Below are 72,089 nucleotides of genomic sequence, written 5' to 3' on the forward strand. Positions count from 1 at the left end.
ATGAGATTATGATGCTACCTAAATTGGATACATTTGTTTTGCTTTCAAATGAAGGGCCTAGCTTGGAGAAGGATGAACATTGGAGCAAGAACACGCATGGAGTTGATGGCATGCGCAAGGGGATCAAGAACGGAGTTACAAGTGATGACTTCAGGACTTTGAAGCCGCCATAAGGAGTGCATGAAGCCATGGACGAAATATACAAGATGCCACTTCATAATATTCGTCCATAGGCTATTCTAGGTGCTGCGTCACCTTATTAATGGGCCAGGCCCATGTAATTTCGAAATACTTAAGTATAGGCTATTTTTAGAGTCCGTATGTGTGGGGAAACAAGAGTTAGGGTTGGTTTCGGACCCCACCCTCAAGGGCCACGAAATTCCCCTCTCTTCCTCCATATATACAGCCCTTAGGGCGTCGTTTAGACTTTGGGTTTTGTTTAGATTAAAAGTTCGCCCTAGCTGCAACTTCTCGTACTTCGTTTGTGTCCAACGACCAGACCAAGACGTCACAGAACCCCACCTTGATCAATAAAGCTTTCATCTTATATTCGCAATATCCAGATTGCAATCTCAGTTTCTTGCTTGTTCTTCGTTTGCTCGCAGGAAACAGGCCCTCGTGGTCAGGTTGATCGTGCTCCGGCGTGGTCAATAACCCCTCGGAAGTTGGTTTAGTGATTGCTAAGGCGCGACGTCCCGCACGTTCGTAGTCGGATCGTCAAGGTCGACTCCCACAGAAAACGATAGCCACCATCTCATCGAAACATCGGGACACCTTTGCCTCTATCACTCTTACAAAGGGATCAAGACTAAAGCCTAGCCCTCGGAGGAAGTGGGAAAAAAATACGACACTCTCATTGGGTTTGGCAGTGGGGATGACCTGCCCTTGAGCAGGCAGCCGGTGCGAGATTTTGGCTGTAAGATACCTGGCTTCCCTTAGCTTCTTGATGTCCTCCTCTGTGACAGAGGAGGCCATCCACCGACCTTGAAGGTTGGATCCGGACATAGTTGGAGGTTCGAAGCGCTTAGCCTGAGCCTTGGGTGTTGGAACTCAAGGTGGGGGAGGGGAAGGATCGAGCACGAGAAGAAAAGGACATGCCTTGGCCCCTTTATAAAGAGGGTGAATATCAAGCGTCCTCCGCGTGGCCGTTTGGAACTTGCCTAAAATCGAGGAGTCATAGTAACAAGCACGATTGGGTTACCCACACTCGTATTGATGAGAATCCCATGATAAGGGGAACACGATCTCTGCTTCGACAAGACATGCCAATAAAACTGCCTCACAACACGTGCAGGGACAGGCTGGGAAAAACGGTTCGTAATGACCGGACCATGGCAGGATGTCACGTTATGAAAAGTGGTCAGCAGATTAGATTTGTGGAATATTATACTCTCTACGGTGGTATGTCGAATTTGTTTTATAGAGCCGGACACAATCCTTGCGTTCAAAATCTTATATGGAGTATTCGAAGAAGGAACCCGCCTTGCAATGCCGAAGACAATCTGCACGCCGGACTCATCGTCATTGAAGCATGGTTCAGGGGCTACTGAGGGAGTCCTGGATTAGGGGGTCCTCGAACAGCCGGACTATATACTTTGGCCGAACTGTTGGACTATGACATACAAGATTGAAGGCTTCGTCCCATGTCCGGGTGGGACTCTCCTTTGCGTGGAAGGCAAGCTTGCCGATTCGGATATGTAGATCTCCTTCTCTGTAACCGACTTTGTGTAACCCTAGCCCCCTCCGGTGTCTATATAAACCGGAGGGTTTAGTCCGTAGGACAACAACAATCATAATCATAGGCTTGCTTCTAGGGTTTAGCCTCTACGATCTCGTAGTAGATCAACTCTTGTAATACTCATATCATCAAGATCAATCAAGCAAGAAGTAGGGTATTACCTCCATCGAGAGAGCCCGAACCTGGGTAAACATTGTGTCCCCCGCCTCCTGTTACCATCAGCCTTAGACGCACAGTTCGGGACCCCCTACCCAAGATCCACCGATTTTGACACCCACAGCCGTGCTCGCGAAGTAGTCTGAGGCGGCGGTGAGGTCGTAGGGCGCGAGGATGGCGGGGTCGGGGCGCTGTTGCCCCGATCCAGAACATGGGGGGGGGGAGAAGTGGAGAACGATGGGGAGGAGTGGTGGAAATGGGGATCGGGCAAGGGAACCGACTAGGGTTAATTCGCTCGTGGGGGTGGCTGGGCTGTTAGCTTTTGTAGATGGGCCAAGAGCCTAGTAGGTTAGGGTAGGTTAGTTTGTTTTTCTTTGTTTTTTTATTTCTTTATTTCATTGTTTTATATTTAGATTGTATAGTAAATATAATTAGTTGCCTATGAAACTTAGGACATAAATATTAGACCATGTAATGACCTAGCACAAGAAGCTTCAAATATATTTGAATAGCATAAGTATTTGTTTATTTTTAAAAGGTTAAATTAAATGTTGTTTGTTCCCGTTTTAATTACCTTAGAGGCATATAAACATTCCCGAAATGTTGTTTGATGTTTGTTAATTTATTGGTGAATATTTACAACCTTTTGAACATTTTTAATTCACTGTTTTATGAAATTATAATTTGACTTGTTATTTGAACTTGAATTTGAATTTGATCTCAGTTGAAGCGAGTGAGGTTTAGCAAAGTTTTAATTATGATGACCTAGCATGATTAGCTAGGGTTTACTGTAGCTTAATTATTCGGGCTTCACAATTCTCCTCCACTACAAGAAATCTCGTCCCGAGATTTAAGAGGTGATGAGGACATGACTACCTTGGATACGACCAAAAATATTGCATACATGCATATTTGTCAGGTGATTTCTAATGCAAACTATTCAATAATCTATTTATGTTATCCAGAACAAAAATACTTCACACAGTTTTGTGTTTTGTCTAATTGTAGGTGTATGGGACATTTGTACAATCCACATATGAAGATAAGGGAAAAGGAGAAGTTTAGGTTGTGTTCAACAAGTCCTCTCACGTCACTTTTGGGCCAAGAGAAGATAGAGTCCAAGTCTCTCACGTTCTGGATTCAGATTCGGACTGCACAGACATACCTGACTCAAAACGCCAACAACTTTTTCTTACGGACTCCGAATTGGGTGATTCTTTTTTTGTTGGAAACTAGATTTCGTGCTCTTTCCAACCCAATTGGATTCACCTTCAAATTCGTCCGGAGCGTTGAGTTACGGACGAAACAATCTGACGTTGCAGCAGAATCCGAGTCAAACTACAAGCCCAAAGGTGTTGCATCACCTCCACTTGGGCCCATGAGCCTTGTACGACCTAGGGTTAGTTTTAGGCTGCCTTGGGACGTCCTCCCACCTCCTTGGCCGCCACCCCTTGCTCCTATATAAGTAGATCCATCTAGTAGCTTTTTCCTTGGGATTTGTTTAGTTAAAAGTTAGCCATTGCAACTTCGTGTACTTCGTTTGTGTCCAACGACCAGACCAAGACCGCTTACGGATCCCCACCATTATCAATACCTCATATATATTTGCAATATTCAGATTGCTTTATCATATTCTTGCTCGTTCTTCGATTGCTTGCAGGAATAGACCTTCGTGGTCAGGCTGACCGTGTTTTCGGCATCGTCAGTAACCTCAGGAGATTGGTTTAGCGATTGCTAAGGCGCAACGTCGTGCACGTTTGTAGTCGGATCGTCAAAGTCGTCTCCACCAAATCGATAGTTATCATCTCATCGAAAGATCGGGACACCCTCGCCTGTATCAAGTGGTATCAGTTTTCAGGTTGCTCGGTGAGAATTTCCAGTTTTCCTAAATTAGATTTATTTTCTTACCTATTGTCCAAGAAAAAGCCACAAAAAAGAGTTAGATCTATTCATCCTTGGTCCAAGCCAGTCTGAGCCTTTGCAATTTTCTTTTCATTGCTTGCATAGTTGAATTATCGGTTGCATCGTCGTGTCGAGTTGCTGGTCTTAGTGTCTAGTTCGTTTAGAGTTTCGAGTTCTGTTCACATTAGTCACGCCACCGCTGCATCATTATCTCTTCCGCTATCCACCACCCATCCATCAATTTCCACCACGTGCTACCCACCATTCATTGTCATAATAATAGTTGAGATCGTTCACATCTTCACTTGATCCAATTTGCATCTTATCTAGTTTGTTTTGGAAAGAGGGAGAAAAAAACGAGAGAAAAAAAAGGAGAAAAAAAAGTCAGAGAAAAAAGAAGAGAGAAAGAAAAAAAAGTGTGAGGAAAAAAAAAGAGAGAAGAAAAAAAACAAAAAAATCGGCACAAACTTTTTCAGAGGGAAGTTGGAGACAAAGTTGTTGGTATATCCTGCTTGGCTGTTGTTTCACCTCATTATCTTTACTGCCGTTGTGATCTTCACTTATATCTTGCTGTCCAGAGCTACTTAGTATCCTTCATTGATGCTAGTTGTGCTACGACGTGACCTCATTATTGTTCTAGGCTCGCATCTCTAGTTCGGTCTAGCCTAGGACCAGCACAGTACCGTCGTTGAGCGTTTATTCAACATTGCATCTCTGAATTGATTATTGCTAATCTTTTGCTACCATATATAGCCAACCCAGCTCCACATATTTCTACACCGTGTATACGTACGTTCCCCTGGCAATCGTTTTACACAATCTTCGGAGTTATTTGACACCGCTGGTTGCCGGTCACCACCTGCCGCATGGTAAGAACTTGTAAGATATTGATATTTGCTTTACTGTGAGCACTTTACAACCACATCCTAGTAGTTCATAGGAACATTATTCTCGAATTTTGGTTCTTGTTTCTACTAATCATGACAGATTCCAGAGATAGAAGTTCTTGGATGACGGACACATCTTCACCATCACGAGAGTTGGGACAACACACACAAGCATATGGTCAGGTTATCTCTTTACCATCATTTGAGGGTAGATTTAATCCTGCTATTTATCTAGCTTGGGAGCTTGAAGTAGAACAAGTTTTTAGTCACCATGATTTTTCTGAACTTGAGAGAGTACGAGCTACCATTAGAGCACTTACTGGTGTTGCTTCTGTTTGGTGGAGTGTATATTGTAAGAAACACATTGATAACCAACCCACAACTTGGAAAGTTTTGAAAGCTGTAATGAGACAACAATTTTTTCCTCCTTACTATCGTCGTGAATTGCGTCGCAAATTAGAGCAATTAAAACAAGGCAGTAACACTGTTCATGCTTACTACCAAGAGTTCAAATCTTATATGCATCATTGTGACATAGAAGAATCTGAGGATGATACAATGAATAGATTTTTTGGTGGTTTGAACCATGATATTCAGGCAAGATTTCAGTATATTCCTCGTTGCATTACTGGTATGTATGTCCGTGCTTGTACCTTTGAGAGACAGATACAGGAGGATGCATTGGGTGACTACAACAACTACTATTCCAGTTCATGCTCACCACCGCCGGTTGGTTACTCCACTATTGCACCTACTAGAGCAGCCCCACCTCGGATTGTGAGCGCGATATCATCTCAAGAGTATGGTACATTGTCAACGTCCGTACCTACATCAGCTACATCTCTGCGAGGTAACAGTAAAGGTCTTGATGATATAACTTCACATGAGAATGAAGCATGCCTAGTTAACTTGAATGCATCATGTGTTGAGTTACCTGTTGATTTGAGCACACCACCTATTTTAGAGACTCTTGTTACTGTCATGAATGCGTCATGTGATCAAACAACTGAAATATCAACAATTTTGAGTGCACCCATTGAATTAACTGTTGATGCAAAAGAACCAATGTTTAATCATTTTGATATGACCTCTAATCTTGATGATGATTCTGTATCCCATGACATATTGCATGTTTGCTTATTTAAGCATGTTGTAGCATGTAAATTTTATGCAAGTAAGGTTTATTCATCGAAGTTAGGATGGTTTAATGATGAACATTGCCAATCTTTTGAAGTGAAAAAGAGCTTCACTTATATGTGCAAACTGAGTTGCAATATTTTCATGCCTTCTACTTCTTGTGATAATTTTTTGGCTGTAGATTTTATGAACAATGAAAGTTACTCATGTATACATGTGACATATGTGCAAAAATCAAGGGAAGTTAAATTGGATGACATATACATATACCACATGTACACCTTGTCTCTTTTGTTAGCCACATTTCAGATTAAGCAACGCCGAGGACGGCTTTGTTTTCAAAAAGGGGAGGATGATGAGGACATGACTACCTTGGATACGACCAAAAATATTGCATACATGCATATTTGTCAGGTGATTTCTAATGCAAACTATTCAATAATCTATTTATGTTATCCAGAACAAAAATACTTCACACAGTTTTGTGTTTTGTCTAATTGTAGGTGTATGGGACATTTGTACAATCCACATATGAAGATAAGGGAAAAGGAGAAGTTTAGGTTGTGTTCAACAAGTCCTCTCACGTCACTTTTGGGCCAAGAGAAGATAGAGTCCAAGTCTCTCACGTTCTGGATTCAGATTCGGACTGCACAGACATACCTGACTCAAAACGCCAACAACTTTTTCTTACGGACTCCGAATTGGGTGATTCTTTTTTTGTTGGAAACTAGATTTCGTGCTCTTTCCAACCCAATTGGATTCACCTTCAAATTCGTCCGGAGCGTTGAGTTAAGGACGAAACAATCTGACATTGCAGCAGAATCCGAGTCAAACTACAAGCCCAAAGGTGTTGCATCACCTCCACTTGGGCCCATGAGCCTTGTACGACCTAGGGTTAGTTTTAGGCTGCCTTGGGACGTCCTCCCACCTCCTTGGCCGCCACCCCTTGCTCCTATATAAGTAGATCCATCTAGTAGCTTTTTCCTTGGGATTTGTTTAGTTAAAAGTTAGCCATTGCAACTTCGTGTACTTCGTTTGTGTCCAACGACCAGACCAAGACCGCTTACGGATCCCCACCATTATCAATACCTCATATATATTTGCAATATTCAGATTGCTTTATCATATTCTTGCTCGTTCTTCGATTGCTTGCAGGAATAGACCTTCGTGGTCAGGCTGACCGTGTTTTCGGCATCGTCAGTAACCTCAGGAGATTGGTTTAGCGATTGCTAAGGCGCAACGTCGTGCACGTTTGTAGTCGGATCGTCAAAGTCGTCTCCACCAAATCGATAGTTATCATCTCATCGAAAGATCGGGACACCCTCACCTCTATCAAGAGGTGGGGTAAGGGAGAAAGTTCTGGTTACGAAATTCTAATGAATCTTCTCGGTCTTGGTTGCTCTTCTCTAAGAGGTTGACTCTTCTCGAAGAGGTCAATACATTACGTTGATGTCTTCATTTCTCTGCTTCGGGTCATCAGGATGAAGTAGGCATCCTTTCTTTGGGAACTCCATCGTACTTACGAAAGGATAAGGGGGTATTCCGGAAGAACGGGCCGCTACAATGTTGCTTATATGGTAGATAATCATCAGGAAAGGTGGCGGAAAGTAACTCTCGAATTAAAACTTAAGAAATTATCGATGGAAAAGTAAGAAGGTGCAAAATAAAAGTTTCAAGTGCTTAGTCAATCGTTCGTTGCCTGAAACGAAGTGTGAAAGGGGTTTAGAGCAACGGGAATAAGCATTGCGTATGATATTAGAATAGTTCATTAGGGAGGTGACCTATGAATTACATACGAAGTCAAGCGCGAGGAATAACTTTGACAACATGGTGTACGGGAGAGTCAGGTTTCAATCCTATGGAACTGTGGTTTATGGGCCCACCATGTGGGTTAAAAGTAGGAAGGGAGATGACGTCTTGCATGATCATGTAATCAAGGCATGTCAGAGGATAGCCTATCAGTTATGTCGGCAACAACATCGGTACCAAGGGCGAGGGACGAAGTGAACCATTTTCCTGCTCGTTGAACGAGGCAGACCAAGAGGTCAACAGTGGTTAGCGGAATGTCATCAACAATAGTAACAGGGTCTTACTGACACGATTGTACACCTAGGTGTTTACATAAGCAAAAGAATATTACTGCTTAGATCATACAAAACACCAGAAGGTTAAACAAAACAATGCAAAGGAAAAGGTGATCTTTAGAATAAACAGAACAATGGAAAGGAAAATGTGTTTAAGCACATATTTTAGGAGTAAATCCTTCCCAAGGACAAACAGAGCATGATACCCATGATAGGATATAACGTAGAAAACCCTTTGGGAAAGGGGAGAGAAATTTCATGACATTACTCATACAGCGGTATTTGGATAATTGATAAAGAAATTTTAGCATTATGCTTCAGAAGTACTTATTGAAAACCGGAGTACCACAGACATGTTTCAAGATAGCATCGACATGGTCTTCAAGCAAAGGTTGGACTTTGGGTATACAAAGGATCCATCAAGAACACTTATAGAATAAGACTTACAACTTCTTCATGAAAGAATGGATCACTACAAAAAAATACACTTCCGTGATGATATGTGTTTGTCACAGTAGGTCGCTTTTTTTGTCATGCATGTACATCCATGACAAATTTATGACAGAATCAAGATAGTCATACCTGCGCTGTCGTAGAAGTGTTCCATGACATTACCAAAATTATCATCACGGAAGTGTCCACTTCCATGATGATAAATCACGCGTCACAGAAGTGCTTTCATCAAGGGTGACCGACAGGTAGCATCCACCATAACGGAACGCCGTTAAGCTATCGGGTCGGGTTTTGGATCCGATAACCCGTTAACAGCCCCGACCAATGGGAAATTTCCACGTGTAAAATTCTTATTGGCCGGACGAAACACGTGTCAGCTCGTCAGTGGGTCAGATAGGCGCCTATGATACGTCGACACGTGGCACGGCCCAACAGAGGCCCATTCGTGTGTAAAGGCCAGTGAGGGAGTCCTGGATTAGGGGGTGTTCGGGTAGCCGGACTATACCTTCAGCCGGACTCCAGGACTATGAAGATACAAGATTGAAGACTTCGTCCCGTGTCCGGATGGGACTTTCCTTGGCGTGGAAGGCAAGCTTGGCGATGCGGATATTCAAGATCTCCTACCATTGTAACCGAGTCTGTGTAACCCTAACCCAATCCGGTGTCTATATAAACCGGAGGGTTCTAGTCCGTAGGACAACTCCATCATACAACAATCATACCATAGGCTAGCTTCTAGGGTTTAGCCTCCTTGATCTCGTTGTAGATCTACTCTTGTACTACCCATATCATCAATATTAATCAAGCAGGAGTAGGGTTTTACCTCCATCGAGAGGGCCCGAACCTGGGTAAAAACATCGTGTCCCTTGTCTCCTGTTACCATCCGCCTAGACGCACAGTTCGGGACCCCCTACCCGAGGTCCGCCGGTTTTGACACCGACATTGGTGCTTTCATTGAGAGTTCCTCTGTGTCGTCACTTTTGGGCTCGATTGCTCTTTTGATCATCAACGACGATACGGTCCAGGGTGAGACTTTTCTCCCCGGACAGATCTTCGTCTTCGGCGGCTTCGCACTGCGGGCCAATTTATTTGGCCACCTGGAGCAGATCGAAAGCTACGCCCCTGGCCATCAGGTCAGGTTTGGAAGCTTAAACTACACGGCAGACACCCGTGGGGATTCGATCTTCGACGGATTCAAGCCACAGCTGAGCGCGCCGCACTGTGTCGAGAGGCATGATCTAGCTCTGCCGCCGAAGAGTGCCCTGGAGGCCGCACAAGCACCGGTTCCGACCCTTTATTCGGAGCCTATTGCACCAATCGAGGATGAGCGGTTGGACGTCACCTCGGGGGCTATGATCTCAAAGGTGATCGAGCCGAACATCAGCCCCGCGTTCCGCACGGCCCGTGACTCCAAGGAGCCGGATTCCTCTCCGAACTCCGAACCCCCCGCGCCCCTGCCGATCGAATCCAATTGGACGCCGATAATGGAGTTCACCGCCGCGGACATCTTTCAGCACTCGCCTTTTGGCGACATCCTGAATTCTCTAAAGTCTCTCTCTTTATCAGGAGAGCCCTGGCCGGACTACGGTCAGCGAGGATGGGATACGGACGATGAAGAAATTCAAAGCCCACCCACCACCCACTTGGTAGCCACTATCGACAATTTAAACGACGTGCTCAACTTCGACTCCGCAGACATCGACAGCATGGACGACGATGCAGGAGATACAGATGAGCCAACGCCCATAGGGCATTGCACAGCCACCCCATCTCACGATGTGTACATGGTGGATACCCCTAAAGGAAACGACAACGAGGAAAAAGGGGATGGAACGGGGTACCGATCCCTCGAAAAGCAATCAAAGCGTCGGTGTAAACGCCGACCCAAGCCCCGCCTCGATAAAGACCCATCCATAGAGCAGGATGAGCCGGTAGACGACGAGCAGGCCTTAGAGCAACCGTCCGAACAGGGTAACACGGATAGAGAAACCGAACATCCCTCCCCCGGTGAAAACGGCACTCCGGACGACCTTACGCCAGATAAACCCACGAAGTAGAAGAATCTCCACAAGAGGCTCATTGTAACAGCACGCAGCCTGAAAAAGCAGAAGCGGAAGCTAAAAACGGCGGAAGATGCACTCAGGATCCGATGGAGCAAAGTAATCAATACCACAGATAAATACGGCGACAGTCGCCGCACTGAAAGCTATCCGAGGAGAAAGCTACTGCCCGAATTCGACGAAGAGGCCCTAGAGCCCTCGCATTCAAAAAATAAGAAAGCCACACGGTCGGATAGATGACCCCATGGCCAGCATAAAGCGGCAAGCGGCGCCGCACTTAAATCGGCAGGCGACCCACTTAAGGATTCGCATCAGGGCCCAGTCAGGTCCATTTACGGGCCAAGAAAGCAAGCTCTCATAAGCAATGCAATAAAGCCATCATCAGAATCCGGCACACCCAAATACAGGGGCGCCGCACGCCCCCTATGTTTCACCGATGAGGTCCTGGACTATGAATTTCCAGAGGGATTCAAACCCGTAAACATAGAGGCATATGATGGAACAACAGACCCTGGAGTCTGGATCGAGGATTATATTCTCCACATACATATGGCTAGAGGAGATGACCTCCACGCCATAAAATACTTACCCCTTAAGCTTAAAGGGCCAGCCCCGCATTGGCTTAAAAGCCTTCCTGAAAACACAATCGGAAGTTGGGAAGAACTCGAGGACGCTTTCCGAGCAAATTTTCAAGGGACCTATGTCCGCCCTCCGGATGCAGACGATCTTAGTCACATAACTCAATAGCCCGGAGAATCAGCTCGGCAATTCTGGAATAGATTCCTCACTAAAAAGAATCAGATAGTCGACTGTCCGGACGCCGAAGCCTTAGCAGCTTTCAGGCATAACGTCCAAGACGAATGGCTCGCCAGACACCTCGGCCAAGAAAAGCCAAGAACAATGGCCGCACTAACAAGCCTCATGAGCCGCTTTTGTGCAGGAGAGGACAGCTAGTTGGCAAGATGCAGCCCCAGCGACCCAAGTACATCCAAAACTAGGGATGGAAATGGAAAACCGCGACGCAACAAGGACCGTCGCCGGACTAAGGAAAAAAGTCCGAAGAGCACGGCAGTCAACGCCGGATTCAAAAGCTCACGACAGAATCAGACAAAGCCACCCCTCAAGGATAACAGGGATGATCCATCCAACTTAAACAAAATCCTGGACAGGATATGTCAAATACACAGTACTCCCGGCAAGCCTGCTAACCATACCCACAGAGATTGTTGGGTTTTCAAACAATCCGGCAGACTCAACGCCGAACACAAGGGGCTCGACACACCAAGCGAAGACGAGGACGAACCCCGAAAGCAGAGCACCAGGAAACAAAAGAACTTCCCACAAGAAGTAAAAACAGTAAACTTACTTCACATAACAAAACGTGCGGCGCCCATAAAGGTACGCACCACACGACCTATCCCAAAGGGGTCCCGCCATTGGTTGTCAAAACCAATCTTCTTCGATCAGGTTGATTATTCTAGAAGTATTAGGAACACAGGCTGGACTGCCTTGGTACTTGATCCAATAATTGGCGGACTCCAGTTTTCAAATGTCCTTATGGACGGCGGCAATGGACTAAACCTGATATATCAGGACACAATCCGCCACATGGGGCTAGACCCAGTAAGAATCCGCCGCAGCAAAACCTCCTTTCAAGGGGTCACGCCCGGTCCGGACACCCATTGCATGGGTTTTCTCTGGCTCGAAGTTATATTCGGCTCTATCTGTAACTTCCGCCGCGAAAAGCTGACCTTCCACATCGTCCCATTCTCCAGTCACTATCAAGCACTACTGGGACGCGAAGCTTTCGCCCGCTTTAACGCAATACCGCATTATGCATCTCTAACGCTTAAGATGCCCGGTCCATGAGGCATCATCTCTTTGAAGGGGAAGCATTGATGTGCCCCTCCCCCAAGCGGAGGACTGTGCGGCCGCTTTGACAGCCCCACGGTAAAATGGCTTCACCGGCCAAAAATTTCGGAATAGGTCATTAAAGACCACGAACGTGGATAGACGAGTTCGGTACAAAATCATCATTGATGCAGGCTTAGTGGCCATATACCCCCGCACTAGGGGCTCCGTACATATACAATAAGAGACAATAAAGCTCAGTTCTATATATTTTACTTTATACTTTGCTTATTTTAAACTTTTGTTTGGCACGACCCATTTTCAGCTCAGTTCCTCTCTTTCGCAGATGAACGTCGTGCGGCGCCCGTCCAGGATACGGCACAACGGAGACACAGGCGTAGACGTGCAGTAGGGACCCGTCCTAAGGATTCTTTTTAGATTAAGACCCTGCGTAAACCTTTTTTACTGTCTCTTGTTGCTACATATCCCCTAGTTTTCTCTGATATAACCAAGGAGGAGGCCGGCGTCTTGGCATGTGGCCATGTCAGAATTTTTGCGCGTACCTGGACACTTGGGGCTTTTTAATAAAGAGTGTTGTTTTGACCGCACTCATAAAGACCGAACACCTTAGGGAGTGTTCGGCGTCGCGGGTTTTGGCATTATGTGCATCAGCTCAGAATCATGTCTTTGGTCAAATGTTGGGTTGCCCGGCTCCTGAGTTCGGCTACCTTACGTTCCGCTCTATTGGCTAAGGTAGCACCAGGAGAACTACTGCGATTGTGCCCCGGTTACGCCGGGCGAGCGCCTCAGTAGAGAAAGCCGAAAACTGACTGTCATGATGTAGCATGAGACTGGTCAGCCACCCGATGACCTATCGGAATGATGAGGACATCAATACCATTGTTACACCCACTGCCCCTACTGTTACATATACTGGACCAATTACTAGAGCTCGCGCACGCCAATTAAATTACCAGGTACTTTCGTTTCTTGGTAATGATTCTAATGTTCATGAGATTATGATGCTGCCTAAATTGGATACATTTGTTTTTCTTACAAATGAAGGGCCTAGCTTGGAGAAGGATGAACATTGGAGCAAGAACACGCCTGGAGTTGATGGCATGCGCAAGGGGATCAAGAACGGATTTACAAGTGATGATTTCAGGACTTTGAAGCCGCCATAAGGAGTGCATGAAGCCTTGGACGAAATATACAAGATGCCACTTCATAATATTCGTCCATAGGCTATTCTAGGTGCTGCGTCACCTTATTAATGGGCCAGGCCCATGTAATTTCGAAATACTTAAGTATAGGCTATTTTTAGAGTCCGTATGTGTGGGGAAACAAGAGTTAGGGTTGGTTTCGGACCCCACCCTCAAGGGCCACGAAATTCCCCCCTCTTCCTCCATATATACAGCCCTTAGGGCGTCGTTTAGACTTTGGGTTTTGTTTAGATTAAAAGTTCGCCATAGCTGCAACTTCGCGTACTTCGTTTGTGTCCAACGACCAGACCAAGACGTCACAGAACCCCACCTTGATCAATAAAGCTTTCATCTTATATTCGCAATATCCCGATTGCAATCTCAGTTTCTTGCTTGTTCTTCGTTTGCTCGCAGGAAACAGACCCTCGTGGTCAGGTTGATCGTGCTCCGGCGTGGTCAATAACCATCGGAAGTTGGTTTAGCGATTGCTAAGGCGCGACGTCTCGCACGTTCGTAGTCGGATCGTCAAGGTCGACTCCCACAGAAAACGATAGCCACCATCTCATCGAAACATCGGGACACCTTAGCCTCTATCAAGTGGTATCAGATTTCCAGGTTGCTCGGTGAGATTTTACAGTTTTTCGTAGATTAGATCGAGTCTGTTCTTCATACCTACAGTCCACGAAAAAGCCACACAAAAAAAAATTAGGGTTAGTTCATCATATCCGAACCAATCTGAGCCTTTGCATAATCTTTTTAGGGTTTTTGCTTTGTTGAATTTGCGGTTGCATCGTCGTGTCAAGTTCCTGGTCTTAGAGTCTAGTCTTTTAGAGTTTCGAGTTCTGGTCATAAGTTGTCACGCCGCCGCCGCACCATCATCATCGCCCATCTACCACTTTTGCTTATCCGCCACCGCTCTGAATCCATATCCATATACCACTACCAATCCATATCCATATACCACCATCAATCTCTATCCATATACCACCACCGCTACCATATACCACCACCATATATCCACCACCAATCCGAGTTCTTCTCATATTAGGTTTGTTCTTGAGATCAATCTAAATTCCGATTCGTGTTTCCTTGCCTGCGTAGGTCTCGGAAAAAAAAGGAGTCTGGAGACCCCCGGGCAGTTTTTAGGCCAAAATTTTCACGGGCAAATTTTTTTCCCTATCCTATTTTTAGACTTTTCTGAGTCTTTTGAGCCACGTGCCATCATAGTGATTTTTTGCCGCACTTTTTCGCCGTCGCTCCCCTGATTTCCGAAAAAAGTGAAAAAAAAATTTCGTGCCCATCCTATCAGTTTGACGAGGGAAGAGTTTTGAGACACTCGCCATTATAGTGATTTTTCGCAAAAAAAAAGAGGAGCGCAAAAAGAAAAAAGAGGAGCGCAAAAAAAAGGAGCGCAAATAAAAAGAGAGCGAAAAAAAGAGAGAGTTCCAGAGTGTGCTTTTCCCTTATTTACGTGCAGCGCCGTGATTTTGTTAGTGTTCTAGGCTCGTGTCTCTAGCACGGTCTAGCCTAGGACCAGCACAGTACCGTCGTTGAGCGTTTATTCAACTTTGCATCTCTGAATTGATTATTGCTGACCCTTTTTGCTACCATACTATAAGCCTTCCCAGCTCCACATACATCTACGTCGTGCGTTTGACTCTCCCTGGCAATCGCTCTATCCAAGCTTTTGAGAGTTTTTGACTACAACGGTTGCCGATCACCGCCTGCTGCTGGGTAAGAACTGGTAAGAATTTGAGATTTGCTTGACGGATTTGTGACACCCGCCACCACCACCACTTGTTAGTAGTCTGTAGGATCATATTCTTGTGTGTTTCTCTTGCTGCTAACCATGCCAGGATCACAAGCCGACGAGACTGACTGGGAGAACTTGACGAACAAGGAGCTTCATGATACGTTTCAGCAAATGATGAATGGACAGGTGCAAGATGTGATAAACAGATTTGAAGAGGCCATGGAGAAGATAGATGGCATGGAGAAGACGTTTGAAACAAAGCTCGATAACAAGTTTGCTGAATTGTTGTCGCGTTTTCCACCACCACCACCGGCTGCTCCTGCCGCACCTCTGCAACAACAGCAACAACACCGACTACCTCCATGTCGGGAAACAGCCCTCCGCCGAGCGAGCCCTGTCCCTCTTCAGTCGGGCCAAACTGCTGGTGCTGCTGTTGATACTTCTGTGGATCCTACTGCTGATGTGGAGGAGGATGCTTATGTGGGAGATTATGAGGATGAGGTTGATCAAAATCAGAACTACGTGCCACCAACAGCACAGCAACCACCAGGTCGTCCACATGCAAATAATGGCAATGGTAGGGCTCACCCTCAGGTACGAGATCATGACCATCTCCCTAAACTAAAATTGAATATTCCACCATTTGAGGGTAGATATGTTCCTGATATATATCTTACTTGGGAGTTAGAAACTGAACAACGATTTACATGTTTACAATATCCCGAGGAGAGACGTGTTCCTGCTGCTGTTTGTGCTTTCACTAGTTTTGCATGTGTTTGGTGGTCTGAGCATTGTAGATTATATCCTATTCCGGCTACTTGGGCTGCTTTGAAAACTGCTATGCGTACTCGTTGGGTTCCACCATATTATCAACGTGAATTACTTCAAAAAATTGCAGCGCTTAAGACAGGGAAAAAATTCTGTAGAAGAATATTATCAGGAATTACAAACTGGCATGATTAGATGTTGTATTGTTGAGGAGAATGAAGCTATGCTTGCACGTTTTATGGGTGGATTAAATAGAGAGATTCAGACGATTCTAGAGTATAAGGAGTATACTAATATCACTCGTTTATTCCATCTTGCTTGTAAAGCTGAACGTGAAGTGCAGGATCGACATCATTGGCGCGGACTAACTTTTCTGCAGGTCGACCTTCATCATGGACACCACGTGCATCATCTACTTCCACACGTTCTGCTACACCGGCGCCTCCGTCGGCTGCCACCTCCAACCGTGATACAATAAAGCAGGCACAATCACCACTATCTGCCAAGAGCACACCTTCTGTGCCTGCAAAGAGCTCTTCTTCATCCATGGCATCAACAGGGCAAACACATGATATTATTTGTTGACGTTGCAAGGGTGGAGGTCATTATGTGAGAGAATGCCCATCTAAGCGTGTGATGATTGTTACTGAGGATTGTGGGTATGAGTCCGCTAGTGACTATGATGAGGAGACTTTGGCTCTTATTACACGTGACGAACACGGTGGAGACGATTCTGATCATGAGACGCAATACATGGCTCCTGAAGATGCTGACAGGTATGAATGTTTAGTTGCTCAACGTGTTTTGAGTGTGCAGGTTACACAAGCTGAGCAAAATCAGAGGCATAATTTGTTCCATACAAAGGGAGTTGTGAAGGAACGTTCTGTTCGCGTGATCATAGATGGAGGGAGCTGCAATAACTTGGCTAGCATGGAGATGGTGGAGAAGCTATCTCTCACCACAAGACCACATCCACATCCTTACTACATCCAATGGTTCAACAACAGCGGCAAGGTTAAGGTAACACGTATTGTTCGTGTGCATTTTAGTATCTCTACATATGCTGATTATGTTGATTGTGATGTGGTACCTATGCAAGCATGTTCCTTATTACTTTGTAGACCATGGCAATTTGATAAAAATTTTGTACACCATGGTAGAAACAATCAGTATACTCTTGTTCATAACGATAAAAATATTACTTTGCTTCCTATGACTCCTGATTCCATTTTGAAAGATGATATTAATAGAGCTAATAAAGCAAAACAGGAGACAAATAAGAGTGAAAATCAGATTGTGGCAAAAGAATTTGAGCACCAAATGAAGCCTAATAATAAACCATCTACTGTTGTTTCTGAAATTAAATTGAAAAGTGCATGTTTACTTGCCACCAAATCTGATATTGATGAGCTAGATTTCAGCAAATCTATTTACTATGCTTTTGTGTGCAAAGAGGCATTATTTTCATTCGAGGACGTGCCTTCCTCTTTGCCCCCTGCTGTCACTAACATTTTGCAGGAGTTCGCTAACGTCTTTCCACAAGACGTGCCACCGGGATTACCACCTATTCGAGGGATTGAGCATCAAATTGACTTAATTCCCGGTGCTTCGCTACCCAACCATGCACCATACCGTACCAATCCAGAGGAGACGAAGGAGATTATGCGTCAAGTACAAGAACTGCTCGACAAAGGTTATATACGCGAATCCCTTAGTCCTTGTGCTGTTCCTATCATTTTAGTGCCGAAAAAGGATGGTACGTCGCGTATGTGCATTGATTTAGAGGCATTAATAATATTACTATTCGTTATCGTCATCCTATTCCTAGGCTAGATGATATGCTTGATGAATTGAGTGGCTCTACAATATTCTCCAAAGTTGATTTGCGTAGTGGATACCATCAAATTCGTATGAAATTGGGAGATGAATGGAAAACAGCATTTAAAACTAAGTTTGGATTATATGAGTGGTTAGTCATGCCTTTTGGGTTAACTAATGCACCTAGTACTTTCATGAGGTTAATGAACGAAGTTTTACGTGCTTTCATTGGACGATTTGTGGTAGTTTACTTTGATGACATATTGATTTATAGCAAATCTTTGGAGGAACATTTGGAACATTTACGTGCTGTTTTTATTGCTCTACGTGATGCACGTTTGTTTGGAAACCTTGGAAAGTGCACCTTTTGCACCGACCGAGTATCTTTTCTTGGCTATGTTGTTACTCCACAGGGAATTGAAGTTGATAAAGCCAAGATTGAAGCTATTGAGAGTTGGCCGCAGCCCAAAACGGTCACACAAGTGAGGAGTTTCCTTGGCCTCGCTGGTTTCTATAGGCGTTTTGTGAGAGATTTCAGCACCATTGCTGCACCTCTCAACGAGCTTACAAAGAAGGATGTGCCTTTTGTTTGGGGTACCGCACAGGAAGAATCCTTCACGGTATTGAAAGATAAGTTGACACATGCTCCTTTACTCCAACTTCCTAATTTCAATAAGACTTTTGAGCTTGAATGTGATGCTAGTGGAATTGGATTAGGAGGTGTGTTATTACAGGATGGAAAACCTGTTGCATACTTTTCTGAAAAATTGAGTGGGCTTAGTCTGAACTATTCTACTTATGATAAAGAATTATATGCTCTTGTTCGGACCTTAGAAACATGGCAACATTATTTATGGCCCAAGGAATTTATTATACATTCTGATCATGAATCTTTGAAACACATTAAAAGTCAAGCAAAACTGAACCGTAGACATGCTAAATGGGTTGAATTCATTGAGACTTTCCCTTATGTCATTAAACACAAGAAGGGTAAAGAAAATGTTATTGCTGATGCCTTGTCTCGTCGTTATACTATGCTTTCACAACTTGACTTCAAAATATTTGGTTTGGAGACCATCAAAGATCAATATGTTCATGATGCTGAATTTAAAGATGTATTGCAGAATTGTAAGGAAGGGAGAACTTGGAACAAGTTCGTTCTTAACGATGGATTTGTGTTTCGTGCTAACAAGCTATGCATTCCAGCTAGCTCCGTTCATCTTTTGTTGTTGCAGGAGGCGCATGGAGGAGGATTAATGGGACACTTTGGCATCAAGAAGACGGAGGATATACTTGCTACACATTTATTTTGGCCAAAGATGAGACGGGATGTTGAGCGTTTTGTTGCTCGCTGCACTACATGTCAAAGAGCTAAGTCACGACTCAATCCTCATGGTTTATATATGCCTTTGCCAGTACCTAGTGTTCCTTGGGAGGATATATCTATGGACTTTGTTTTAGGTTTACCTCGAACAAAGAAGGGGAGGGATAGCATATTTGTTGTCGTGGATAGGTTCTCGAAAATGGCACACTTTATACCATGTCATAAAAGCGATGATGCTGTTAATGTTGCTGATTTGTTCTTTCATGAAATTATTCGCTTACATGGTGTGCCAAATACTATTGTTTCAGATCGTGATACTAAATTTCTTAGCCACTTTTGGAGATGTTTATGAGCTAAGTTGGGGACTAAGCTGCTTTTTAGTACTACTTGTCACCCCCAAACTGATGGACAAACTGAAGTAGTCAATAGAACATTGTCTACTATGCTTAGGGCTGTTTTGAAGAATAACAAGAAAATGTGGGAAGAATGCTTGCCTCATATTGAATTTGCTTATAATCGCTCATTGCATTCTACTACTAAGATGTGCCCTTTTGAAATTGTGTATGGTTTCCTACCTCGTGCACCTATTGATTTGTTGCCTCTTCCATCTTCAGAGAAGGTTAATTTTGATGCTAACGAACGTTCTGAATTGATTTTAAAAATGCATGAGTTAACTAAGGAAAACATTGAGCGTATGAATGCTAAATATAAACTTGCTGGAGATAAGGGTAGAAAACATGTTGTGTTTGCGCCTGGAGATCTTGTTTGGTTACATTTGCGTAAAGATAGATTTCCTAATCTGCGCAAATCAAAGCTAATGCCACGTGCTGATGGTCCTTTTAAGGTGTTAGAGAAAATAAATGATAATGCATATAAACTTGAGCTACCTGTAGATTTTGGGGTTAGTCCCACTTTTAACATTGCAGATTTGAAGCCTTATTTGGGTGAGGAAGATGCGCTTCCGTCGAGGACGACTTCATTTCAAGAAGGGGAGGATGATGAGGACATCAATACCATTGTTACACCCACAGCCCCTACTGTTACATATACTGGACCAATTACTAGAGCTCGCGCACGCCAATTAAATTACCAGGTAATTTCGTTTCTTGGTAATGATTCTAATGTTCATGAGATTATGATGCTGCCTAAATTGGATACATTTGTTTTGCTTACAAATGAAGGGCCTAGCTTGGAGAAGGATGAACATTGGAGCAAGAACACGCCTGGAGTTGATGGCATGCGCAAGGGGATCAAGAACGGAGTTACAAGTGATGATTTCAGGACTTTGAAGCCGCCATAAGGAGTGCATGAAGCCTTGGACGAAATATACAAGATGCCACTTCATAATATTCGTCCATAGGCTATTCTAGGTGCTGCGTCACCTTATTAATGGGCCAGGCCCATGTAATTTCGAAATACTTAAGTATAGGCTATTTTTAGAGTCCGTATGTGTGGGGAAACAAGAGTTAGGGTTGGTTTCGGACCCCACCCTCAAGGGCCACGAAATTCCCCCCTCTTCCTCCATATATACAGCCCTTAGGGCGTCATTTAGACTTTGGGTTTTGTTTAGATTAAAAGTTCGCCATAGCTGCAACTTCGCGTACTTCGTTTGTGTCCAACGACCAGACCAAGACGTCAGAGAACCCCACCTTGATCAATAAAGCTTTCATCTTATATTCGCAATATCCAGATTGCAATCTCAGTTTCTTGCTTGTTCTTCGTTTGCTCGCAGGAAACAGACCCTCGTGGTCAGGTTGATCGTGCTCCGGCGTGGTCAATAACCATCGGAAGTTGGTTTAGCGATTGCTAAGGCGCGACGTCTCGCACGTTCATAGTCGGATCGTCAAGGTCGACTCCCACAGAAAACGATAGCCACCATCTCATCGAAACATCGGGACACCTTAGCCTCTATCACGGAATCTATAGGATTCCACCGTTTTAACGAAGGGTCGTTTCCCGGCCAGGCACATACGCGCCCCGAACTCGAGCGAGCGCAGTTGCCACCAAGGGGCTACCTAAATAGTCCCACTGTCAAGCTCCTATGGCTAAGTGAAAGTGTTAAAGCATTATAGTCTGGTTGCCTAGCCCGCTGCGCTATCACCTCCTTTGTAGGACCAAGACGTTGGGTTAAGTGTGAAAATGCGTCTTCTACGAGCACCCCCGCACTATGTGTGTGGGGGCTGAAGCCAACGACTGCCATCCGCACAGGAGGTGTTCCCAATACTTGAAGGCACAAGTATAAAAGGCCACTACAATTTATCAAAATATTGCTTTATAAATGCTATCATAACATAGCATCCTTCGAGCACTGTGTCTCTATTACACGAGCGCCTTCAAGGACTTCCTGAAAATAGTGCTTGGAGGGTACTCGACTTTTGTCCGAATCTCGGGACACAACAACGGTGGTCTCCATCTCTGCCCAGTATGTCTTGACACGGGCAAGAGCCATCTGTGCGCCCTCTATGCATGCTGACCTCTTCATCGCATTGATACGCGGCACCGCGTCAAGGAATTGCTGCACCAAGATGAAATAACTCTTCGGCTCTGATCTCCCAGGCCACAGATGACCCATGACGTACTTCATGGCGAGTCCGGACAATCTATTCAGTTCGGCCCATTGAGCCAGGCGATCTTCCACTGCCAGTGGACGCTCTGGATTGTGGAACTATGACCAGAAAAGCTTTTCCACTTCGCGATCTTTTAGATCTCGAAAGTGTTCGGTCGCATCAGCAACACTTGCTGCCAAATCCAGATAGGTATCCTCCACACTCCACATCCGGTCCAACGGAGCAAACTTCGGATCGCAAAACTTCCTCCGCGGCATAAAGGGCTTTCCAGCCGCAATCTGTTCGGCCTGACACAGCTCCTCCTTCGCAGCTCTCATCGCAGAGCGAGCGTCCTTGGCATCGGCAACGGCCTTCTTTAAGTCCGTCTGTCTCGCCCGGTCTTCTTTCTCAAGAAGTTTGCAATGGTCTGCAGCGCTCTTTAACTTCTCGGCCATCTTGGCCATCTCTTCTTTGCTTCGGCAGTGAGCAGCCTGTTCGGCTCTCAGCTCTTCAAGGGCCTTCTCGGCAGCCGCATCGCGTTTTCTGGCTTGCTCCTTAGCTCGGGCAAGTTCTGCCCTAAGATTCTCCACGGCGGCTGTACCATCTGCGTCAAGCACACACATTGTAAGACACTGGCATGAAGCTCCTCTTACATGATGCCGCCCGAGGAATTACATACCTTGAGCCTCATCAAGCCGCTTGTTGACAAGCGCGATGTCGGCATCTGCCACGTCCAGTTGCCGCTTTAGTTCGGCTAAATCATCAGTTCGGCTTGATTCCGGACACCTCGCCACCTACATTCAAAGGCGACATCTTAGACCTGGGATTATGATCCTCTGCGTGCCGTCATTTCTTGACAACGCGCAGAGTCTCAGGGGCTACTATCTACACAGGGCGCATCTTACTTATGCGCAACTGACCAAAGCGTACATTATCTAACGTACCTCAAAACCCGTCAGTAAACTTTTGACGGCCTCATGCAATCCGCTTTCTGCGGATGAAATCCTTTCAATCACCGTGCCCATCAATGCACGGTGCTCCTCTGAGATAGAAGCTCGCCCCAGCAGAATCTTTAGCTCCTCCGGCCAAGCACCAGACGGTGCCGCACTTGTCCTATGGCCTCTTTCAAAGGCCGAACGCGGAGAACCTTGGGAGGCACATAGCTATCTTCCGCCCCTGCCGGATTCAGAGAAACCCTCCGCGACGACACCTCAGGGTCGCCCGCCTCGCTAGGCGGTACGGCAGGGGGAGGCGTCCCGCTCTCCATCATCTCCTGAAGAAGATCCCCCAAAGACGAGCTCTGCTGAGAAGGGCTGAGGTCCGAGCTACAAGGTAAAATTTCGGTTATTCTTCTCAGATATAAATCAAGGATATCTCTCATCCCTCAAAAGGAAAACCTCTCTCTACTTACGGCTCGCTGGAGGGCTGATCCCTTTGAGGGCGTAGTTCGGCCGAGGAACTCCCCGGCGTCGGACCCTCTAACGAGGATTTTCTCCCCCGCTTCGAGGCCATGGTCTCCGGGTCGTCAGAGGCGGCCCTCTTCTTCCCCTTAGGAGAGGAATTGTCGGTTCCTCCCTTCGGAGCAGCCTCCTTCGAGGAGGCCATAGTTCCCTTGTCCTCCCACTTACTTCCCTCCAAAGGCATTATCTTCAACATCCTGACAAGCATGGGATCCGGCCTGGTTTCGGGAAGGGGAGCCGGACACCTGATCAGCTTTGCCTTCGCTATCCACTCCTGTTTAAAAGTACAGCTCTTTTAAGGGGCAAGTTTATGACGATTATATGGATAGTAAGTCCGGGCACAAGGTAACTTACTTGGGTATCCGGGCGATTGCGGCTTAGGCCTGCGTCCTCTATCAAATCCGGACACATTTCTTGTGATCCGAAGAAAATTTTATACATCTCCACGGGCGTTGCGCCCATAAAATGCTAGAGAGCTCGTGGTCCCTCCGGATTAAACTCCCACAGGCAAAGGGAGCGACGTTTGCCGGGCAGTGTTCGGCGAATCAGCATGACCTGCGTCACCTTGACTAGGTTGAGGTCTCTTTCTAAGAGATCCCTGATGCGGCCCTGTAACAGGGGCACGTCTTTGGATAACCCCCAATCTAATCCTTTGTTGACCCATGACGCTAGCCGTGATGGGGACCCGAGCGAAAGGCAGGAGGCGCCACCCACTTGGCTCTCCTGGGAGCGGTGATATAGAACCACTCTCGTTGCCACAAGCCGAGCTCCTCTTGAAAGGAGCCCTCGGGCCATGGAGCATCAGCATTCTTACTTATGACAGCGCCTCCGCACTCTGCGTGCCGTCCCTCGATCATCTTCGGCTCCACTCCAAAAGTCTTGAGCCATAATCCGAAGTGAGGAGTAACACGGAGGAACGCTTCGCACACAACGATGAATGAGGAAATGTGGAGGATGGACTCCGGAGCTAAGTCATGAAATTCCAGCCCGTAATAAAACAGCAGCCCCCTCACGAAGGGATCCATCGGGAAGCCTAACCCCCGAAGGATGTGATACATGAACACTACGCTCTCACCGGGCTGAGGACTGGGAATAGCCTGCCTTTGAGCAGGCAACCTGTGCGAAATTTCGGCGGTCAAGAACTTAGCCTCTCTCAACTTTAGCACGTCCTCCTCCGTGACGGAGGAGGGCATCCATCGGCCTTGAAGGTCGGAACCGGACATTGTCGAAGGTCCGAAGCACCTGGAATCTGGAGCCTAGGGTGTTGGAACTCGAGGCGACGGGCAAACTTGTTTGAGATTGGAAAGAGGAGTAAGGCCTTGGTCTCTTTATAAGAGGTTGAATACCAAGAGCCCCTCCCGTAACCGTTTGGGACTCGCCTTTAATCAAGGAAACGTGCTAACGGGCACTGGGTTACCCACGTCCGTATTGATGAGAATCCCGTAAAAGGGGGGACACGATCTCTACTTTGACAAGACGTGCCAAGGAAACCGCCTCGCAAAACACGCTGAGGTGGAGAAGTGAAAACGATTTGAATAAAGGCTTGGCCGTAGTGTGATGTCATGTTGCGGAATACTTCAGCAGATTAGATTTGTGTTAATATTATTCTCTCTGCGGCAATACGTGAAAGCTTATTTTGCGGAGCCGGACACTACTCTTGGTGTTTACAAACTTTTATGAAGAACTTGGAGGAGGAACCCGCCTTGCAATGCCGAAGACAATCTGCGCGCCAGACTCGTCGTCATTGAAGCCTGGTTCAGGGGCTACTGAGGGAGTCCTGGATTAGGGGGTGTTCGGGTAGCCGGACTATACCTTCAGCCGGACTCCAGGACTATGAAGATACAAGATTGAAGACTTCGTCCCGTGTCCGGATGGGACTTTCCTTGGCGTGGAAGGCAAGCTTGGCGATGCGGATATTCAAGATCTCCTACCATTGTAACCGACTCTGTGTAAGCCTAACCCTATTCGGTGTCTATATAAACCGGAGGGTTCTAGTCCGTAGGACAACTCCATCATACAACAATCATACCATAGGCTAGCTTCTAGGGTTTAGCCTCCTTGATCTCGTGGTAGATCTACTCTTGTACTACCCATATCATCAATATTAATCAAGCAGGAGTAGGGTTTTACCTCCATCGAGAGGGCCCGAACCTGGGTAAAAACATCGTGTCCCTTGTCTCCTGTTACCATCCGCCTAGACACATAGTTCGGGACCCCCTACCCGAGATCCGCCGGTTTTGACACCGACAGCCGGCCCGTTTGACTTGGTCAAAAGTTGGCGGGCCGGCCCATGGAAAGCCTGTTAACGGCCTGTTCAAATATAGCCCATTTACAGCCCACTAACCCAAGGCCCGTTACGCCCTATCCGAATTAGGCCTAGTAGCGTCATCTGGGCCATCCAATATGATTCTAGGCTGTTTTCACTTCTGGCCCATGTATGGCCCATGACGTCTTTCGGCCCATATGAGGACCTATGTAACTCTTGGCCTATTAATGACCCATGGTGAAACTGGCCCGTAATGAATAGTGTATCACTTTACACCTATTAACGGCCCGTGGTGAAACTGGCCCGTGATGAACAGTGTATCACTTTATACCCATTAACGGCCCGTTATACCGTTGGGCTGTTTCCAGCCCATGTTATCTTCCGGCCTTCTTCAGATCCCATTTATTCTTGGGCTCATTTCCAGCATTCGTTTACTTACGGCCCGTTACTGTCATTTTCTGCTTGTGGGCCAAATTCAGCCCGTGGTTACAGTCGGCCCGTTTGTGGTCCGTTAATACGTTGGGCCGTTTTCATAGCGTCATCAAATACGGCCTATTAACAATGGCCCGCTATGGTCGGCCCATGAACGGGCGATTCCAACTCTAGCCCGTTTACGGCCAGAATGCTGTCTGTTCGGCCCATGTTTGTCCAATCGATCATACGGCCCGTATAAGGCCCATTGATGATACGGCCCGTAGAAGGCCCATCGATGATACGGCCCGTAGAAGGCCCATTGTTTCTACGGCCCATAGAAGACCCACTGCCTCTACGACCCATAGAAGGCCAACTGTTTATATGGCCCGTAGAAGGCCCACAGTTTCTACGGCCTGTAGGAGGCCTAGTGTCACTACAATAAATATTAGCCCATGGTTATTGTGGCCTAGTTTTAAAAAATAGGTTATTGCAGCCACTAGCAAACCGCAGAAAAAGAACTGCACTGACTACATGCAAACAAATAAACAAGGCAACAAGGAAATAAATAAGCAAGCAACTTACACTAGGCTATCACGGCTATTACACATATTACATCCACTTGGCATCAAAGTTCGTCACCAGTGCAAATATAGGGAACACAGCAGCATATAAACGCCGCAGCAAAACAAGTCCAGAACTGAAACCACTTCAGAAGAGCTCAAGAAACAATATCCTGGGTACCCATAATGCTGGCAAGATGCTTAGCAAGCTTATTTACTTCCTCTTGTTTGGCGCTTAAGTCCTCTAGCGCTTGCTGTTGCACCAGAAAGTATGCATCTGAATTCTGCAGGGACTTCCTCAGTCCTTCGGCTTCCTGTCGCATAACATCTAATCGATGTCTTTCAACTTGAAGTTGAGACTCAAGAAGCCGAACTGATTCAGGCAACGAGTTCGAAGAGCTGGTGCCAGCAGTGTTAGCTAGTAACTCGAACACTACATCAAGACATGACTTTGGGGTTGTCTCAGTGTCTTCAATATAGTTTTTATCAGCTTTCTTGGAGACCAACAGGGATGTCTCACTATCTGGAACCTTATATGCATTACTTCCTTTACCATTGCATAACATGGTACTCTTCTCCAATATTTTATCCGCATTCTAAAAGAGAAACAAACAAACACATCTCAGGTTTACCAGTTCAGTAGTAAGGTGGACAGGATAACAGCATGAAACAAACATATATCTATGTAGTATGGTCACTGTATGGTCTATATCATTCTAGTTTATGTTGCCAAATCAAGATAGATACAGTTCGAATCATATCTATTTAAGACAAAGCAGCATAGACAGAATATAAGTGTGGGAAACTACACAGCAATAACAACACTTGTAATGTGCATGGCATGAGAACATAACTGTTTATTCAATTGAAATTGAAATCAACATAGAGCAAGTTACAACAGCAAACATCCAGACACATTGAAGAAACAGGTTTAAAACATACCTGTTGCGCCATTGGAGTTTCAATTGCATCCTTCAAATTTGAAATTAGTTGATATCAGTAAATACAGTGATGCAAGAGCAAAGTAGTATGAACCATAGTTACGGAACCTGACCTTGATGAGGACATCAATACCATTGTTACACCCACAGCCCCTACTGTTACATATACTGGACCAATTACTAGAGCTCGCGCACGCCAATTAAATTACCAGGTACTTTCGTTTCTTGGTAATGATTCTAATGTTCATGAGATTATGATGCTGCCTAAATTGGATACATTTGTTTTGCTTACAAATGAAGGGCCTAGCTTGGAGAAGGATGAACATTGGAGCAAGAACACACATGGAGTTGATGGCATGCGCAAGGGGATCAAGAACGGAGTTACAAGTGATGATTTCAGGACTTTAAAGCCGCCATAAGGAGTGCATGAAGCTTTGTACGAAATATACAAGATGCCACTTCATAATATTCGTCCATAGGCCATTCTAGGTGCTGCGTCACCTTATTAATGGGCCAGGCCCATGTAATTTCGAAATACTTAAGTATAGGCTATTTTTAGAGTCCGTATGTGTGGGGAAACAAGAGTTAGGGTTGGTTTCGGACCCCACCCTCAAGGGCCACGAAATTCCCCCCTCTTCCTCCATATATACAGCCCTTGATGAGGACATCAATACCATTGTTACACCCACAGCCCCTACTGTTACATATACTGGACCAATTACTAGAGCTCGCGCACGCCAATTAAATTACCAGGTACTTTCGTTTCTTGGTAATGATTCTAATGTTCATGAGATTATGATGCTGCCTAAATTGGATACATTTGTTTTGCTTTCAAATGAAGGGCCTAGCTTGGAGAAGGATGAACATTGGAGCAAGAACACGCATGGAGTCGATGGCATGCGCAAGGGGATCAAGAACGGAGTTACAAGTGATGATTTCAAGACTTTGAAGCCGCCATAAGGAGTGCATGAAGCCATGGACGAAATATACAAGATGCCACTTCATAATATTCGTCCATAGGCTATTCTAGGTGCTGCGTCACCTTATTAATGGGCCAGGCCCATGTAATTTCGAAATACTTAAGTATAGGCTATTTTTAGAGTCCGTATGTGTGGGGAAACAAGAGTTAGGGTTGGTTTCGGACCCCACCCTCAAGGGCCACGAAATTCCCCTCTCTTCCTCCATATATACAGCCCTTAGGGCGTCGTTTAGACTTTGGGTTTTGTTTAGATTAAAAGTTCGCCATAGCTGCAACTTCTCGTACTTCGTTTGTGTCCAACGACCAGACCAAGACGTCACAGAACCCCACCTTGATCAATAAAGCTTTCATCTTATATTCGCAATATCTAGATTGCAATCTCAGTTTCTTGCTTGTTCTTCGTTTGCTCGCAGGAAACAGGCCCTCGTGGTCAGGTTGATCGTGCTCCGGCGTGGTCAATAACCCCTCGGAAGTTGGTTTAGCGATTGCTAAGGCACGACGTCTCGCACGTTCGTAGTCGGATCGTCAAGGTCGACTCCCACAGAAAACGATAGCCACCATCTCATCGAAACATCGGGACACCTTTGCCTCTATCAAGTGGTATCAGATTTCCAGGTTGCTCGGTGAGATTTTTACAGTTTTTCGTAGATTAGATCGAGTCTGTTCTTCATACCTACAGTCCACGAAAAAGCCACAAAAAAAAATTAGGGTTAGTTCATCATATCCGAACCAATCTGAGCCTTTGCATAATCTTTTTAGGGTTTTTGCTTTGTTGAATTTGCGGTTGCATCGTCGTGTCAAGTTGCTGGTCTTAGAGTCTAGTCTTTTAGAGTTTCGAGTTCTGGTCATAAGTTGTCACGCCGCCGCCGCACCATCGTCATCGCCCATCTACCACCATTGCTTATCCGCCACCTTTCTGAATCCGTATCCATATACCACCACCAATCTGTAACCATATATCCACCACCAATCCGAGTTCTTCTCATATTAGGTTTGTTCTTGAGATCAATCTCAATTCCGATTCGTGTTTCCTTGCCTGCATAGGTCTCGGAAAAAAAAGTCTGGAGACCCCCGGGCAGTTTTTAGGCCAAAATTTTCACGGGCAAAAATATTTTTTCCCTATCCTATTTTTAGGCTTTTCTGTGTCTTTTGAGCCACGTGCCATCATAGTGATTTTTTGTCGCACTTTTTCGTCGTCGCTGCCCTGATTTCCGAAAAAAAAAGTGAAAAAAAATTTTTCGTGCCCATCCTATCAGTTTGACGAGGGAAGAGTTTTGAGACACTCGCCATTATAGTAATTTTTCGCAAAAAAAAAGAGGAGCGCAAAAAAAAGCGAAAAAAAAGTTCCAGAGTGTGCTTTTCCCTTATTTACGTGCAGCGCCGTGATTTTGTTAGTGTTCTAGGCTCGCGTCTCTAGCACGGTCTAGCCTAGGACCAGCACAGTACCGTCGTTGAGCGTTTATTCAACTTTGCATCTCTGAATTGATTATTGCTGACCCTTTTTGCTACCATACTATAAGCCTTACCAGCTCCACATACCTCTACGTCGTGCGTTTGACTCTCCCTGGCAATCGCTCTATCCAAGCTTTTGAGAGTTTTGACTACAACGGTTGCCGATCACCGCCTGCTGCTGGGTAAGAACTGGTAAGAATTTGAGATTTGCTTGACGGATTTGTGACACCCGCCACCACCACCTCTTGTTAGTATTCTGTAGGATCATATTCTTGTGTGTTTTCTATTGTTGCTAACCATGGCAGGATCACAAGCCGACGAGACTGACTGGGAGAACATGACGAATCAGGAGTTGCATGATAAATTTCAGCAAATGATGAATGGACAGGTGCAGGATGTGCTAAACAGATTTGAAGAGGCCATGGAGAAGATAGATGACATGGAGAAGACGTTCGAAACAAAGCTCGATGACAGGTTTAATGAATTGCTCGCGCGTCTTCCACCACCACCACCGGCTGCACCTAACGCACCTCTACAACAACAACAACGACGACTACCTACACATCGTGAAACAGCCCTCCGCCGAGCGAGCCGTCTCCCTCTTGCACCTGGCCAAACTGTTGGTGCTGCTGTTGCTACGTCTGTGGCTCCTGCTGCTGATGCGGAGGAGGATGATTTTGCTGGCGATTACGAGGATGAGGTTGATCAAAATCAGAACTACGTGCCACCACCAGCACAGCAACCATCAGGTCGTCCACATGCAAATAATGGCAATGGTAGGGCTCACCCTCAGGTACGAGATCATGACCATCTCCCTAAACTAAAATTGAATATTCCACCATTTGAGGGTAGATATGTTCCTGATATATATCTTACTTGGGAGTTAGAAACTGAACAACGATTTACATGTTTACAATATCCCGAGGAGAGACGTGTTCCTGCTGCTGTTTGTGCATTCACTAGTTTTGCATGTGTTTGGTGGTCTGAGCATTGTAGATTATATCCCATTCCTGCTACTTGGGCTGCTTTGAAAACTGCTATGCGTACTCGTTGGGTTCCACCATATTATCAACGTGAATTACTTCAAAAATTGCAGCGCTTAAGACAGGGAAAAAATTCTGTAGAAGAATATTATCAGGAATTACAAACTGGCATGATTAGATGTGGTATTGTTGAGGAGAATGAAGCTATGCTTGCACGTTTTATGGGTGGATTAAATAGAGAGATTCAGACGATTCTAGAGTATAAGGAGTATACTAATATCACTCGTTTATTCCATCTTGCTTGTAAAGCTGAACGTGAAGTGCAGGATCGACAGGCATTGGCGCGGACTAACTTTTCTGCAGGTCGACCTTCTTCATGGACACCACGTGCATCATCTACTTCCACACGTTCTGCTACACCGGCGCCTCCGTCGGCTGCCACCTCCAACCGTGATACAATAAAGCAGGCACAATCACCACTATCTGCCAAGAGCACACCTTCTGGGCCTGCAAAGAGCTCTTCTTCATCCATGGCATCAACAGGGCAAACACATGATATTATTTGTCGACGTTGCAAGGGTGGAGGTCATTATGCGAGAGAATGCCCATCTAAGCGTGTGATGATTGTTACTGAGGATGGTGGGTATGAGTCCGCTAGTGACTATGATGAGGAGACTTTGGCTCTTATTACACGTGACGAACACGGTGGAGACGATTCTGATCATGAGACGCAATACATGGCTCCTGAAGATGCTAACAGGTATGAATGTTTAGTTGCTCAACGTGTTTTGAGTGTGCAGGTTACACAAGCTGAGCAAAATCAGAGGCATAATTTGTTCCATACAAAGGGAGTTGTGAAGGAACGTTCTGTTCGCGTGATCATAGATGGAGGGAGTTGCAACAACTTGGCTAGCATCGAGATGGTGGAGAAGCTATCTCTCACCACAAGACCACATCCACATCCTTACTACATCCAATGGTTCAACAACAGCGGCAAGGTTAAGGTAACACGTACTGTTCGTGTGCATTTTAGTATCTCTACATATGCTGATTATGTTGATTGTGATGTGGTACCTATGCAAGCATGTTCCTTATTACTTGGTAGACCATGGCAATTTGATAAAAATTCTATTCACCATGGTAGAAACAATCGGTATACTCTTGTTCATAAGGATAAAAATATTACTTTGCTTCCTATGACTCCTGATTCCATTTTGAAAGATGATATTAATAGAGCTAATAAAGCAAAACAGGAGAAAACTAAGAGTGAAAATCAGATTGTGGCAAAAGAATTTGAGCAACAAATGCAGCCTAATAATAATAAACAATCTAGTGTTGCTTCTGAAATTAAATTGAAAAGTGCATGTTTACTTGCCACCAAATCTGATATTGATGATCTAGATTTCAGCAAATCTGTTTGCTATGCTTTTGTGTGCAAAGAGGCATTATTTTCATTCGAGGACGCGCCTTCCTCTTTGCCTCCTGCTGTCACTAACATTTTGCAGGAGTTCGCCGACGTCTTTCCACAAGACGTGCCACCGGGATTACCACCTATTCGCGGGATTGAGCATCAAATTGACTTAATTCCCGGTGCATCATTACCCAACCGTGCACCATACCGTACCAATCCAGAGGAGACGAAGGAGATTATGCGTCAAGTACAAGAACTGCTCGACAAAGGTTATATACGCGAATCCCTTAGTCCTTGTGCTGTTCCTATCATTTTAGTGCCGAAAAAGGATGGTACGTCGCGTATGTGCGTTGATTGTAGAGGCATTAATAATATTACTATTCGTTATCGTCATCCTATTCCTAGGCTAGATGATATGCTTGATGAATTGAGTGGCTCTACAATATTCTCCAAAGTTGATTTGCGTAGTGGTTACCATCAAATTCGTATGAAATTGGGAGATGAATGGAAAACAGCATTTAAAACTAAGTTTGGATTATATGAGTGGTTAGTCATGCCTTTTGGGTTAACTAATGCACCTAGTACTTTCATGAGGTTAATGAACGAAGTTTTACGTGCCTTCATTGGACGATTTGTGGTAGTTTACTTTGATGACATATTGATTTATAGCAAATCTTTGGAGGACCATTTGGAACATTTACGTGCTGTTTTTATTGCTCTACGTGATGCACGTTTGTTTGGAAACCTTGGAAAGTGCACCTTTTGCACCGACCGAGTATCTTTTCTTGGCTATGTTGTTACTCCACAGGGAATTGAAGTTGATAAAGCCAAGATTGAAGCTATTGAGAGTTGGCCGCAGCCCAAAACGGTCACACAAGTGAGGAGTTTCCTTGGCCTCGCTGGTTTCTATAGGCGTTTTGTGAGAGATTTCAGCACCATTGCTGCACCTCTCAACGAGCTTACGAAGAAGGATGTACCTTTTGTTTGGGGTACCGCACAGGAAGAAGCCTTCACGGTATTGAAAGATAAGTTGACACATGCTCCTTTACTCCAACTTCCTAATTTCAATAAGACTTTTGAGCTTGAATGTGATGCTAGTGGAATTGGATTAGGAGGTGTGTTATTACAAGATGGAAAACCTGTTGCATACTTTTCTGAAAAATTGAGTGGGCCTAGTCTGAACTATTCTACTTATGATAAAGAATTATATGCTCTTGTTCGGACCTTAGAAACATGGCAACATTATTTATGGCCCAAGGAATTTGTTATACATTCTGATCATGAATCTTTGAAACACATTAAAAGTCAAGCAAAACTGAACCTTGATGAGGGCCACCTCCACCCTTGCAACGTCGACAAATAATATCATGTGTTTGCCCTGTTGATGCCATGGATGAAGAAGAGCTCTTTGCAGGCCCAGAAGGTGTGCTCTTGGCAAATAGTGGTGATTGTGCCTGCTTTATTGTATCACGGTTGGAGGTGGCAGCCGACGGAGGCGCCGGTGAAGCAGAACGTGTGGAAGTAGATGATGCACGTGGTGTCCATGAAGAAGGTCGACCTGCAGAAAAGTTAGTCCGCGCCAATGCCTGTCGATCCTGCACTTCACGTTCAGCTTTACAAGCAAGATGGAATAAACGAGTGATATTAGTATACTCCTTATACTCTAGAATCGTCTGAATCTCTCTATTTAATCCACCCATAAAACGTGCAAGCATAGCTTCATTCTCCTCAACAATACCACATCTAATCATGCCAGTTTGTAATTCCTGATAATATTCTTCTACAGAATTTTTTTCCTGTCTTAAGCGCTGCAATTTTTGAAGTAATTCACGTTGATAATATGGTGGAACCCAACGAGTACGCATAGCAGTTTTCAAAGCAGCCCAAGTAGCAGGAATGGGATATAATCTACAATGCTCAGACCACCAAACACATGCAAAACTAGTGAATGCACAAACAGCAGCAGGAACACGTCTCTCCTCGGGATATTGTAAACATGTAAATCGTTGTTCAGTTTCTAACTCCCAAGTAAGATATATATCAGGAACATATCTACCCTCAAATGGTGGAATATTCAATTTTAGTTTAGGGAGATGGTCATGATCTCGTACCTGAGGGTGAGCCCTACCATTGCCATTATTTGCATGTGGACGACCTGATGGTTGCTGTGCTGGTGGTGGCACGTAGTTCTGATTTTGATCAACCTCATCCTCGTAATCGCCAGCAAAATCATCCTCCTCCGCATCAGCAGCAGGAGCCACAGACGTAGCAACAGCAGCACCAACAGTTTGGCCAGGTGCAAGAGGGAGACGGCTCGCTCGGCGGAGGGCTGTTTCACGATGTGTAGGTAGTCGTCGTTGTTGTTGTTGTAGAGGTGCGTTAGGTGCAGCCGGTGGTGGTGGTGGAAGACGCGCGAGCAATTCATTAAACCTGTTATCGAGATTTGTTTCGAACGTCTTCTCCATGTCATCTATCTTCTCCATGGCCTCTTCAAATCTGTTTAGCACATCCTGCACTTGTCCATTCATCATTTGCTGAAATTTATCATGCAACTCCTGATTCGTCATGTTCTCCTAGTCAGTCTCGTCGGCTTGTGATCCTGCCATGGTTAGCAACAATAGAAAACACACAAGAATATGATCCTACAGAATACTAACAAGAGGTGGTGGTGGCGGGTGTCACAAATCCGTCAAGCAAATCTCAAATTCTTACCAGTTCTTACCCAGCAGCAGGCGGTGATCGGCAACCGTTGTAGTCAAAACTCTCAAAAGCTTGGATAGAGCGATTGCCAGGGAGAGTCAAACGCACGACGTAGAGGTATGTGGAGCTGGGAAGGCTTATAGTATGGTAGCAAAAAGGGTCAGCAATAATCAATTCAGAGATGCAAAGTTGAATAAACGCTCAACGACGGTACTGTGCTGGTCCTAGGCTAGACCGTGCTAGAGACGCGAGCCTAGAACACTAACAAAATCACGGCGCTGCACGTAAATAAGGGAAAAGCACACTCTGGAACTTTTTTTTTCGCTTTTTTTTGCGCTCCTCTTTTTTTTGCCAAAAATTACTATAATGGCGAGTGTCTCAAAACTCTTCCCTCGTCAAACTGATAGGATGGGCACGAAATTTTTTTTTTCACTTTTTTTTTTGGAAATCAGGGCAGCGACGACGAAAAAGTGCGACAAAAAATCACTATGATGGCACGTGGCTCAAAAGACTCAGAAAAACCTAAAAATAGGATAGGGAAAAAATATTTTTGCCCGTGAAAATTTTGGCCTAAAAAACTGCCCGGGGGTCTCCAGACTCTTTTTTTTTCCGAGACCTACGCAGGCAAGGAAACACGAATCGGAATTGAGATTGATCTCAAGAACAAACCTAATATGAGAAGAACTCGGATTGGTGGTGGATATATGGTTACAGATTGGTGGTGGTATATGGATACAGAGTGGTGGTGGTATATGGATACGGATTGGTGGTGGTATACGGATACGGATTCAGAACGGTGGCGGATAAGCAATGGTGGTAGATGGGCGATGATGATGGTGCGGCGGCGTGACAACTTATGACCAGAACTCGAAACTCTAAAAGACTAGACTCTAAGACCAGCAACTTGACACGACGATGCAACCGCAAATTCAACAAAGCAAAAACCCTAAAAAGATTATGCAAAGGCTCAGATTGGTACGGATATGATGAACTAACCCTAATTTTTTTTGTGGCTTTTTCGTGGACTGTAGGTATGAAGAACAGACTCGATCTAATCTACGAAAAACTGTAAAAATCTCACCGAGCAACCTGGAAATCTGATACCACTTGATAGAGGCAAAGGTGTCCCGATGTTTCGATGAGATGGTGGCTATCGTTTTCTGTGGGAGTCGACCTTGACGATCCGACTACGAACGTGCGAGACGTCGCGCCTTAGCAATCGCTAAACCAACTTCCGAGGGGTTATTGACCACACCGGAGCACGATCAACCTGACCACGAGGGCCTGTTTCCTGCGAGCAAACGAAGAACAAGCAAGAAACTGAGATTGCAATCTGGATATTGCGAATATAAGATGAAAGCTTTATTGATCAAGGTGGGGTTCTGTGACGTCTTGGTCTGGTCGTTGGACACAAATGAAGTACGCGAAGTTGCAGCTATGGCGAACTTTTAATCTAAACAAAACCCCAAAGTCTAAACGACGCCCTAAGGGCTGTATATATGGAGGAAGAGAGGGGAATTTCGTGGCCCTTGAGGGTGGGGTCCGAAACCAACCCTAACTCTTGTTTCCCCACACATACGGACTCTAAAAATAGCCTATACTTAAGTATTTCGAAATTACATGGGCCTGGCCCATTAATAAGGTGACGCAGCACCTAGAATAGCCTATGGACGAATATTATGAAGTGGCATCTTGTATATTTCGTCCATGGCTTCATGCACTCCTTATGGCGGCTTCAAAGTCCTGAAATCATCACTTGTAAATCCGTTCTTGATCCCCTTGCGCATGCCATCAACTTCATGCGTGTTCTTGCTCCAATGTTCATCCTTCTCCAAGCTAGGCCCTTCATTTGAAAGCAAAACAAATGTATCCAATTTAGGCAGCATCATAATCTCATGAACATTAGAATCATTACCAAGAAACGAAAGTACCTGGTAATTTAATTGGCGTGCGCGAGCTCTAGTAATTGGTCCAGTATATGTAACAGTAGGGGCTGTGGGTGTAACAATGGTATTGATGTCCTCATCATGATATAACTATATTATGTCTTTAGAAAATGGGTTGGCATGCCATAATTCAGATACATGCTATCTATGTAAACATCATAGCATGACATAATTCAAATATATGATTTATATACTAAGGAAGTGAGCAGAGGGCAATCGCATATATGATGTGTCAACTAAGGAGATGGCATTCAATATTGTGTATATGATGTAAAAACTAAGCATTGCAATACAACATATGCATTATATGAGTAATATAACCCTGCCAAGTTTGAGCATACACCTCAGGGGGATAATAGGACTGGTCATCTACCTCTGAATCCTCCACTGAAGAGCTATCTGTAACCAGCAAGATATCTGCTTCAGCAGGTAGCATTGTCTGCTCTGAAGACCTTGTTTTCACTCCAGATTTCTCCATCACCAATTCAAATGGCTGATGCACAGGAAGAGCAGTTGAATATACAAACATTGTCGACAAAAGCAATGAGAAATACAAAAAAGGGACGGCATGATATAATTCACATATATGACGCTTGCCTAAACAGCATGGCATTGCATAATTCACATACATAATGCCTTGCAACAAGATAACATTGCATAATTCACATATATAATGTCTTGCAACAAGATGGCATTGCATAATTCACATATATGGTAATTAGACACTAAACAGGTGGCATTCACACAAAGCATGTACAAACTAAGAAAATGACATAGGAATGCAAGATACTATACGCGCGATATGAGCAACATAACGCTGCCAAGTTAGGGCATGCACCTCAGGGGGGGATATGACTGGTCATCTGTCTCTGAATCCTCCTCTGAGGAGCTATCAGTAACCAGCAAGACATGCACTTCGTCAGATAGCATTGTCTGCTCTGAAGACCTTGTTTCCACTCCAGATTTTTCCATGACCATGCCAAATGGCTGATGCACAGGAAGAGTAATTGAATGTACTAAAATTGTTGACAAATTTAACACGTAATAAAAAAATGATGGCATGATATAATTCACATATAAGATGACTGGCTAACCAGGGTGGCATTGCAAAATTCACATATATGATGCTTGGCTAGACAAGATGGAATTGCATGATTCACATATACAATAAAGAAACTAAACAGATGGCATTGACACAAAGCATGTCTAAACTAAGCAGATGACATCTTTAACGTATACAGTAAGCAATGCAAGGCACCATATGCATGATATTACCAACATCAGCATGCCAAGTTAGAGCGAAGACCTCATGGGGTAAATAGGAGTGGTCTTCTCCTTCTGAATCCCCCTCATAACAGTTATCTTCCTCTTGATTACGATCCAAAATGGGTGGAGGGGGGGCTGCCTTTGCGCCCACCATGGAACGACGTCTGCATGAAATTTTATTGCCACGCAAGGCTCGTCTCTTTTGCTCTACATGATCAGTTCCATTGTGTACAATAACTGGCATGCATAGGAATAAAACATGGTGAGATTATGTAAGGAGTGCATGCACAAATCCAGAGTGATGGTAGCAAACTGTGGATAGACCCAAAACCAATGATAGCAGACAGATAATAGCTTTAGTTAAAAAATACAGATAATGGCTCCTTTAATGTTTATTTGCACCCAACATGAAACTCATAGTAGACACCGGAGATTAACCAGATAGTAGACAGATAGTACTGATTGCTGCCCCAATATGTACCCCACAACCATTTAAAAACTCAAGTTTCAGCATTAGTTTGGAACCGACTCGGAGTCTAATAGGTGAACACGACGATAATGTAGCATGTCATCATATTAAGCAACGCATAACGTAAGCAGACATGGAAGAGTGCGACCTCTCTTGTGGACCCGTGTAGTCCTCAAGGTCATCTGCTCAGTTGATGATGGTAATGCAGTTGCCGTGGCTGCCGGCGGCGGGGAAGAAGATCTGAGGCGGCGAAAGACAGTCTGGAGAGCGGATCCCTGCTGTGGTGAACCCTTCCGTTGTTGGAGCAGCTAAGCTGGGGTGGAACACAGCACCGCAGGAGAAGGACAAACCACACAAGGTTTTCTTTGACACATATCTGTAACAGAAGTAATTGAGTAAGGGCTTGTTTGAATTTGAGGATTCTAACAATGCAGGGATAGGAAATAGACAGGAATAGGATAGGAATGCACGTGCAAAACAGAGAATTTAAAAACACAGGATTTCTGCCAATCTGGGTGTTTGATTCACAACAATTGGAAGATCACAGGATGCAAAAAAGCATGGTGAGATTAAGTCAAACCACAAGAAAATGTACGGTTATAATGCTATTATGCTACTATCTCTTAGTCTTGTGCTTGATGAATAGGAATATGAAAAGGAGGAGAAGTGGAAATTAGAATTCCTACGGTTTTTCTTTCAAGGAGACTCTAAAGGAACAAATCCTACAGTTTTCCTTTGCTCTATTCCTTTGCACCATATTCATGAAAAGTAGTACCATAGGAAACTTTCCAATTCCGATGTTTTTCATTCACTTTTCCTTTCAAGCATTGGAGATTCTAGTAGGCTGGCTTGAGCAAGGAAAATCCTACACTAAAAGAATGTTTTTGTGCTACTTCTATTACTTTGGACCCAGGCCACTGCCATACTAGCTCAACTCCCAGGCCCATCGACAAATGCACAGCTGAAAGGCGCAGAGATAAATAATGATGGCGTTCAAGAGAGTCCATCACGGATAGCTAAGTTGCCTGGTACCTCACTGCTTGTCATATAGTAGGATAAAATAATCGTATTTCCCGTTACTACGAGTGCTCAGTGGATAATATATATAACATGTAGAGTAAAAAAGAGATGCAACAAGTGTAGAACCTCTTTGGCGAAGCCATGTCGATCTCAGCGTGATTGGGTTGGCCGGTGAGGATGCTCCAGCTGACTTGGCTGTCGGAGGAGGGGAAGAAGATCTTAGGCGTCTGGAGATGGAGCCCGAGGTACTACTCCACTGTGATGGAGGGTTTCATTGTTGGAGCAGCTCCGGTGAGTTGTACGACGCCGAGGCTGAAGCAGGACAAGAGAGACAACGAACAACGTTAACCTAAGTGGAATTCTAATAGCATCTCCAATACATGACGTAAAATACATAACCACAAAGTGCTAGATGTAAAATACATCAGCCGCTCATGTCTGAACTTAACTGTCGAAAGTGAACTTAACTGTCGAAACTGAATTTTGCTGTCGAAACTGAATTTTGCTGTCGAAACTGAACGCACTAGCAAGGTGAGGCTACACGTCGGTCGACTAACTTTTTTATCTCTGGTCAGTTGATTTTGCAGCCGTTGGATACGAAATCAAGGGCCTGCGGTTCATCTTCAACCTCCACCCCCCTGAGCGGCCAAACAGCAACCCCCCGCCACCCGCGGCCGGCGGTGCGCCGCCCCGCCCGCCCCGAAAACACTCCCCACCGCCGGTCCGCCTCCGCCCCGGCCTTCCTTCTAGGCCACCCCGTGCTGAGCTTTTTCTCCGGCGATCTCCACGCCACCGCCCTGCCAACGCCCTGCCACCGCCGGCGACCACCGCCCCCATCCTGAACCCTAAGATAGATAGTGGGGTATCTCTCCGGCGAGCCCCCCTCCCTGCTGCGGCTGGTTCTTCCTTCACCCTGGCGAGCCCCCCCACCACCTGAAAATTGACTGACCCAAAAGTCGATTCAGTCGACTGAAGTGTAGCTAAATCGGAGCAGCATCGCAAGCAAGAGCAAGAGCGAGAGCAACAGCACGAGCAAGAGCAATAGCAATAGCAATAGCAGACCAGGCAGGGGACCGTGAGCAAGAGCAGAGCAGCAACGCGAGCGAGAGCTAAAGCAGCAGCAGGTCCTACTGATGTGGACGTCGCCGCCAAGGGAGCGACGCCATGGAGGAAGTGTCGGGCGACACCGCCGTGGATGGAGCCGTGCCATGTCGGCTCGGGACTGAGCGCCGGTAGCACCGTGAGATCGAATCAAGAAGAAAATGTGGCGATTAGTGTACAACCTCTTTGGTGGCGCCGATTAGGCCGCAGCTTCATCCGAGGAAACGGTGATGATGATGCTCTTCCGATGGTGCAGGTGAAGACAGCGGTGTGGGAATGGAGGTGGCGCGAAAGACGAGGGGAACTTCGGGGCAGCTCCTTGGAGGTGGAGGACGGAGTGGCTGAACTGGCGGGACGATGAGATTGACGACGGATCCTAATCCGGTACGGTGGATGAGGGACGTCGAGGTGTTGCTGTGGACGACGTCATCGGGGAAGAGGCTCCGGCTGGGTGGCGGACGGAGCAGGGTGTGGGGTTTCGTCGCGGGTTTTCGCGGCCTCGGTGTATGAATGGGTGGGCGGATGGGATGGCAGTGGGGAACCATGGCTTAGAGACGTGCTTGTCCGAAATGTGGGGTAAGTTACGAAAGTAGCCCCACTGATTTGAGGCGGTTCTTTCGGTTCAGGGGTACCACGGGCATTTCGCGTGTCTGGATTTCACAGGAGGTGGGAGTTTTCGCGCGTGTTGTAATTTCGGAATAGCAAGGTGCGGGTTGACATGGAGGGAGTTGTCGGAGCACAACGAGACAAAGATATATCTTAAATATTTCGGGCTAACAAGGCGCGGGTTGAAGATGCGGGAGTTTCGCAGCACGATAGACAGAGATGCTAGCTTGAATTTTCGGCATAACAAGGCGCGGCTTGAAATTTCGGAAGAACAAGCTTAACGTGTACCAAAAAAAGACAATTTGCACCTCAACATGCACAACACACACAAACACCATTTAGACTAGAGTAAGGTACACGTGCATTGCACGCATGAGATTTGGCAACCAAATTATGAATAAATACCACATTATGGCATGCAAGCTTTGAGTCATATATGCATGATGTAGATGTTCGTTTAATTCTTATAGTTCATTTCATTCAAAATCATCTAGTTTTTATAAGAAAGCTAATCTATTTTAAGATTCATGGAATTGTGCGTCGTAAGACATAAAGTAAAAACAAATAATGGCAAATCATGTAGACAAACATTTGGGCAATTCTGATACGGAAGATTCTAGAACAAATAAGAAGTGCTTGTGTTTTGATGTTTGTGCATTATGCTTAAGTTCAACCATGGAGTCTTCTAGATTATACATGTAGCAAAATCTGGTGGAATCTAGATGATATCCAATGGCTAGTAGTGCTCAAATTTGCCATCTTTGGACCATCGGATTCGCCTCATCCAACGACCATCTTTCAAAGTTAAAGTTACCCGCACACAATATAAATATATATATAGGGGTATAGATATAGATATGTGATGCAAAAGCCGCCCATCATCTCCAATTAGAATAGTGTGTCCATGCACGGATGCGACGTGGCCAAATGATGTGTGCCATCGGTATCTCAAATTCAAATCAGTCTGACCTTGTTCAATGTGTATACATTACAACATGCTCGTTTCCAAACCACACCACGCAGATCTCTGTTATATTCATGCATGCATTGGTTTCAAACATCGGGATCTCTTATTCAAATATTTGAATTCAACTTTACATTGATTGTGACCTCACCTATTCAGCTATTCTTTTACACCCACACATTAGTCTTCTCTTTATAATTGTACCACTAACTTTCTCTCGTGCATGCATGCACACACACTACCAGTCGGCATTATCCATCACACGCATGCAATCTTTTTATTCAGGTCGGTCTCCCATGAAGGCACACACCAACACACATCCCCCTCTCCATCATATCAGGCATTCTTTATCTCTCACGCGTGCATGCGCAACGATCGATGTTCCTCTATGTATGTGTGTATATAGCTAGGTCTTTCATAGTTTTCCACACAAATTGATCAATCGATATATCCAGTGAGGTATCACCCTCTTTCCCACGTCCACATCGATCAATCTATATCTCTCTATATAGGATTAACATATATAGCTAATACACCCACATTAATTATGTATCCAACGTCCCCCTCTCATCATCCATGCCTTCCTCTTCATCTCTCAGACGCGTGCACAATGGCGAAGACAGGGGCAGTAAGGGCCCTGCCCCCTCCCCCCTAACATCACTATATATCAAGGCTAATATTAATGTGATCATTAGACAATTGCTGCTAAAATGGTTTAAGTTCATGAATTGACCCTCCTCATAAAGGATTAGCAATGCTTGGCCCCCTAGCTCATTTATTTTTCATGGCTCCGCCACTGCATGCATCAGCGCACGTGTTTGCCCCCTCTCTCTAAATATCGATCTCCACTTGTGCATTCCTTCATAGTCTCCCTCCACCCAGCCCCTCGCACCATCTTCTAGCCCACCCATCGGATTTTTCCACATGTACAATCTAGCAGACTCCATGGTTGAACTTAAGCATAATGCACAAACCTTAAAACAACAGTGGTTCTCTTTTGTTCTAGATTCTTCCGTATCATAACTGCCCAAACTTCTTTTCTAGTTGAATTGCCATTATTTGTTTTTACTTTATGCTTTACAACGCACAATTCCATGAATCATAAAATATATTAAGGGCTTCCTTGATTCAAAGGATTCTCAAAGGAATTTTGGAGGATTCTAATCATTAGGAATTTTTCCTATCTTGGTTGTTTGATTCGTAGGATTGTAAACCATAGGAATTTTTCCATATGATTCATTTGCACTAGATTTCATAGGAAACATCCCATCCACTCAAACCTCTTTGAAATAATTTTGCGTTTTTTCTATGCACAATCAAACACTCGTACAATCCTGTAGGATTCAAGACGACATTCCACTATAATCCCATGTTTTTCCTATTCCCGCGTTCTTAGCTTTTTTATAAAAACTAATTGATTTTGAATGAGATGAACTATAAGAATTAAACGAAGGGCTACATTAGGCATATATGACTCAGAGCTTACATGCTATAGTGTGGTATTTATTCATAATTTGGTTGCAAAATCTGATGCGTGCAATGCACGTGTACCTTACTAGTATTTCGAGTTTGTGCAAAACACGTAAACTAGAATAGCAATGGCACGCTACACAGTGTCTCTCTTACAGTTCATGAAGCCACATGACACATGTGTAGGCATTGTCGCGACCTCCTTGCGTGGATTGATCACAGTGACATGCTGCTGGTTCCAGAAGAATGTACTCGTCCTCCCTGAGCCATACTGGCGGTACATGCACGAAGCAAAGATGTGCACGCACTCATTCCTCGCACGCACACGCGGGTACACGGGCGGACGCAATTTTGTACCAAGATCCACCCCATGTGATAATTTGACACGTGTAAAGTCGTTGACTTCATTGATAGTCGATTAATACAGCGCATGCAAATTGAGTGGACGTGAGGGTGGAAGAAAGACATTATTACTCCACTGCGCGCAAGTGAGTAGTTAAATCGGGGGTTGCTAGTAGTACTTCCATTGGTCTCCTTCGTATTTTGTGCCAATTTTTGACAGTAACATACTACTCAATATTTACGCATTTGAGCAGTGTAGTACTTGAAATTTATGTTCCGCTAAACTCATCGGGAGCCGTTTCGGGCCTCGAAACCAAAACCATCAATTAATCTTTACCTTGTTCCCATCACATTCGAAAGCCTGCTCACACCTACTAGTAGTACGTACCAAACCTGAACGTGTTCCCACTATGCAGGTATTAGTACTAGTGCTAGTACTTAGGTTATATAAAGGGGAACTACCTAACCGAAAATCACTCTACCTTTCCTCCTCATAAGTGCTTCTTCTTCGTCCGTCGTTGCCATGGCCGGTGAGCGGAGCTCTAGGTCGAGAACTACTCGTAACAAGGGAGCGGCAACCAAGGCTGCGGAAAAAAGAGAGGGCTCGCCGCCACGCAGAGACCTCGAAAGATCTCTCACGGGCAGGCGATGGCTCCCAGGAGCGCCCTAGCCACGGAGGCGAACATGCCGAGCGGGCGGAGCTGGAGTCGTTATCCCTCGACGGCATGCCGGATCAGCTCAATAAGCAGAAGGAGTTCATCCAAGGCTTGATGGAGTTGCTGAAGGAGAGCCTCAACGACATGCCCGCTGAGCTCAATCAGCAGGGGGAGTTGACTGCCGGCTTGGTGATGCTGCTGAAGAAGAGCATTGCCTCGGAGAAGAAGGCGACCGGCGAAATCCTGCGACTTTGGGAGGACAATGCGAAGCTCTGCCACGAGATCGACCTGTTGAAGGAGAAGAATGTCGGCTGGAAGAAGCTGCATGAGAATAGTAGTTCCTTGATGAAGATGCTGCAGGCCCTCGCCATGGAACAGAAGGAAGAGTTGGCGAAGCTCCGCATCGAGCACCCGACTGCTGTCAAGGTACGTAATATGGCCGTGGAACAGATGATGAAGGCTCGCGTCGAGAAATGCTGCGTCATGGACACAATGATGAAGATGGCGGAGGAGACGCGCAAGGAGATGGAGGTCGTGCAGGCGATGAAGAAGCAGTTACGACTCCGCGGCAAATTAGATCATTTGGGGTGATAATCTTCCTTCTTCTTTTGCTCCTGTGTTTCATCTTTTGCTTCGGGTGTTTCGCCGCACGTGTCACGTTCTCTGCGAGGCATGAATAGAACAATGTTTTTTTTGAGGGAATGAATAGAACAATGCTAACAATGAGATGACTAGCAAATTCGATCATTTTTATCCTCCATCACAGTACTACTCTAGTGGAAAACGTGAGTATACCGCACGGTTCTTTGCTCCTCCTCGATCAGGTCGTCGGCGCATTTATACGAGCAGTCAAATCACAAGGCCCCGCCTTCCAGCAGTAATGAGCCGTCAAATCACAAAGGCCCTCGCCTCTCGTGAAACCGACCAAGCTAGACTGCCCCGTCCTCTAGCCTTTTAAAAAATGTATACTTTTGTACAACAGTAGTATCGATGGATTGCGCCATGGAGAAAAACTTGAAATTAAAAAAAGGTGGTACATATAGAGAGCGCTCATCGCCAAATTATGCATATAGTACAATTAAAAAGGCTAGTCGCAATAATGTTGTCCAGCACAACCCACCCCTCAAATAAAACTAAGAGGGTGCTTCGATACATTTTAGTCCCATGACTAAAAGTAGTGGGACTAAAACATGCTAGCCTCAACCATGCTTGGATCCAAATACTAAAAAGGGTTAAATCAAGTTAATGAGCATTTATTATCCTCCAAACCCTCCAATCCAGAACTCGCCCGTGTTAAAGGAGAGGAGTTAAATGAGTAGAGAGAGGACTAATCCACATTTTAGTAGGGGTACCCCTGACTCAAAAAATTTAGTCTCAAGACTAGTTTTAGCCCCTCTTTAGTCATGGGTGCTTGGAACTTTAGCCTCTTAAAGAGACTATTTTTAGTCAGACTAAAATAAGTCCCTTGGATCCAAGCACCCTCTAAGCATCCTGGAATTCTTTGACAAAACTAAGCACCCTGAAATTCTTTGACAACTAAACTGCTGGCTATATGATGTTGGCCATACATATTGTACGTATATAATGTGAAGAAACGAGTGGTAGTACTATACCAACTAAAATATGAAATGTAAGAAATACTAGTATGTACGTACTGAAGAGTTAAAGTAACGAGAAGAAACATAACATATACGTATATAATGTGAAGAAACGAGTGGTAGTACTATACCAACTAAAATATGAAATGTAAGAAATACTAGTATGTACGTACTGAAGAGTTAAAGTAACGAGAAGAAACATAACATAGTTCTGCTAGGGGCTCAGCACAACACACCCCTCAAATTAAATTAAGCACACCTGAAATTAACTTTGCAACTGTTCTGGTAGACACTGCATTAGAACCACCATGAGCAACGACACTGCCACCTTACTCGGAGTCCTCGTCCACGTCCTCGACTTCGTCCTTGTCCCTCTTCCTCTTGGCCGATACTTCTTTGCTTGAACCGCACACTTGGCTGTTGCTCTTCATCCAACCCTTGTAGATATTGAAGCAAAGGTAGCCATCCATTGCAGCGTAGTGGATGTGGTCTATATCTAGTACATTCCGCTGCCATGCATGACGATGAAACGTGTATGGAGGTTTCACCAGTTTACCGTACGAAGGATGAACCATGGCTCCTGCCAGGGTCAGCATTGAAGGCTGACGAGAGGGCACCAGCCGATTCTTCTGGAGGTCGAAGGGGTTGCCTACAACGAGGCCTATCCGACCCAGGATTTCTTTGTCGTTATCAAAGTCTACAGTAACAAATTTGACTAGGTTGCTCCCAAGGAAGTCCTTAAAATCCTGGCACTCAACGTCGGCATGGCATATGTGGTAGACCAAGCATAAGTCATGCACGCAAACCTGGATCATGGCGGGCTTCTTCCTCTCTTCATCCTTTAGATCCTTCTCTCGTTCCAGGACTGTGGTGTACTCAACATCTAGCCCAGCGACCCACTCATCATCTGAGTTTTCGAACATGCGTCTGAAGCGAGAAAGGCATCCTTTCACCGTCACGGAAGAACGGGTGTAGATGACGTCGAACTCATCGCCGGTGATGGTTCTAACCTTGTACTCACCGCCGATCATGGAGATTTGGGACGCCATGGATTTGGGAGGAGGGTTAGGATTAGTGGAACTGTCGTAATGTGAATGGACGGGACGACTAGGAGTGAACCGCCGTAGTATTGAAGGACGTGGGGGACGAGTAGGAGCGAACTGCTAGCGTGCGAACGGCAGGGTAGTGGCTTTCCATTCTCCCATGATACGGGCTTCCGAGAGCCCTTGGATCTGAGATCGAACGGTTGCATGGTGTGATTCTAGAGCTATGGGTGAATATCCTATCGTGGAGGGTTATTCTGCAAATTTTCAGCAACTTAGCATGCGACCGTTTGATCTCGGATCCATGGGCTGCCAGCAGCCCGTATCATGGTCGCGCCTACCATGACCGTCGCGTCGCTCGCGCGGTCGCGCCCTTGGAGATTTAACACGGTGCGTTAGGCTATCTGATGTTGGCATGTCATACATAGTCATCACATAGTCACTCATACTACAACAAGGTTGGCTATAAGTGTATTTTTTGTTACTCCTCTCTATCTCTTTCTTCGTACTCAAGGAAGAAACGGTGCTAGTAAGCGCGTGTATTTATTGCATTTGCCAAGGAGTGACCTCTTCCAATGAAATGGTGTTGCTAAGTTTGCTTCATTTAATTAGCTATAGACTCAAAATTGTCTTTTCACCTAGGTACACGCGCTTAGCACCGTTTCTTCCTTGGGTCACCAAACTAGTCTCTCTCTTCTTGATTAACTTGCCACATCAGACTTTATGCCTATGTGGCAAGCTTAAGCACCTGTAGGAGCAAGTAAAAGTAAGTACAATAGTGCGCTTTACATGGCATTTTTGCATATGTGGAGGAAAGAGAGGCAAGGAAAAAGTGGAGAAGTGGGCTCTCATGCAAGAGCCAGCCTCTACTACATGGTGGAGCATTGGGAGAGGCACCTATATGGAGGTGGTCAGGAATCTAGGAGACTCACGCCGGTCGTAGCGCCGCAGTTAAAATGATAATGGCAAGTCAAATCACAGGGCCCCACCTGTCCAGCAGTAACTCGCTGTCAAATCACACAACCCTACGTTTGCAGCAGCCTACTCCCTCGTCTTCTCGCATCTCTATCGCACCGACTAGGCGGAACTGCCCCGCCGCCTACCGCACAGGAAAAGCCCCGCCCTTGACTTTTAAATAGTATACAGTATACTAATTTTGTATCCATGGATTGCGCCCGCGCCATGGAACAAATCGTCTAGAAAACGGAGGAGACACGGTGGTCTTGCAATAGAGAAGAGGGAGAGGCGAGACGGTGGTTTTGGAATGGAGATGATGGAGAGGAGAGGAGGTGGTTTTGCAATGGAGAAGAGGGAGAGGAGAGTGCGGCAGCGATTTAGGATTAGACGAGAGGGCCGGCGCGCTCTGACTGGATCAAAATAAAAATCAATTTACCCTTCAATTAAGAAAGCGACCCCACATTAACTTGTCTCCCTTTTATTCTGGGTCATAATTGACCATGATTTTCGCACATAAAATATATGTTATACGTTGTATACAAGGCCACTATCAAAATTACAATTTGCAACTATACAAGGCCACTAACATTAATCGAGGCAAAATTGATGGCGTTTGCCTCGTACTAGCACCCGAGGACATTAATATCCCTTGTGTGCATGCGGGAGTGAGAAGGTTAGCTTGCATTCCCAACATTAATCAACTAATGAGGAGTAAGAGGGTTGGCTTGTTGTGCTTGGGAGAGAAAAACCACATTAATTTACACGACAATCAAGGTGACAAGCTAGCTAGCAACATTGACTTAAACATAGCATTGATTTTTACATTGGTACCTGTAATATGAGTTTGTGGCCTTGTATAAAAAAATGGAGGGAGTATAATTTGAAAGTACATTCAGATACGAACCAAATGGTACAATTTTTGGTGACATGCATTCACATTTTGCTTGTCAAATACAGTACGTGGTCAAACTTTGACCCAAAATACGCGAAACAACAAAAAAATACTGTACTTCCAAGACCTGCGCCGCTCTTCCGCTCTTCTCCTCTTAAATCACCGCCGCTCCTCTCCTGTTCTAATCTAAATGCAGCGCCGCTCCTCTCCTCTTCCATTTCAAAACCACCGCCCCTCCTCTCCTGTTCCAGTCCAAAACCAGCGTCGCTCCTCTCCCGTTCTAATCCAAAACTAGCGCTGCTCCTCTCCTCTTCCATTCAAAAACCACCGCCGGCGAGTGAAGGTGCTGTGGAGAAGTAGATCGATGGAGGAGTACAACCTATACGTGAGGATCGCAGACGACGACCCTGTGAAGCTAGCTAGGATGTTGGAGATACAGTCTTGGTTTGACAACAAGGACCAACTAGCGGCGACGGCGACATCCATGGCCAAATATCTGCAACAGAGCGAAAAGGCGGCGATACTCCCGGAGGGAGTCGCGCCGGAGTACATAGAGCTGCTCCTCTAGGCCATGGAGCAAACAGATTCACCGAATCCGATCGTGAGGGAGCGGTGGTGGGAGTATCGATCCCAGATGGAGCATCCACAAGAGATTGAAGGATCGAGCATCTACAGGGTGCCGTTTGTGAGGGTGTCCTGCCAGAGCGAGCCGGTGGAGTCTTCGTCGACCGAACCCAACTGCAAGGTGATAGAGGCTAAGGTGTCCTGATGTTTCGATGAGATGGTGGCTATCGTTTTCTGTGGGAGTCGACTTGACGATCCAACTACGAACGTGCGAGACGTCGCGCCTTAGCAATCGCTAAACCAACTTCCGAGGGTTATTGACCACGCCGGAGCACGATCAACCTGACCACGAGGGTCTGTTTCCTGCGAGCAAACGAAGAACAAGCAAGAAACTGAGATTGCAATCAGGATATTGCGAATATAAGATGAAAGCTTTATTGATCAAGGTAGGGTTCTGTGACGTCTTGGTCTGGTCGTTGGACACAAACGAAGTACGCGAAGTTGCAGCTATGGCGAACTTTTAATCTAAACAAAACCCTAAGTCTAAACGACGCCCTAAGGGCTGTATATATGGAGGAAGAGGGGGGAATTTCGTGGCCCTTGAGGGTGGGGTCCGAAACCAACCCTAACTCTTGTTTCCCCACACATACGGACTCTAAAAATAGCCTATACTTAAGTATTTCGAAATTACATGGGCCTGGCCCATTAATTAGGTGACGCAGCACCTAGAATAGCCTATGGACGAATATTATGAAGTGGCATCTTGTATATTTCGTCCAAGGCTTCATGCACTCCTTATGGCGGCTTCAAAGTCCTGAAATCATCACTTGTAACTCCGTTCTTGATCCCCTTGCGCATGCCATCAACTCCATGCGTGTTCTTGCTCCAATGTTCATCCTTCTCCAAGCTAGGCCCTTCATTTGTAAGCTAAACAAATGTATCCAATTTAGGCAGCATCATAATCTCATGAACATTAGAATCATTACCAAGAAACGAAAGTACCTGGTAATTTAATTGGCGTGTGCGAGCTCTGGTAATTGGTCCAGTATATGTAACAGTAGGGGCTGTGGATGTAACAATGGTATTGATGTCCTCATCATCCTCCCCTTCTTGAAATGAAGTCGTCCTCGACGAAAGCGCATCTTCCTCACCCAAATAAGGCTTCAAATCTGCAATGTTAAAAGTGGGACTAACCCCAAAATCTACAGGTAGCTCAAGTTTATATGCATTATCATTTATTTTCTCTAACACCTTAAAGGACCATCAGCACGTGGCATTAGCTTTGATTTGCGCAGATTAGAAAATCTATCTTTACGCAAATGTAACCAAACAAGATCTCCAGGCGCAAACACAACATGTTTTCTACCCTTATCTCCAGCAAGTTTATATTTAGCATTCATACGCTCAATGTTTTCCTTAGTTAACTCATGCATTTTTAAAATCAATTCAGAATGTTCTTTAGCATCAAAATTAACCTTCTCTGAAGATGGAAGAGGCAACAAATCAATAGGTGCACGAGGTAGGAAACCATACACAATTTCAAAAGGGCACATCTTAGTAGTAGAATGCAATGAGCGATTATAAGCAAATTCAATATGAGGCAAGCATTCTTCCCACATTTTCTTGTTATTCTTCAAAACAGCCCTAAGCATAGTAGACAATGTTCTATTGACTACTTCAGTTTGTCCATCAGTTTGGGGGTGACAAGTAGTACTAAAAAGCAGCTTAGTCCCCAACTTAGCCCATAAACATCTCCAAAAGTGGCTAAGAAATTTAGTATCACGATCTGAAACAATAGTATTTGGCACACCATGTAAGCGAATAATTTCACGAAAGAACAAATCAGCAACATTAACAGCATCATCGCTTTTATGACATGGTATAAAGTGTGCCATTTTCGAGAACCTATCCACGACAACAAATATGCTATCCCTCCCCTTCTTTGTTCGAGGTAAACCTAAAACAAAGTCCATAGATATATCCTCCCAAGGAACACTAGGTACTGGCAAAGGCATATATAAACCATGAGGATTGAGTCGTGACTTAGCTCTTTGACATGTAGTGCAGCGAGCAACAAAACGCTCAACATCCCGTCTCATCTTTGGCCAAAAGAAATGTGTAGCAAGTATATCCTCCGTCTTCTTGACGCCAAAGTGTCCCATTAATCCTCCTCCATGCGCCTCCTGCAACAACAAAAGACGAACGGAGCTAGCTGGAATGCATAGCTTGTTAGCACGAAACACAAATCCATCGTTAAGAACGAACTTGTTCCAAGTTCCCCCTTCCTTACAATTCTGCAATACATCTTTAAATTCAGCATCATGAACATATTGATCTTTGATGGTCTCCAAACCAAATATTTTAAAGCCAAGTTGTGAAAGCATAGTATAACGACGAGACAAGGCATCAGCAATAACATTTTCTTTACCCTTCTTGTGTTTAATGACATAAGGGAAAGTCTCAATGAATTCAACCCATTTAGCATGTCTACGGTTCAGTTTTGCTTAACTTTTAATGTGTTTCAAAGATTCATGATCAGAATGTATAACAAATTCCTTGGGCCATAAATAATGTTGCCATGTTTCTAAGGTCCGAACAAGAGCATATAATTCTTTATCATAAGTAGAATAGTTCAGACTAGGCCCACTCAATTTTTCAGAAAAGTATGCAACAGGTTTTCCATCTTGTAATAACACACCTCCTAATCCAATTCCACTAGCATCACATTCAAGCTCAAAAGTCTTATTGAAATTAGGAAGTTGGAGTAAAGGAGCATGTGTCAACTTATCTTTCAATACCGTGAAGGCTTCTTCCTGTGCGGTACCCCAAACAAAAGGCACATCCTTCTTTGTAAGCTCGTTGAGAGGTGCAGCAATGGTGCTGAAATCTCTCACAAAACGCCTATAGAAACCAGCGAGGCCAAGGAAACTCCTCACTTGTGTGACCGTTTTGGGCTGCGGCCAACTCTCAATAGCTTCAATCTTGGCTTTATCAACTTCAATTCCCTTTGGAGTAACAACATAGCCAAGAAAAGATACTCGGTCGGTGCAAAAGGTGCACTTTCCAAGGTTTCCAAACAAACGTGCATCACGTAGAGCAATAAAAACAGCACGTAAATGTCCCAAATGTTCCTCCAAAGATTTGCTATAAATCAATATGTCATCAAAGTAAACTACCACAAATCGTCCAATGAAAGCACGTAAAACTTCGTTCATTAACCTCATGAAAGTACTAGGTGCATTAGTTAACCCAAAAGGCATGACTAACCACTCATATAATCCAAACTTAGTTTTGAATGTTGTTTTCCATTCATCACCCAATTTCATACGAATTTGATGGTATCCACTACGCAAATCAACTTTGGAGAATATTGTAGAGCCACTCAATTCATCAAGCATATCATCTAGCCTAGGAATAGGATGACGATAACGAATAGTAATATTATTAATGCCTCTACAATCAACGCACATACGCGACGTACCATCCTTTTTCGGCACTAAAATGATAGGAACAGCACAAGGACTAAGGGATTCGCGTATATAACCTTTGTCGAGCAGTTCTTGTACTTGACGCATAATCTCCTTCGTCTCCTCTGGATTGGTACGGTATGGTGCACGGTTGGGTAGCGAAGCACCGGGAATTAAGTCAATTTGATGCTCAATCCCTCGAATAGGTGGTAATCCTGGTGGCACGTCTTGTGGAAAGACGTCAGCGAACTCCTGCAAAATGTTAGTGACAGCAGGGGGCAAAGAGGAAGGCACGTCCTCGAATGAAAATAATGCCTCTTTGCACACAAAAGCATAGCAAACAGATTTGCTGAAATCTAGGTCATCAATATCAGATTTGGTGGCAAGTAAACATGCACTTTTCAATTTAATTTCAGAAACAACAGTAGATGGTTTATTATTAGGCTTCATTTGGTGCTCAAATTCTTTTGCCACAATCTGATTTTCACTCTTATTTGTCTCCTGTTTTGCTTTATTAGCTCTATTAATATCATCTTTCAAAATGGAATCAGGAGTCATAGGAAGCAAAGTAATATTTTTATCGTTATGAACAAGAGTATACTGATTGTTTCTACCATGGTGTACATAATTTTTATCAAATTGCCATGGTCTACCAAGTAATAAGGAACATGCTTGCATCGGTACCACATCACAATCAACATAATCAGCATATGTACATATACTAAAATGCACACGAACAGTACGTGTTACCTTAACCTTGCCGCTGTTGTTGAACCATTGGATGTAGTAAGGATGTGGATGTGGTCTTGTGGTGAGAGATAGCTTCTCCACCATCTCCACGCTAGCCAAGTTATTGCAGCTCCCTCCATCTATGATCACGCGAACAGAACATTCCTTCACAACTCCCTTTGTATGGAACAAATTATGCCTCTGATTTTGCTCAGCTTGTCTAACCTGCACACTCAAAACACGTTGAGCAACTAAACATTCATACCTGTCAGCATCTTCAGGAGCCATGTATTGCGTCTCATGATCAGAATCGTCTCCACCGTGTTCGTCACGTGTAATAAGAGCCAAAGTCTCCTCATCATAGTCACTAGCGGACTCATACCCACCATCCTCAGTAACAATCATCACACGCTTAGATGGGCATTCTCTCGCATAATGACCTCCACCCTTGCAACGTCGACAAATAATATCATGTGTTTGCCCTGTTGATGCCATGGATGAAGAAGAGCTCTTTTCAGGCCCAGAAGGTGTGCTCTTGGCAGATAGTGGTGATTGTGCCTGCTTTATTGTATCACGGTTGGAGGTGGTAGCCGACGGAGGCGCTGGTGTAGCAGAACGTGTGGAAGTAGATGATGCACGTGGTGTCCATGATGAAGGTCGACTTGCAGAAAAGTTAGTCCGCGCCGATGCCTGTCGATCCTGCACTTCACGTTCAGCTTTACAAGCAAGATGGAATAAACGAGTGATATTAGTATACTCCTTATACTCTAGAATCGTCTGAATCTCTCTATTTAATCCACCCATAAAACGTGCAAGCATAGCTTCATTCTCCTCAACAATACCACATCTAATCATGCCAGTTTGTAATTCCTGATAATATTCTTCTACAGAATTTTTTCCCTGTCTTAAGCGCTGCAATTTTTGAAGTAATTCACGTTGATAATATGGTGGAACCCAACGAGTACGCATAGCAGTTTTCAAAGCAGCCTAAGTAGCCGGAATAGGATATAATCTACAATGCTCAGACCACCAAACACATGCAAAACTAGTGAAAGCACAAACAGCAGCAGGAACACGTCTCTCCTCGGGATATTGTAAACATGTAAATCGTTGTTCAGTTTCTAACTCCCAAGTAAGATATATATCAGGAACATATCTGCCCTCAAATGGTGGAATATTCAATTTTAGTTTAGGGAGATGGTCATGATCTCGTACCTGAGGGTGAGCCCTACCATTGCCATTATTTGCATGTGGACGACCTGGTGGTTGTTGTGCTGTTGGTGGCACGTAGTTCTGATTTTGATCAACCTCATCCTCATAATGTCCCACATAAGCATCCTCCTCCACATCAACAGTAGGAGCCACAGAAGTATCAACAGCAGCACCAGCAGTTTGGCCCGACTGAAGAGGGACACGGCTCGCTCGGCGGAGGGCTGTTTCCCGACGTGGAGGTAGTCGGTGTTGTTGCTGTTGTTGCAGAGGTGCGGCAGGAGCAGCCGGTGGTGGTGGTGGAAAACGCGAAAGCAATTCAGCAAACTTGTTATCGAGCTTTGTTTCAAACGTCTTCTCCATGCCATCTATCTTCTCCATGGCCTCTTCAAATCTGTTTATCACATCTTGCACCTGTCCATTCATCATTTGCTGAAACGTATCATGAAGCTCCTTGTTCGTCAAGTTCTCCCAGTCAGTCTCATCGGCTTGTGATCCTGGAATGGTTAGCAGCAATAGAAACACACAAGAATATGATCCTACAGACTACTAACAAGTGGTGGTGGTGGCGGGTGTCACAAATCCGTCAAGCAAATCTCAAATTCTTACCAGTTCTTACCCAGCAGCAGGCGGTGATCGGCAACCGTTGTAGTCAAAAACTCTCAAAAGCTTGGATAGAGCGATTGCCAGGGAGAGTCAAACGCACGACGTAGATGTATGTGGAGCTGGGAAGGCTTATAGTATGGTAGCAAAAAGGGTCAGCAATAATCAATTCAGAGATGCAAAGTTGAATAAACGCTCAACGACGGTACTGTGCTGGTCCTAGGCTAGACCGTGCTAGAGACGCGAGCCTAGAACACTAACAAAATCACGGCGCTGCACGTAAATAAGGGAAAAGCACACTCTGGAACTCTTTTTTTTCGCTCTTTTTTTTTGCGCTCCTTTTTTTGCGCTCCTCTTTTTTTTGTGAAAAATCACTATAATGGCGAGTGTCTCAAAACTCTTCCCTCGTCAAACTGATAGGACGGGCACGGATTTTTTTTTCACTTTTTTTTCGGAAATCAGGGCAGCGACGATGAAAAAGTGCGACAAAAAATCACTATGATGGCACGTGGCTCAAAAGACTCAGAAAAGCCTAAAAATAGGATAGCGAAAAAAAATTTTGCCCGTGAAAATTTTGGCCTAAAAACTGCCCGGGGGTCTCCAGACTCTTTTTTTTTCCGAGACCTACGCAGGCAAGGAAACACGACTCGGAATTTAGATTGATCTCAAGAACAAACCTAATATGAGAAGAACTCGGATTGGTGGTGGATATATAGTTGTGGTATATGGCAGCGGTGGTGGTATATGGTAGTGGTGGTGGTATATGGATACGGATTGGTGGTGGTATATGGATACGGATTCAGAGCGATGGCGGATAAGCAAAAGTGGTAGATGGGCGATGATGATGGTGCGGCGGCGGCGTGACAACTTATGACCAGAACTCGGAACTCTAAAAGACTAGACTCTAAGACCAGCAACTTGACACGACGATGCAACCGCAAATTCAACAAAGCAAAAACCCTAAAAAGATTATGCAAAGGCTCAGATTGGTTCGGATATGATGAACTAACCCTAATTTTTTTGTGTGGCTTTTTTTTCGTGGACTGTAGGTATGAAGAACAGACTCGATCTAATCTATGAAAAATTGTAAAAATCTCACCGAGCAACCTGGAAATCTGATACCACTTGATAGAGGCTAAGGTGTCCCGATGTTTCGATGAGATGGTGGCTATCGTTTTCTGTGGGAGTCGACCTTGACGATCCGACTACGAACGTGCGAGACATCGCGCCTTAGCAATCGCTAAACCAACTTCCGAGGGTTATTGACCACGCCGGAGCACGATCAACCTGACCACGAGGGTCTGTTTCCTGCGAGCAAACGAAGAACAAGCAAGAAACTGAGATTGCAATCGGGATATTGCGAATATAAGATGAAAGCTTTATTGATCAAGGTGGGGTTCTGTGACGTCTTGGTCTGGTCGTTGGACACAAACGAAGTACGCGAAGTTGCAGCTATGGCGAACTTTTAATCTAAACAAAACCCTAAGTCTAAACGACGCCCTAAGGGCTGTATATATGGAGGAAGAGGGGGGAATTTCGTGGCCCTTGAGGGTGGGGTCCGAAACCAACCCTAACTCTTGTTTCCCCACACATACGGACTCTAAAAATAGCCTATACTTAAGTATTTCGAAATTACATGGGCCTGGCCCATTAATAAGGTGATGCAGCACCTAGAATAGCCTATGGACGAATATTATGAAGTGGCATCTTGTATATTTCGTCCAAGGCTTCATGCACTCCTTATGGCGGCTTCAAAGTCCTAAAATCATCACTTGTAACTCCGTTCTTGATCCCCTTGCGCATGCCATCAACTCCATGCGTGTTCTTGCTCCAATGTTCATCCTTCTCCAAGCTAGGCCCTTCATTTGTAAGCAAAACAAATGTATCCAATTTAGGCAGCATCATAATCTCATGAACATTAGAATCATTACCAAGAAACGAAAGTACCTGGTAATTTAATTGGCGTGTGCGAGCTCTGGTAATTGGTCCAGTATATGTAACAGTAGGGGCTGTGGATGTAACAATGGTATTGATGTCCTCATCACAAGGGGAGAAAAGCAGTTGGCCCGACGACGCTTCCCCGCCATCGTCTCCCTCGCCATTCACATCGTCTCACGGGGCGGCTGTCTGCCGCCGAGGAATAGGAGGGGGCTGCCCCCCCAGCCCAATAGTCGGGCAGGTTGTGAATTGTCAGGAGGAGCTTAGGGTTGTCCGTATTTGCAGGTTGTGAATTGTGTTTTGTGTTGTGTATTTTGGGATTACTTTCAGATATGAATGTCTTTTGAATTCAGATTTGCAGTATTGAGCATATGAAGTATTTTATGAATTCTAGAGATCTATTTTTAGCACTTAAAAAATGTAGTTTCATAGGAGTATAAAAGTGCAGACAATGTGATTCTCAGAGAAGAAACTGCAGGTTTCAGTTTCAGATTAGAAACTGCAAGTTCAGTTTCAGATAAGAAACTGCAACTTTCAGAGGCAGAGCATTTATATTAACACGACCTTTTCAAACAGGGTTAACATCATGTTGGAAGTTTTATTCATGGTCGAAAATGGAACTACCAGCCAGTTAACATCATGCTGATCAACATTCATGCATAGCACATCTTCATATGATGCACAGTCAAAATGCCCACACAATGTCGAGTGTGTGAAACACAGAGAAAACGAGGGACGAAGTTTTGGCAAGTGTTGGACGTGGTTTTGGGCTGCCCCGTCTAGGCTTTCATTTTTAACATGCGCAGCCCACGACCTCGGATGGGAGGTCCATAGGCCTGTTTGTATTTTCTTAGGGCCGTCATGTATCGACCGGCCTATGGACCTCCCATCCGAGGTTTTATTTTTGGCAGCTCAATTTATGTATTTTTTTCCAATTTATGTATTTTTTTGAAGAAAACGCAGAGGTATGTTCTATTTTTCTATATAAGAATAGGAACGCCAGGTCCAACTTATGTTTCCCTTCTAACTATATTATATATATTTAAATTATTTTATTTGTTGACTGTTTAGTTCAAATACTCCCTCCTTTTCGGTTTATAGGGCTTATCTCAAAATTTTAGTTTTTCAATTTTATAAGTCTCAATTTGGTTGTTTTCCATCACATGTTCAGATTCCAAGGTGCATTAAATCATTGCATGCAAGTATTAAGAGAAAATTGACCAATGCATGTACTTTATGCATGCATGCATTGCAATTTATGCATTGATAAACATAATTTTTGAGGAAAACAAGTGCATTAATTAGGTGCTTTTGCAAACTACAAAAAGTATTCCACCGTTCATCATCTCCCTTGGTTGGTGAGATTTTTGAATTGAGCCCTATAAACCGAAAAGGAGGGAGTAATTGGCAAATAGATCTCGCCGCCACCCCCCCCCCCGCCTCCTGACTCCGGGCACGCCTGCCCCCCTCAGCAAGTCCGCTCGCGTGCCCCATGGAGTCGCCGGCCATATCCACGTGGGAATGGCTGGAAGACAGGCAGATGTACAAGATGCATCTCCCACATGTCTACAAAGCCTTCCCGCGGATGCTCCAGCCGCTCGACTCCCTCGCGCCGGCGGTGCTGCGGGAGACTCGAGGGAGGAGATGGAGGGAGCGGGCAATGCGGATCCACGACGACGCTCTCTCCTGGACCCAGTGCACACGCGAATGGAGGGAAGCAGAGGAGGAAGCTGTGGGAGAGGAAGCCGAGGAGGGACCGAATCCGTTCTCTCACTCGCGCAGGTATGCTCGGATGTGCAAGGATCATGTGGATTGGGACCTGCTGAATCTAGCCCTGCGGATCTACTTCGAAGGAGATTTCTCGGAGAAGCACAGGATGCCCCACCCAGTGAGCCGCCGATTGCGTTCGTTCGATGGGCGAAAGGAGAAGTGAATTCAGGAGATCCACGTCGTGCTGCGAGATGGGAATGCTTGACTGGACTCCTGCCCACCAGCACGCCACCGGAGCCGGAGTAGGTGGATCCCCTACCTTACCTCTCCTCCAAACCTGCAGAAGATTGAAATTAGGCTTGCAATCTGCTTCAATTGAGCTGTCTGGTGGTTATTTCTGCTTCCTGAGAGACAACATCTGGCTGGAGGATGAGTAGGAACCAGGAACTCCGATGAATTTCCCCTATCACAATGGGGGGAGCGCCGGTTGGGCAGTGGTATGGCCCACCTCCGCCCCAAATGGGGGCACAATCTGGGCAGGCTCCTGTAATTGCCCAAGATCAATCTGCTGGTGGTTCTGACTCTCAGATCAGTGGGAAATCTCAAGGCAAGAATCAGCAAAAGAAGAGATAGGACATCCAGAAAACTGCTCCTGCCCCTGCTTCGGGCCTTATGGCATACTTTGAGGTGATCTGCTACAACTATGGGGAACCAGGGCATCATTTGGATAAATGTGTCAAGCCCAAGAGTTGTTTTATCTGCAAAATGGTTACCCATAAAGTTGAGAATTGCCCTGTCAGAAGGAAAACCCATAGTTCTGCTAGATATGTTGGAAGTGATGGAAATACTGCTTACTTCCATGCAGTAGCTAACCAGAGGAGGAGGAAAACCCTCATTTCACTCCCTTGATGGCCCTAATGGCCCTGTTACTGAGGTAGATGAGATGCTGAAAGTGGCTAGTGACTTCTACAAAGACCTGTTTAAGAAAGAAAACCCTTCTGGGTTCTCTCTACAAAACAATTTTTTCTCTGCTTCTGAAAAAGTCTCTCCTGCTGAAAATGAGCTGCTAGAAGCCCCTTTTTTAGAGACAGAGGTGAAGGAATCCATTTTTAGCTCTTATCCTGATGGGGCTCCTGGTCCTGATGTGATTCCCTTCTTGTTTTACCAGCATTTTTGGGACTTGGTGAAAAATGATCTCTTAGATCTTTTCCAAGCCTTTCATAGAGGAGAGTTGGATCCAGCAACTTACTCATGGGGGGTCTGTTGGGGTCAAGTTAAATAACTGTGAAAGTGATTTTTTCCTTGCTGGTAATGGCCTTAGGCAAGGTGACCCCATCTCCCCGCTTTTGTTTAATTTAGTAGTGGATGTTCTTACTAAAATGCTGAGCAAAGCTGCTGATAATAGTCTGATTGCAGGGCTCTGTCCTGAGGTCTGCCCTGGTGGCATCATCTGCCTTCAATATGCAGATGATACCATCCTTTTCTTAGACAATGACTCCACACATGCTAGCAATCTGAAAACTATTCTAACCTGGTTTGAACAAGTCTCAGGCATGAGAATCAACTACTCTAAAAGTGAACTCATCCCTATCAACATGGATGATCAGGAGTTAGCTGACTTCCTCTCTATTCTAGTCTGTAATAAAGGTAACTTCCCCATTAAGTACCTAGGTATCCCTCTCCACTATGATAAACTGAGGAGAGAGGATATCCAACCCCTTCTGGATAAAATCATTAAAAGGATTGCTGGGTGGAGGGGCAAACTTCTCTCTTACAGAGGTAGATTGATCCTCATACAAGCTTGTTTGGCTAGCATTCTAGTGTATCTCCTCTCCTTCTTAAAGTTCCCTAAATGGGTAGTGAACCTCATCAATTCTCAGATGTCTCATTGCTTGTGGAATGATTTTTAGGGAAATAGGAAGCTACACCTTGCTAATTGGGCCCTAGTCTCTATGAAAAAAGATTTTGGAGGCCTAGGCATACCTAACCTCCAAGAAATTAACATTTGTCTTTTAGGGTCTTGGATTAAAAGATTCTATGAGGAAGACCTGAAACCCTGGAAGCTTCTTATTGCCCATAAATACCTAGGAAATAAACCTAATATTTTTGTCCCTTCCTCCAACCCTAAGACCTCTAGATTCTGGAAAGGATTAAAATCTATTATGCATGCTGTGAAATTTGGCTACAGATGGAACATAGGGGATGGGAGCAGAACCAGGTTCTGGGAAGATAGTTGGTTTGGCACATCCCCCCTAGCAGTCCAATTTTGGCCTATTTACTCTGTCCGCAATGAGCTTAACAAAAGTGTCAATGAAGTTTGGGACGGTCAATGCCTAAAGCTCTCTTTAACAAAAGCATTACCTTTACTGCCGAGCCGGATGCCCTGATTTGGCAGCTGGACAATAAGGGGAAGTATTCCTCCAGCTCCCTCTATCATGTTATCAACTTTAGAGGGGTTCGACCCGTGTTTATCCCTGCTGTCTGGAAATTGAGAGTTCCCCCTAAAATTCATGTATTTCTCTGGCTTCTCTCCAAAAACAAATTGATGACTAGGGATAACCTTAGGAAGAGACACATCATTAAACCCCTTGATTGTGTTTACTGCTTGGAACAAGAGTCTTGTTCTCACCTATTTTTTGAATGTATAGTTGCTAAACATCTCTGGGCCCACATTGAGGAATATTTCTCTAGTCAGATTGGCTCATCCTTCGAATCTGTCGCCAGATTCTGGATTGCTACCAAAAAGTGCTCAGTTTTAAACCCTATTAGATCAGCTGTCCTTTGGTGCCTCTGGAAATATAGAAATGCTATGATTTTCAGTAACACCTCCTGGATTTCCATTCTGCAGGTCTTGAGGTTGATCAGGAACATGGTGAGGAACTGGGCGATTCTCTCCTCCGGATCGGACAAGGACAAGTTGATGAGCTTCGTGGAAACCCTAACAAGATCCCTCCAGAAACCGTTGGCGATCACTTGTGGCTGAACAAGGCTCGACCTGCTCTAGGGCTGGACCCGTGGGCTCGTCTCAAGATCTCTAATGAAGATGATGGGCACTTGGCGCCGAAAAAGAGGGACATCCACCATGCTACGCCTTCCAGCCCGGTCTCTCCGCTTGCTTACTGGTCGCCGCAGGCTGACACGGCCCCTCGGCTGAAGACCATGAAGGCTTCGCTGGACCCTCCTTGTGTCATTTGAGTGCTCTATCCGCTCTGCCTTTGGCACCGCTTGGGTGATTTGTGTTATTCAGAGAACTTGTTCATCCACCCCCCTAGTTTGTAGCTCTTCTACCTTTGCTTTCGAACTACTCTTTGAGCTGCTGTATCAGAATATGTTGTGGTTTCATTCTCAGCAATGGAACCGGGGAGATGCTCCCTGTTTTTCAAAAAAAATATTTCATATGTTATTATATATTATTTTTATTGTCATCATATATTTAACAGATACTTACATATGTAAGAAAACAATATCCCACATATTATTAAGTTATAAAAATAATTTCTTAACAAATAAAATCCTGGATTGTTTTGGCACGAAAATCCTAGTGATTGTGTACAAAAGTTTGGTAAGATTTAAGGACGAATGTAATAATATCACTTATTATTTAAATATATTTATAACAGAATGTTCAGCCCCTTTTTCTTTTTTGATAACATTGCTGGCCCAACCCAACATTATAATTAGAATCAGCCCAGCAAAATCGTGTATTTCGAGAAAGTGCAAATGGCCTGTAATTTTTTAGGAAATAAAATAAACGGGCCGCATGGACGCTACATTATTTGTTCACCCAGCCCAGCTAATGGCTGTAATTCAAAAAAAAAGATCAAATTGACTGTAAATTCTACCGTGCAAAAAAAAGACTATAAATTCTGAAAAAATGGGTTGAATACGTGCCACATTTTTGGAGGCTGAAATGTGGGCCAATAGGTCGAAGCCAATGCAAGTCGTTGTCAATTTAGTCAACAAATGATTCTGACATGTTAGCCGTTGGATTTACATCCAACGACAGGCATCCATCTTCAATCTCTCGTCTTCTTCCTCCAGCGCCGCCGGGACCACCTCCTGCCTCCTGCTGCTAGCAGCACTGCTTAGCACGCTTCGCTATGAAGCGCTACTCCACCGTTGGCCAGGCCATCCCTCCACCCCTCCACACCTCCTGTTCTTCTCCACCGACTGCCAAACCACACCGCACTAGAACCAGTTAACCCTCGTACACCTCTCCGTCTGCGACTCTACTCCTGCGTCTTCCCATCTCCGGCTCGTTGCTGTCCGGGGCCTCGTTGTCGTCCACCACCTTGGATGCGCTCGGCGCGGCGTGGTCAACGTGGTCAACGAACGACACCATCGGAAGTAGACTGTGCATGGAGAGGCTGGCAGCTGGGTCCACGGCCGCACACAAGGAAATGCCTCCTTATTACGTACAAAATAATGATTCCTCCACCTGACATCTGGGACCCACCGGAAGGGCCTCTGTATTTCGCGAAATAAAGTGCCCCCGCTGACATGTCGGACCCACCAGCTATCTTCGCACGCAAGGAAGTGCCTCCTTATTACGCACAAAAATTGAATATCCCCCCTGCCAGCTGGAACCCAGCATAGTGGGAGGCTGACGTGTGGGCCTACCAAGTTGACGGGGACGGAGGGCTTTGTCAACTTAGTCAATATGAACGATTCTAGCTCCTGTTACCATATGATGTTCATCCAACGGCCGTACTGCTTCTTCAACCTCTGGTCTTCTTGCTCCAGCCGCCCAAACCAGCGTCGGTCGTGCCGCGTGCTCCTGCCTCCCGTGGCCGGCTGTGATGCCGCGGAGGCCTCACCGCCCCCTACTACTCCCACCGCTGGCCAGGCCATCCCTCTACTCACCCACACCCCCTGTTAATCTGCGGCGACAGCAACCTCACACCGCAGCCTGATAGAGGCAAAGGGGTCCCAATGTTTCGATGAGATGGTGGCTATCGTTTTCTGTGGGAGTCGTGATGAGGACATCAATACCATTGTTACACCCACAGCCCCTACTGTTACATATACTGGACCAATTACTAGAGCTCGCGCACGCCAATTAAATTACCAGGTACTTTCGTTTCTTGGTAATGATTCTAATGTTCATGAGATTATGATGCTGCCTAAATTGGATACATTTGTTTTGCTTTCAAATGAAGGGCCTAGCTTGGAGAAGGATGAACATTGGAGCAAGAACACGCATGAAGTTGATGCCATGCGCAAGGGGATCAAGAACGGAGTTACAAGTGATGATTTCAGGACTTTGAAGCCGCCATAAAGAGTGCATGAAGCCATGGACGAAATATACAAGATGCCACTTCATAATATTCGTCCATAGGCTATTCTAGGTGCTGCGTCACCTTATTAATGGGCTAGGCCCATGTAATTTCGAAATACTTAAGTATAGGCTATTTTTAGAGTCCGTATGTGTGGGGAAACAAGAGTTAGGGTTGGTTTCGGACCCCACCCTCAAGGGCCACGAAATTCCCCTCTCTTCCTCCATATATACAGCCCTTAGGGCGTCGTTTAGACTTTGGGTTTTGTTTAGATTAAAAGTTCGCCATAGCTGCAACTTCGCGTACTTCGTTTGTGTCCAACGACCAGACCAAGATGTCACGGAACCCCACCTTGATCAATAAAGCTTTCATCTTATATTCGCAATATCCAGATTGCAATCTCAGTTTCTTGCTTGTTCTTCGTTTGCTCGCAGGAAACAGGCCCTCGTGGTCAGGTTGATCGTGCTCCGGCGTGGTCAATAACCCCTCGGAAGTTGGTTTAGCGATTGCTAAGGCGCGACGTCTCGCACGTTCGTAGTCGGATCGTCAAGGTCGACCACCACAGAAAACGATAGCCACCATCTCATCGAAACATCGGGACACCTTTGCCTCTATCAAGTGGTATCAGATTTCCAGGTTGCTCGGTGAGATTTTACAGTTTTTCATAGATTAGATCGAGTCTGTTCTTCATACCTACAGTCCACGAAAAAGCCACACAAAAAAAAATTAGGGTTAGTTCATCATATCCGAACCAATCTGAGCCTTTGCATAATCTTTTTAGGGTTTTTGCTTTGTTGAATTTGCGGTTGCATCGTCGTGTCAAGTTGCTGGTCTTAGAGTCTAGTCTTTTAGAGTTTCGAGTTCTGGTCATAAGTTGTCACGCCGCCGCCGCACCATCATCATCGCCCATCTACCACTTTTGCTTATTGATGAGGACATCAATACCATTGTTACACCCACAGCCCCTACTGTTACATATACTGGACCAATTACTAGAGCTCGCGCACGCCAATTAAATTACCAGGTACTTTCGTTTCTTGGTAATGATTCTAATGTTCATGAGATTATGATGCTGCCTAAATTGGATACATTTGTTTTGCTTTCAAATGAAGGGCCTAGCTTGGAGAAGGATGAACATTGGAGCAAGAACACGCATGAAGTTGATGGCATGCGCAAGGGGATCAAGAACGGAGTTACAAGTGATGATTTCAGGACTTTGAAGCCGCCATAAGGAGTGCATGAAGCCATGGACGAAATATACAAGATGCCACTTCATAATATTCGTCCATAGGCTATTCTAGGTGCTGCGTCACCTTATTAATGGGCCAGGCCCATGTAATTTCGAAATACTTAAGTATAGGCTATTTTTAGAGTCCGTATGTGTGGGGGAAACAAGAGTTAGGGTTGGTTTCGGACCCCACCCTCAAGGGCCACGAAATTCCCCTCTCTTCCTCCATATATACAGCCCTTAGGGCGTCGTTTAGACTTTGGGTTTTGTTTAGATTAAAAAGTTCGCCATAGCTGCAACTTCGCGTACTTCGTTTGTGTCCAACGACCAGACCAAGACGTCACAGAACCCCACCTTGATCAATAAAGCTTTCATCTTATATTCGCAATATCCAGATTGCAATCTCAGTTTCTTGCTTGTTCTTCGTTTGCTCGCAGGAAACAGGCCCTCGTGGTCAGGTTGATCGTGCTCCGGCGTGGTCAATAACCCCTCGGAAGTTGGTTTAGCGATTGCTAAGGCGCGACGTCTCGCACGTTCGTAGTCAGATCGTCAAGGTCGACTCCCACAGAAAACGATAGCCACCATCTCATCGAAACATCGGGACACCTTTGCCTCTATCAAGTGGTATCAGATTTCCAGGTTGCTCGGTGAGATTTTACAGTTTTTCGTAGATTAGATCGAGTCTGTTCTTCATACCTACAGTCCACGAAAAAGCCACACAAAAAAAAATTAGGGTTAGTTCATCATATCCGAACCAATCTGAGCCTTTGCATAATCTTTTTAGGGTTTTTGCTTTGTTGAATTTGCGGTTGCATCGTCGTGTCAAGTTGCTGGTCTTAGAGTCTAGTCTTTTAGAGTTTCGAGTTCTGGTCACAAGTTGTCACGCCGCCGCCGCACCATCATCATCGCCCATCTACCACTTTTGCTTATCCGCCACCGCTCTGAATCCATATCCATATACCACCACCAATCCGTATCCATATACCACCATCAATCTCTATCCATATACCACCACCGCTACCATATACCACCACCGCTGCCATATACCACCACCATATATCCACCACCAATCCGAGTTCTTCTCATATTAGGTTTGTTTTTGAGATCAATCTCAATTCCGATTCGTGTTTCCTTGCCAATTTGTGTGGCTTTTTCGTGTTTCCTCGGGACACCTTTGCCTCTATCAAGTGGTATCAGATTTCCAGGTTGCTCGGTGAGATTTTACAGTTTTTCGTAGATTACATCGAGTCTGTTCTTCATACCTACAGTCCACGAAAAAGCCACACAAAAAAAAAATTAGGGTTAGTTCATCATATCCGAACCAATCTGAGCCTTTGCATAATCTTTTTAGGGTTTTTGCTTTGTTGAATTTGCGGTTGCATCGTCATGTCAAGTTGCTGGTCTTAGAGTCTAGTCTTTTAGAGTTTCGAGTTCTGGTCACAAGTTGTCACGCCGCCGCCGCACCATCATCATCGCCCATCTACCACTTTTGCTTATCCGCCACCGCTCTGAATCCATATCCATATACCACCACCAATCCGTATCCATATACCACCATCAATCTCTATCCATATACCACCACCGCTACCATATACCACCACCATATATCCACCACCAATCCGAGTTCTTCTCATATTAGGTTTGTTTTTGAGATCAATCTCAATTCCGATTCGTGTTTCCTTGCCTGCGTAGGTCTCGAAAAAAAAAAGAGTCTGGAGACCCCCGGGCAGTTTTTAGGCCAAAATTTTCACGGGCAAAAATATTTTTTCCCTATCCTATTTTTAGGCTTTTCTGAGTCTTTTGAGCCACGTGCCATCATAGTGATTTTTTGTCGCACTTTTTCGTCGTCGCTGCCCTGATTTCCGAAAAAAAAAGTGAAAAAAAAATTTCGTGCCCATCCTATCAGTTTGACGAGGGAAGAGTTTTGAGACACTCGCCATTATAGTAATTTTTCGCAAAAAAAAAAGAGGAGCGCAAAAAAAAAGAGGAGCGCAAAAAAAAAAGAGGAGCGCAAAAAAAAAAGCGAAAAAAAAAGTTCCAGAGTGTGCTTTTCCCTTATTTACGTGCAGCGCCGTGATTTTGTTAGTGTTCTAGGCTCGCGTCTCTAGCACGGTCTAGCCTAGGACCAGCACAGTACCGTCGTTGAGCGTTTATTCAACTTTGCATCTCTGAATTGATTATTGCTGACCCTTTTTGCTACCATACTATAAGCCTTCCTAGCTCCACATACCTCTACGTCGTGCGTTTGACTCTCCCTGGCAATCGCTCTATCCAAGCTTTTGAGAGTTTTGACTACAACGGTTGCCGATCACCGCCTGCTGTTGGGTAAGAACTGGTAAGAATTTGAGATTTGCTTGACGGATTTGTGACACCCGCCACCACCACCTCTTGTTAGTATTCTATAGGATCATATTCTTGTGTGTTTTCTATTGTTGCTAACCATGGCAGGATCACAAGCCGACGAGACTGACTGGGAGAACATGACGAATCAGGAGTTGCATGATAAATTTCAGCAAATGATGAATGGACAGGTGCAGGATGTGCTAAACAGATTTGAAGAGGCCATGGAGAAGATAGATGACATGGAGAAGACGTTCGAAACAAAGCTCGATGACAGGTTTAATGAATTGCTCGCGCGTCTTCCACCACCACCACCGGCTGCACCTAACGCACCTCTACAACAACAACAACGACGACTACCTACACATCGTGAAACAGCCCTCCGCCGAGCGAGCCGTATCCCTCTTGCACCTGGCCAAACTGTTGGTGCTGCTGTTGCTACTTCTGTGGCTCCTGCTGCTGATGCGGAGGAGGATGATTTTGCTGGCGATTACGAGGATGAGGTTGATCAAAATCAGAACTACGTGCCACCACCAGCACAGCAACCATCAGGTCGTCCACATGCAAATAATGGCAATGGTAGGGCTCACCCTCAGGTACGAGATCATGACCATCTCCCTAAACTAAAATTGAATATTCCACCATTTGAGGGTAGATATGTTCCTGATATATATCTTACTTGGGAGTTAGAAACTGAACAACGATTTACATGTTTACAATATCCCGCGGAGAGACGTGTTCCTGCTGCTGTTTGTGCATTCACTAGTTTTGCATGTGTTTGGTGGTCTGAGCATTGTAGATTATATCCCATTCCTGCTACTTGGGCTGCTTTGAAAACTGCTATGCGTACTCGTTGGGTTCCACCATATTATCAACGTGAATTACTTCAAAAATTGCAGCGCTTAAGACAGGGAAAAAATTCTGTAGAAGAATATTATCAGGAATTACAAACTGGCATGATTAGATGTGGTATTGTTGAGGAGAATGAAGCTATGCTTGCACGTTTTATGGGTGGATTAAATAGAGAGATTCAGACGATTCTAGAGTATAAGGAGTATACTAATATCACTCGTTTATTCCATCTTGCTTGTAAAGCTGAACGTGAAGTGCAGGATCGACAGGCATTGGCGCGGACTAACTTTTCTGCAGGTCGACCTTCTTCATGGACACCACGTGCATCATCTACTTCCACACGTTCTGCTTCACCGGCGCCTCCGTCGGCTGCCACCTCCAACCGTGATACAATAAAGCAGGCACAATCACCACTATCTGCCAAGAGCACACCTTCTGGGCCTGCAAAGAGCTCTTCTTCATCCATGGCATCAACAGGGAAAACACATGATATTATTTGTCGACGTTGCAAGGGTGGAGGTCATTATGCGAGAGAATGCCCATCTAAGCGTGTGATGATTGTTACTGAGGATGGTGGGTATGAGTCCGCTAGTGACTATGATGAGGAGACTTTGGCTCTTATTACACGTGACGAACACGGTGGAGACGATTCTGATCATGAGACACAATACATGGCTCCTGAAGATGCTGACAGGTATGAATGTTTAGTTGCTCAACGTGTTTTGAGTGTGCAGGTTACACAAGCTGAGCAAAATCAGAGGCATAATTTGTTCCATACAAAGGGAGTTGTGAAGGAACGTTCTGTTCGCGTGATCATAGATGGAGGGAGTTGCAACAACTTGGCTAGCATCGAGATGGTGGAGAAGCTATCTCTCACCACAAGACCACATCCACATCCTTACTACATCCAATGGTTCAACAACAGCGGCAAGGTTAAGGTAACACGTACTGTTCGTGTGCATTTTAGTATCTCTACATATGCTGATTATGTTGAATGTGATGTGGTACCTATGCAAGCATGTTCCTTATTACTTGGTAGACCATGGCAATTTGATAAAAATTCTATTCACCATGGTAGAAACAATCAGTATACTCTTGTTCATAAGGATAAAAATATTACTTTGCTTCCTATGACTCCTGATTCCATTTTGAAAGATGATATTAATAGAGCTAATAAAGCAAAACAGGAGAAAACTAAGAGTGAAAATCAGATTGTGGCAAAAGAATTTGAGCAACAAATGCAGCCTAATAATAATAAACAATCTAGTGTTGCTTCTGAAATTAAATTGAAAAGTGCATGTTTACTTGCCACCAAATCTGATATTGATGATCTAGATTTTAGCAAATCTGTTTGCTATGCTTTTGTGTGCAAAGAGGCATTATTTTCATTCGAGGACGTGCCTTCCTCTTTGCCTCCTGCTGTCACTAACATTTTGCAGGAGTTCGCCGACGTCTTTCCACAAGACGTGCCACCGGGATTACCACCTATTCGCGGGATTGAGCATCAAATTGACTTAATTCCCGGTGCATCATTACCCAACCGGGCACCATACCGTACCAATCCAGAGGAGACGAAGGAGATTATGCGTCAAGTACAAGAACTGCTCGACAAAGGTTATATACGCGAATCCCTTAGTCCTTGTGCTGTTCCTATCATTTTAGTGCCGAAAAAGGATGGTACGTCGCGTATGTGCGTTGATTGTAGAGGCATTAATAATATTACTATTCGTTATCGTCATTCTATTCCTAGGCTAGATGATATGCTTGATGAATTGAGTGGCTCTACAATATTCTCCAAAGTTGATTTGCGTAGTGGTTACCATCAAATTCGTATGAAATATGGAGATGAATGGAAAACAGCATTTAAAACTAAGTTTGGATTATATGAGTGGTTAGTCATGCCTTTTGGGTTAACTAATGCACCTAGTACTTTCATGAGGTTAATGAACGAAGTTTTACGTGCTTTCATTGGACGATTTGTGGTAGTTTACTTTGATGACATATTGATTTATGGCAAATCTTTGGAGGAACATTTGGAACATTTACGTGCTGTTTTTATTGCTCTACGTGATGCACGTTTGTTTGGTAACCTTGGAAAGTGCACCTTTTGCACCGACCGAGTATCTTTTCTTGGCTATGTTGTTACTCCACAGGGAATTGAAGTTGATAATGCCAAGATTGAAGCTATTGAGAGTTGGCCGCAGCCCAAAACAGTCACACAAGTGAGGAGTTTCCTTGGCCTCGCTGGTTTCTATAGGCGTTTTGTGAGAGATTTCAGCACCATTGCTGCACCTCTCAACGAGCTTACAAAGAAGGATGTACCTTTTGTTTGGGGCACCGCACAGGAAGAAGCCTTCACGGCATTGAAAGATAAGTTGACACATGCTCCTTTACTCCAACTTCCTAATTTCAATAAGACTTTTGAGCTTGAATGTGATGCTAGTGGAATTGGATTAGGAGGTGTGTTATTACAAGATGGAAAACCTGTTGCATACTTTTCTGAAAAATTGAGTGGGCCTAGTCTGAACTATTCTACTTATGATAAAGAATTATATGCTCTTGTTCGGACCTTAGAAACATGGCAACATTATTTATGGCCCAAGGAATTTGTTATACATTCTGATCATGAATCTTTGAAACACATTAAAAGTCAAGCAAAACTGAACCGTCGACATGCTAAATGGGTTGAATTCATTGAGACTTTCCCTTATGTGATTAAACACAAGAAGGGTAAAGAAAATGTTATTGCTGATGCCTTGTCTCGTCGTTATACTATGCTTTCACAACTTGACTTTAAAATATTTGGTTTGGAGACCATCAAGGATCAATATGTTAATGATGCTGAATTTACAAATGTATTGCAGAATTGTAAGGAAGGGAGAACTTGGAACAAGTTCGTTCTTAACGATGGATTTGTGTTTCGTGCTAACAAGCTATGCATTCCAGCTAGCTCCGTTCGTCTTTTGTTGTTGCAGGAGGCGCATGGAGGAGGATTAAT

Source organism: Triticum urartu, chromosome 2A (genome assembly GCF_056163025.1).
Source record: "Triticum urartu cultivar PI428250 chromosome 2A, HENAU_Tu73, whole genome shotgun sequence".
Lineage (NCBI taxonomy): Eukaryota > Viridiplantae > Streptophyta > Magnoliopsida > Poales > Poaceae > Triticum > Triticum urartu.